Source organism: Trachypithecus francoisi, unplaced genomic scaffold (assembly GCF_009764315.1).
Source record: "Trachypithecus francoisi isolate TF-2019V2 unplaced genomic scaffold, Tfra_2.0 Lachesis_group12, whole genome shotgun sequence".
Taxonomy (NCBI): Eukaryota; Metazoa; Chordata; class Mammalia; order Primates; family Cercopithecidae; genus Trachypithecus; species Trachypithecus francoisi.
The window spans coordinates 102,754,668-102,821,465 of NW_022681457.1; the positions used below are offsets into that span (position 1 = coordinate 102,754,668).

The window sequence follows — 66,798 nt, forward strand, 5'->3', positions numbered from 1 at the left end:
ACAGCTGGACAATGAGTGCCACTCAAGGACTGAATCAGCTGATCCAAAATAGGGCACTACCCTCCCTCCAGGCACTGTCGCCACCACCCTGGTAATACCATTCTGCCTCATCTCTGTGAATTTGACTACTCCAGGTACCTCGTGTAAGAGGAAATCATACAGTATTTGTCTTTTTGCATCTGGCTTATTTCACCCAGCATAGTGTCTTCAAGGTTCATCCACGATGCAGCGTGTATCAGAATTTCCTTCTCAAGGCTGAAGAGTATTTCATTGTATGTGGATACCACATTTTGTTTATCTGTTTCCTCCCTGTTGGTGCCCTGGCTCTCGGTTCTGGGCGGCTACAGCTGGAGAGGCATGGGCCCCTCTGTCCCAGGAGTTGGGAGTAGACATTTGTGATTTGAGGGGTGTCTCCCTTAGAGCTCCTTGATTGCAGACAGATGTTGATTTGACTTCCTTGTGCTCAAGGGGCATTTACTCGGAGGCAGTGGAGAGCTCACAGGGTGGAGGGGAGGCTGGAAAACCAGGTTCACGCTCAAGTCCAGGACAAGGAGGGCTTGGGTGTGTCCTAGCAGCCCCAGGAGCATCTCACGATGTCCCATGGGCTCTGACGCAACCAAGCAAAGAGCAGGTCAGCTTAGGCAGGTCATGTGTTCCACCTCTAAGAGGCAGGAGCCTCGCCCATAACAGGTGGACTAAGAAGTAGGCAGGAAAGGATCCCAGGGATCCTGGATCCTGGATCCTGCATGGTCAGACCCAACCAACTGCCTCAACAGAGGGCCTCAGACGTTTCTGGCATCTGTCTAGACTTGAGGCTTCTCGGGCTTGGTGCTGTGCTTCTTCCATTATACTAAGAGTTCCCCCTAGACCAGGGAGGGCGATGCTTCCACACACAGAAGGAAGGAAGGAGAGCGGGATGGAAGAAGGGAGAGGGAGGGAGGAGGAACGTGAGCTTTTAAAGCACCAATGATGAGTTTAACTTGGTGCTGAGCTCTTTCACATCAGTTATCCCTGCAAGTGAGGAAAGGGAATCCTAGCAGAGCAAACAACCTTTGCAAAGGCACGGAGGCGTGAGACAGTGGGATCGCCGCGTGGCCCAGGACTGGAGGGGCAAGGAAGAAGGGCAGGGGAGGAAACTGGAGGTGAGGGAAAGGGCCTGACAAACAAGAGCCTGGAACACCAGGCTAAGAAGCTGGGCTCTCACTGAAGACTGGGCAGCCACCGAGGCTTGGCCTGGCCTCCGCCTTCCCAGTGCAGCCCAGGATCTAGCCACCTGCTAGCTATCCAGCCCACTCCACAGAATGGGACCCTCCTGGGAAATGTGCCTGGCTGAGCCCAGGAAGCCCTTCCAGAAAACTTCCCGGCGTCCAAGTTCAGACCCTCCCTGTGGTAAGGCCTTCATCTGGGCCCAGCCTATGCCACCCTCTGCCAGGGCCAAACACACAAGCAACAAAAGACACAGGCCAGGGGCCATGTGGCCAGACTGTCCGCAGAGGGGCAGGAAGAGGAGCTCTTAGCAGAAATAAAAACACAGCAATTGTCATTTATTTTATTTTTGAGATGGAGTCTTGCTCTTGTTGCCCAGGCTGGAGTGCAGTGGCACAATCTCCGCTCACTGCAACCTCGGCCTCCCGGGTTCAAGCGATTCTCCTGCCTCAGCCTCTGGAGTGGCTGGGATTACAGGCGCACATCACTACACCCGGCTAATTTATTTTGTATTTTTAGTTGAGATGGGGTTTCACCATGTTGGTCAGGCTGGTCTCGATCTCCTGACCTCGTGATCTGCCTGCCTCAGCCTCTCAAAGTGCTGGGATTACAGGCGAGAGCCACTGAGCCCGGCACAACAATGGTAATTTTTAAATTACTTTTATGAGGCTAAAAATGAGCTGGCAAACAAAATAATCACAACTTTCAAGCTAGATAAAAACACATAATTTTGTTCTTATTTAGTTATCTCAATTAAAATGATTCTTGGCCTGCTGGCCAGAGATTCATTATATGATTTGATCAGCGTGTTAACGATTGCCAGCTGCAGATCTCTCTACAGTTGAGCTGCTCAAATGCCACATGTCCCTGTAGATCATCCTCCCTTGTGCGGGTCTGTCCAAGGTGCCCGCTGATCTATGCTACCAAGGTATACACAGCCCTGGCCCGTGAGGGCAGGGCAGTAAGGCCTTGGGGTGTGGAGTCAGCAGGATCTGAGTGGGGTTTGAGAGAGCGGTCTTACATATCTAGAGAAGGTTGGTAAATGGCCAGGGAACAACCTGGTCTTAAACCCCAGCTGCATTTCAAAGCCATGAAACCTCGGCCAAGTCACTTCACCTCTCAGAGCCTCAACTTCCTCATCTGTGAAATGGAGATAATAACACTGACCCCTCAGAACTGTGAAATTAAGAAATCAGATGCAAAGGTGCTTAGCCTGGGGAGATCCACACAGTTGGCCCACAGAAAATGGCCACTTTCCTTGGTCTACCCCACTGGGCTGGTTGAACCCTTTCTCTTGCCCATTGCCCAAATCTCTATCCCAGCCCTGTCTCCAAAGTGTCCCCCAGCCCTATCTCCGAAGCACGCAGGAAGACAGCATTTCCTCATAAGGTGTCTACAGGAAGCCGGGCTCTCTGGGTGGGTCTGAGCCAACCTCAGATGCAGACGCTTCCTGGGACTCTCCTGGAGCCCACGGGCATGAGGTGTGAAGGCCGCCGCCAGGTGATGACCTGCCCTGAGTCACCACAACAGACAAAGCCTGACGCCTTCCCAAGCAACAGCCCCACCACCAGGTGAGGCCCATTTATCTGCAGTATCTTGGTTGGCCAAGCCAGTGCCCCAGGGCCGGCAGGGCATTTGGTGAAAACCCAAGTCTGAACCTGCCAGGCCTTGTGCACTGGGCTCCACTCCCTGGGCAGGGCCACATGGGACGGTTCATCAACTGGTGTCTGATGGCAGCAGCGCCGCTGGCCCCTACTCTCTCCGTTCTGTCCATAGCTCCAGCCTGCTTCCTGTAATGACCAGGTCTCTGCTCCAAGCCCTCACCTGCCAGAGGGTGCACACTCCTGGGCCACAGGTCAGATGCTGGCTGGAGAGGGGTGTTGCGGGTAAATGTACGGACTCTGGAACCAGACTGCCTGGGAGTGCATCTTGATCTGGAGCTTGCTAGCAATGTGACTTTGAGCGACTTACACAGCCTCTCCACGCCCCCGTTTCCTCACCTGCAGATTAGAGAGAATAGTCACCTCCCTTGTAGATTCATGGTGTGGATAAGGAGCTGAGAAACAACTCATCATAAACACTCCCCAGTTTTGCCTTTTTTAAAAGTTGAGGCAACATTTAAAAATAAGATTCCCACTTTGGGAGGCTGAGGAGGGCGGATCACGAGGTCAGGAGATTGAGACCATCCTGGCTAACACAGTGAAACCCCGTCTCTACTGGAAAAAAAAAAAAAAAATTAGCCGGGCATGGTGGCGGGCACCTGTAGTCCCAGCTACTCGGGAGGCTGAAGCAGGAGAATGGCGTGAACCCAGGAGGCGGAGCTTGCAGTGAGCTGAGATCCCACCACTGCACTCCAGCCTGGACGACAGAGTGAGACTCCATCTCAAAAAAAAAAAAAAAAGATTCCACAAAGAAATCTCAATTTCTGGCTTTTCTTGCAAAAAATCAAAAAATTTGGAAAGACACATTCCTGCAAGGCACCAACTGGTATTCCTTCTGGATCAGCCATCCTCAGTCCGAGCTGTACCTTAGAATCCAATTAGAATCACTGGGCAGGCCGGGCGCAGTGCCTCACACCTGTAATCCCAGCACTTTGGGAGGCTGAGGCAGGAGAAGTTCAGGACCAGCCCAGGCAATGCAGTGAGACCTTGTCTCTACAAAAATAATTTTTAAAAATTAATCAGCCGGGTACAGTAGCATGTGCCCATAGTCCCAGCTACTTGGGAGGCTGAGGCAGGAGGATCATTTGAGTCCAGGAAGTTGAGGCTGCAGTGTGCTCTAATCACACCACAGCACTCCAGCCTGGGCAAAGGAGCGAGACCCTGTCTAAAATGAAAGAGAAGAAAAAGAATCACCTGAGCAGATACTAGAATATTCTACTGCTGAGCCCCACTCTGGACCTATGAAGTCAGAAACTCTGGGCATGGGGTCCAGGCACCCTACGTTGTCAAAGCATCCCTGATGATTTCAGTGGGTAGCCAGGGTTTAGGGCCACTGCTTTAGGCAGACTTTTCAGCTGTCCACAGTGACATTTGCCCTTTATCATTACACTGTGACTTCTTTTAATTAGAGAGCACTTATTGGATCCCTACTCTTGTAAAAATGGGAAATAGAAGCCAGACCCAGAAGGTCATGGGGTCTTCCTTACACTTGAAAGACTCAGCTCATTCCAGTGCCTGCCTTGTCGCCAAAAGCAGCAGCCTGTGACCGTGGTCTCTGCCTCCTCTTTGGCCAAGCCCCATCCATATGTTGCTTCAAGACAGACAACCCCCAAGTCCTCATCTCTAATCTAACCTCCTCTTTCTAAACACATCTAAACACAGAAAAATCAGAAACTCTTGCTTCTCAGTGCCTTCACCTCCAATGCCTCTGCTGACTTCTTCCCTAATAAACTTTTTTTTTTTTTAAGAGACAGAGTTTTGCTCTGTCACCCAGGTTGGAGTACAGTAGCTCAATCTTGGCTCACTGCCACCTCCATCTCCAGGGTTCAAGCAATTCTCCTGCTTCAACCTCCCGTGTAGCTGGGACTTCAGGCACATGCCATCACTCCCCACTAATTTTTGTATTTTTTTAAATAGAGATGGGATTTCACCACGTTGGCTAGGCTGGTCTCAAACGCCTGACCTCAAGTGATCGGCCCACCTCAGCCTCCCAAAGTGTGGGATTACAGGTATGAGCCACCATGCCCAGCCCTAGCAAACTTCTATGCATCTGTCATGGCTCCACTTGAGGACCACCTCCTCCAGGAAGCCCTTCTCAACCTGCCAGGCAGAGTTGGAGTCTTTCTCCTTGTCCCAGGAGCATCTTGTGCGTCTCGTGATGCTTCATGCTGAGACACAGGATTCATTCCTTAGGGGTCTGCTCCCCACAAGATTGGGAGCTTTTCAAGAATGGAGCCACCTCTGGAGCCCCAAGGCCTAGTTTAGGACCCAGCCATAATCAGGAGTTCAGTGAGCATCAGCTGAATTTCCACATGGCCACCAGTCCTCCACGAGCTCTTTCAGGCAGACTCTAAAAGAAACAGCACAAGAAACGTCCCTCTCATTCAAATCTCCAGTCCCTACAAAAGGTAGCCCCTAAAGCTTTGCAAAGTGAAGTCAAGGTCAGGCCACCCAGTCATTCCCATGGCTTCTCATTGGCTCTGATTGTGTCATTCCCCCATCCCAGAGCCAGTCACCGTGGCCAGGGAAATCCAGGGCTCTGATTGGCCAGATCTGAGTCAGACGCCACCTCTGGAGCCCGTGAAAGGAGCTAATCCCCCAGAACTCTCTCTGAGTGCTGTCTTGGAAGGAGGGAAAGTGGGTCCTGGCAGGCATGAAGGATGGAGTGTCACTATGGTCCTGAAAGACACACCCTCTGCTCATCACACCCCCACAGCTGTGAGTCCAACATTTTCAAGAGAAGCACGCCTTCTCCATGTGAACATTTTTCCCGGTTGTACATTTTATATTGCTTATATGAGAAATTACCTAATGATAATTTTTAATGTGAATTCAGGAATTCTTCGGGACTGATTTGTATTTTAGTCATCATTTCAGCATCAATACCTACATGTGTGTTATGTATTCAGCCTGCAGACAATGCCGGAAGCACTATGAATATGAACTGGAGGACGGTTTCCACTCCGCTTGGCCTTCCCAAGAAAGTCTCGTGGGAAACTGACAAGGCTTCTCAATGAACAACAGACCCCTCTCCCACCACGTCACAGCCCCTCAGCAGGTGTATCACTGAGGACTTTTTGGTTGCAAGCAACAGAAATGACCTTTGCTGACTTCAGCTAAAGGAAGTATGTTGGAAGGCTAGTGGGAGCTCACAGGATCCACAGGGGTCTGGAGCACCAGGCTTGGGAATCAAGGATGCTACAGAGGTGCAAGGACAGAAGACACAGCATTGGGCTAGCGACCTGAATGGTATAGTGAGGATCCTGCCTAGGAAGGGACGGATCAGTCGCTTCAGCTCAAGCTAGAGTGCCAGTGAAAGAGCTTCTGTTTAGCCTGCCTTTAGCTAAGAGAAAGTGGGACCCTTGAGATAATTCCAGGAAAGAAAAGCAGAATGGTGGCCTGCAGGAGAGTGGGTGTGGGAGCCAGGAGCGAGGAATACTCCCTGCAGGAGTGATACACCCTTCAGGTGGCTCTGATTGGGATCCACCCTCCTCAATCAGGAGACTACCCACTTTGAGTATGACGGTCAATTATTTCACTATTAAAGTTGCCACCACCTTTTTTTTTTTTTTTTTTTTCCTTTTTGGTTATTCTGGAAGCATTCACTTGGATTTTTCCCTGCTCTGGTTTTCTGTATGTTTCTATAATCTTTCGGCTCCTGGGTGGTCTGGTTTCCTACAGGCAGCAGAGTCAGCTGGTTCTCACAGAGTCCATGCGCTCATGGAGGAAATGTGGCCTGAGCCGATGTCGCCCCACCCACAGAAAGGAAGTGACAGCCACACAAGGTGGAGGGATGTATGGGCTGTATCCACAAGGGTGATTTTGGTTACAAGGAACAGAAAACTCAATTCAAACAGCCCTAAACGATAAAGGTGATTTATGGGCCCACATTATTGAAAGGTCCTTCAGGAAAGGCTTGATCCAGCAGCTAACCAGTGCCAGCAAGAGCGCAGTTATTTTTCTCTCACTTGGTCTGCCATTTTTAAGACTGTCTTCTTTTATAGGCACAAGACACTTGCCAGAATTTCCCAAGACAAAGATGTGACAGGTCTGGGTCACGCCCAACCTTAAACCAATCACTGAAATGCACTTAATGACTTAGTCTTGCCCCTCCCTGGCATCAGAAGTGGAGTCAGTCCCTGGAACTACATGGATCTCCAAACCAAGATCAAGGTTATCTGGGAAGGGGTAGATAGTGGGCGACAACCCACCCACACAGGCCCGCTGCCCTGGGCAGCAAGGGACATGGGAATTGGTGGATTAACCATCATCATTGCAGCTGCCTTCATGTACTGTATTAAGCATTTCACATGCATGAGTTATGTGATTTAATGAATGGTCACAGAACCCTGGGATGTGGCCTGCTAATCCTATTTTGCAGATAAAGAAGCAGGTTAAATGAAGTGACTTGAAGCATCATAGCTGGGGTGAGTCAGAGGCAGGACTTGAAGCCAGAGCTATCAGACCCCAAAATCCATTTCCTTACCTCTATCTGCACCTTGCCTCTCAGTTATGTGCAAGGCTTTGCTGGGGACACCAGGAAAAGCAGCACGTTTACTCAACAGGCCTTAACTGAGCATCTACTATGTATGTGTCAGGCATCCTGCCAGACTCATTGGGGTATAATCCCTACCTTCGGTGAGGTTCTTTTTTTTAGAGACAGGGTCTTGCTCTGTCACCCAGGCTAGAGTGCAGTGGCACAGTCACGGCTCACCACAGCCTCCAACTCCTGGCTCAAGGGATCCTCCTGATCCTTCTGCCTCAGCCTCCCAAGTAGCTGGGACTACAACAGACTCGCACCACCATGCCTGGCTAATTTTTTTGTAAAGAAGGGGTCTTGCTATGTTGCTTGGGGTGGTCTTGAACTCCTGGCCTCAAGTGATCCTCCTGCCTCAGCCTCCCAAAATGCTGGGATTACAGACATGAGACCCCGTGCCCAGTCTCTGTGAGGTTCTTGATCTGGAAAGGAAACAGTCCCAAACCCACAATGACAACCCCACGGGAAGTACTATTTATTGCTGTGTTCTACAGTGACGTCTTGGGCACTTCCCAAGCATTGTCTCATTGAATCCTTACAACAAGCTCTGGGAAATTGATTCCTGAGTTAACAGACAGACAATGAGATTAAGTGACTCCAGGTCATTCAGCTGGTCAGGTAACCCAGTGTCGCTTTCCAGAAGTCGAGGGGTCATTCAGGAAGGCTGGATCAGCGGGAAGACAGCCATGGCAGGTACAGGTCCACTGGGGATTGAAGGCCTGGAGGAAGGGAAGGGCACTGTAGATTGTGTTGGGCAGGGAAGGCTTCCCGAAGAACAAGTCTTGCTGAGCCATGGAGAACAAGAATAGAGATTGAAGGTGCCTGGGCTGGTGCTGGTGCCAACCACCTCCTGCAGGTGCTCTGGAGAGCTGCCTTAGCAATATTCCCACCTCTGAAAATTCCCATCCCAGAATCTCCGGCGGAATCTCCAGGGAAACCCGCTTGACTGTCTCGGTAGTGCTCAAACCCCAAGGCCAGCATGAGAGAATTCTAATCCCGGACTGAAGCTTGCAGGTCCCTACTCGGTACCAATGATTCATCTCAGCCTTGCAATCAACCTGCAAAGTAGGAATTGCACACATCACTTTACAAGCAAGGACACTGAATCGTGGAGACAGCAAGAGATCAGAAGTCACCAGGCTCAGAGCACCAGGCTTAGGAACCAAGGATGCCACGGAGGTACAAAAACAGAAGGTGCACCACTGGACTCGGGACCTGAATAATATAGTGAAGAGCCTGCCTAGGATTCCACCTGCAGGCCTGACCACAGTCCCTGCTTGTCCTGAGACACTGAAATTCCCCAGGTGCATATACTGGCGACATACCCAGCTTTATATATCCTGGCTGTCAGAGGTAGAGGAGGCTGGTGTCCTTCCTGAGTCATCCTCCCCTAAGCTTCCCTCTGACCTGGGCTCCTGGCTGTGGACTTTCTAGAACCCTCAGGAAAACTCGTTTGCCTTGGGAGTACCCAAGCCTCTCTAAACCTGCCACTCATATCCTTTTTTTTTTTTTCTTTTCCTTTTCTAAAGACAGAGTCTCGCTCTGCTGCCCAGGCTGGAGTGTGGTGGCACCATCTCAGCTCACTGCAAGCTCCACCTCCGGGTTCACGCCATTATCCTGCCTCAGCCTCCCAAGTAGCTGGGACTACAGGCACCCGCCACCACGCCCGGCTAGTTTTTTGTTTGTTTGTTTGTTTGTTTGTTTGTTTTTAGTGGAGATGGGGTTTCACCGTGTTAGCCAGGATGGTCTCGATCTTCTGATCTCGTGATCCACCCGCCTCAGCCTCCCAAAGTGCTGGGATTACAGGCGTGAGCCACCGCGCCCGGACAACCTGCCACTCATTTCTTACAGCCTTAATGGAGAAAATAAAGGCAGGGAAAGAGAACCATGGAGAAGAAGAACATATATTTTAAAGACAGACAGGCCTGGATTTGAATCCAGACTCAACCACTCACATGCTGTGTGACCTTGGGAAGTCATCCCCTGTCTCTGAGCCTCAGCTTCCAGTGCTGTTAAAGGAGGGGCAACAGGCTGGGCGAGGTGGTTCACACCTGTAATCCCAACACTTTGGGAGGTTGAGGCAGGTGGATCACCTAAGGTCAGAGTTCAAGACCAGCCTGACCAACATGGTGAAACCCTGTCTCTACTAAAACTACAAAAATTAGCTGGGTGTGGTGGCAGGTACCTGTAATCCCAGCTACTTGGAAGGCTGAGGCAGGAGAATTGCTTGAACCTGGGAGGCGGGGGTTGCAGTGAGCTGGGATTACACCTTTGTACTCCAGCCTGGGTGACAAGAGCAAAACTCCATCTCAAAAAAAAAATGCAGGGCAACAATCCCCACTCCATAGGATTGGGGTCCTATGGAGCAAGCCAGAAATCTAGAAGCTGTCCTTTAAGTGTTTTTCTCTTTCTACCCCTTCCCCCATCCAATCAAGCACCAAGTCCTATTAATTTACCTCCAAAATGTATCCCAAATTCATCCACCTCTCTCTGTCTCTAGTACCATTTCCCTCTTCAAGCCCTCTCCTGCCTGGGCTAGTACCATGGCCAACCAACTGGTCTCTCAGCACCTGCTCCATAATACAGCCAGGAAGATCTCCATGACGCCACCCCCAGTTAAAACTCTCCTGTGACTTCCTATTGCTCTCAGGGAAACTCCAAAATTGTTACTGTCACCTCCCTGGAGAAGCCCAAATGGTCTGACCCTAGTTGTTCCTCTCTTGTGCCTAACTACGTGGTAGTTCTGTTCCCTCTGCTTAGAACAATCTTCCCCATCCTAGGCCAGTTAACTCACTGATATGGTGTGGCTGTGTCCCCACCCAAATCTCATCTTGAATTGTAGCTCCCATAATTCCCACGTGTTGTGGGAGGCACCCGGTGGGAGATCATCGAATCATGGGGGCGGTTTCCCCCATATGGCTCTCGTGGTAGTGAATAAGTCTCATGAGATCTAATGGTTTTATAAGGTTTCTCCTTTCGCTTGGCTCTCTGTCTCTCAAGACATGCCTTCTGCTTTCCACCATGATTGTGAGGGCTCTTCAGCCTCACTCCCCCTCCACTCACGTGGAACTGTGAATACATTAAACCTCTTTTTCTTTACAAATTACCCTGTCTCAGGTGTATCTTTATCAGCAGCGTGAAACAGACTGCTTATGATTCAAATCTCCATTCAAGGCCACTTCCTCCACGAAGCCTTTCTTGATTTCTCAGACCCATATTTATTTTATTTACGTATTTGGTTTGTTTGTTTTTGTTTTTGAGACAGAGTCTCACTGGGTAGCCCAGGCTGGAGTGCAGTGGTGCAATCTTGGCTCACTGCAACCTCTGCCTCCCTAGTTCAAGTGATTCTCCTGCATCAGCCTCCCGAGTGGCTGGGATTACAGGTGCCTGCCACAACGCCTGGTTAATTTTTTTTTTTTTTTTTCTGTTCACAGAGACAGGGTTTTACCATGTTGGCCAGGCTGGTTTTGAACTCCTGACCTCAAGTGATCTGCCTACCTTAGCCTCCCAAAGTTCTAGGATGACAGGTGTGAGCCACCGCGCCCAGCCCAACCCTCATTTATTGATTTCACCTCATACTTCTTTGTAGCACCAGTCACAATTATAATTACATTAAGTATTGGTTAAATTGGTCGCTGAACGTCCATCTTCCCACTGACCGACACATTGCTTTTTGCCTTTCTCAGAATAACGATTTCACCCACATCCAGTGGTATCAAAAATGGGTCTGGATTAAGCCCGGACATACGGATGTTGATAGAGGGCAGAGGCGCTGCAGGGAGACTGGTGAGGGCAGCCACCTTCCCTGCCCCGTGGAGAATGCCCAGATGAGAATGAAGCCCCAGACAGAGAAAGCAGAAGCAGGAGGCAGAGAGAGCAGCTAAGGCCAAAACTGTTGTTTTGCCCTGGAGCCAGCATGCCTGAAAGTCTCCCAATTACATGATCCTCTCCCCACTGCACCGTGTTTTGCTTTGCTTTGCTGAAGGTGGTTTCACCTCGCAATTCCAGACTGCAAGTGCCCCGAAGACAGAGCCTGTGTTTGTCTTCACTGCTGTACCCCAGGCCTAGCTTAGAGCCTGAATTGATCACTATTTGTGGGCTGAATAAATGAAACGGAAAGTAGACAGCAGGTGATATGGGATCAGAAAGGAATCGTCATTAATGAGAAACCAGACGCTGTCTTTCTCTCCCATCACACAGGATGCAGCAGGCTCAACCAGAGCAGAAGCCTCCCTGGTGTCCTATTGCCAGGACCCTGCTCCCTGGGGAGGAGAGAATCCCAGCCCTCCCGCAGGGCCTGGCTTCTGTGTAGCCAGCCTTATAGGACAGAAGACGCCCTCTTGGGCCTTCCAGCTCACGGCCTCCACCTTGCTCTCAGAACCCGAGGCCTCCCATTTCCTTCCTTCACTTCCCGGAATATTCCAGAGCTGACCCACCACCGCCCATGGCACGCCCAAGTAGCCAAGGTGACTGTTTACCCTCTGCCCTTAGAAACCATCTCCGGCTGGTGGCAGCAGCCACCCCACACAGCTGCCCTCTGCCCACAGGCTGACCGAACAAGCAAAGGTGCTTCCTGCTAGGGTTGGCACTGCCAGACTGGGTTTCCCACCCCTCCCCAGCCCCTGCCCCCACTGTTCCTGGCCCACCCCAGCTCCCCACAGCCCCAGATGCCACATACTCACCTCTGGTCAGTCTGGGAGCAAGGGGAGTCGGGAGCTGAACTCATCCCTTCCGGATCCTCTGGCCACACTGTCCAAGGTCCAGTAACACCCAGGTGGCACATGGGGACCGCTCCTGCCTTGGCAGCCAGAGAGACCTGGGCTAACCCGCTCCCCTGCTACCTGCAGCTTCCTGACCTCAGGAAGTGATGCAGCAGCGTGAGGATGACAGCTGTAGCCACCCCGGGGGCTGTTCTGACAATGAAATTAGCACAGTGCCGGCACAGAATTCAACCCTGACTGACTGAGGGTGCTGTCAGGAGGGCCTCCATGCCCTAAGGGGACACAGAGGTTCACCTCTTTCTGAGGGGATACTGAGGGCTTCGTCCCCTTCCTGAGGAGATACCAAGGGCTTCATCCCCTTCCTGGGGACACTGAGAGCTTCATCCCCTTCCTGAGGGGACACCAAGGGCTCCATCCCCTTCCTGAGAGGACACTGAGGGCTCCAACCCATTTCTGTGGGGACATTGAGGGACTCACCCCTCTGCTGAGGGAACACTGAGGCCTCACCCCTTTCCCCAGGGCTGCTGGGCTGTGTGATCTCTGCCCCATCCAGTGGTGAGTCCTGAGTTTGGGGGCAGCCACCTGGTTGGAAAGGAGCCAGAGTATTGAAACTGACACTGCATGGCATAGTCAGACCCTTTTTTAACTTGACTAGTGTTCACCTGGGGAGGCTCTGAGAGGTCTGATGGTGCTTATAGGGACCTGAAGGGCTCCCAAGTTGTGCCTCAGCACTGCTGACCGCCTGGCGACCCTCATCCTCCTGTCTGACCGAAGACCTGTCCTTGCCGTCTTCAGGACAAACTTCACAGCCATGCCCTCTGCTTGCATCACCCCTTCACCACTCCCACCAGCAGGTGCACCCATCCACATGCTCTTTGCTAAGAAATGAGTTCCCCCAACCTGTTAGCACTGACTTTGGAGTCAGAGGAGCAAGGGGGTTCTTCTAGCTGTGTGGCCTTGCATGAGTCACCTGACCCCTCTGAGCATCACAGGGCAGGGAACACACTACCTATCGCTGGATGCCATGAGGATTAAACGTGGAAACTTAAGAAAGGTCTGGATACGGCAGCAGGCCCTCAGTAAATGAGGAACATGCATAGGGGTATGGATTGAAGGTTTCTCTCCCCTCCCAAAATTCATGTGTTGAAAATTTATCCCCAGTGCAACAGCACTGGCAGATGGGGCCTTTTGGGAGCTGTTTAGGTCATGAGGGCTCCACCCTCATGAATAGAGTGATGCTGTTATAAAAGAGCTTGCAGGCTGGGCGTGGTGGCTCACGCCTGTAATCCCAGCACTTTGGGAGGCTGAGGCGGGTGGATCACGAGGTCAGGAGATCAAGACCATCCTGGCTAACATGGTGAAACCCCGTCTCTACTAAAAATACAAAAAATTAGCTGGGCATGGTGGCAGGCACCTGTAGTCCCAGCTGCTCAGGAGGCTGAGGCAGGAGAATGGCGTGAGCTCAGGAGGCGGAGGTTGCAGTGAGCCAAGATCGTGCCACTGCGCTCCAGCCTGGGCAACAGAGCGAGAGTCCGTCTCAAAAAAATAAGAGCTTGCAGGAGTGTGGGTTCCCTCTCTACTGCTCTTCTGCCACGTGAGGACACAGCAGGAAGACCCTCACCAGATATCAACACCATGATCTTGGACTTCCCAGCCTCCAGAACTGTGAGCAATACATTTCTGTTCTTTATAAATTACCTAGTCTCAGCTATTTTGTTAGAGCAGCTCAAATGGACTAAGACACAAGCCAGCCAGAAAATAACATATCTGCATTCTTCCCAGCCCTTCTCTTGCTTGCTTTCTAAGAGGGGTGCAAGCTTGAAGCAGAGAAGCCTGAGGAGAAGCCAGGAGCCAGTGAGCCAGGCACCAGGCCCCAAGCGAGGCACTAGGGATATAACTGGAAATGAGACTCAGTTTTGCACACCCACAGTAAGAGTACCAGGAAGGCCCCAGCTACACCCTGTCCTCTTTCTCTTCCCACCCGGACCCAGTATGTGGCCACTCCAGCCCACACATCTAAGCTGTGTCCATGTCCCCCAGACACAGGCTCCATGGCCACCTCCAGGCCTAGCAGCATAGTGGAGTCCACCCTCAGGAGAATAGGGCACGGGAAGGGAGCCACACAGGCCCTGGAGCAGGCTCAGGCCTTTGGAGCAGGCCATTCCAGCATCCACAGTGTGCTCTAAAAGCGGGGGTGGTCTGGGCTCTGGGTTGGCACCTACTCTTGGCCCCTTACCCTGTGGGACGGGGTGTGGCCAGAAGTAACCATAGCCAGGTCCAGGGTCAAAGCCCGGGCCCTGCTTGCCTCAATCTAGAGCAATTAGACACTGACGGGGTCCCTGCGCGCTTAGAGTCGAATAGCAAGAACAGACATTAAACAAAGAACTTGAAGAAGGTGAGATCCGTGATACAAACGCCAGTGGAGTGAGAGCCTGGCTTCTCCTGGGACTGGGAGCAAATCCTCCAATGCCCCCAGCTGAGGCCCCTTCGAATCCCGCTGCCAGAGCTCCCTCCCAGATCCCAGACAGAGTGCTTAGGGAGGTGTGCCCACAGCTTAGCCCCAGTCCTGCCATGCTCTGGGCTCTAAGGCCCAGGGTCCCTAGGACAGTGTCTCCCAGCAGATGGCTTCCTGCCCAGCTGCAGATGCCTGCCCACCCCAGCCCAGGGATCCAGATGCCTCGGCACGCAGTTAACAAGTTCCCCAGCACATTCTCACGCACCTTGAAGTTGGAGAACCCCTGCTGGAGGGAGCACACCCTGTTTGTGCATTTGTTCTGCATTCTTATATTGAGCACCTACAGTATGCCTGGCACCGATCTGGGTGCTGAGTATACACCTGTGCACAGACATGGCCCCCGACCCCACGGAGCTGGCATCCCAGCCGGGGAGACAGACAGTAAGGCAAATAAATGCATGGTGAGATCATTCCCACAGTGGTAAGATCCGTGAGGACAATAAAAAGGGCAGGGAAGTCCTCGTGGAAGAGGTGCTATTGGAGCTAAGACCTGAAGGACTTAGAGCCAGGTCTTTCTGCACCACATCCTAACCATTGCGTGACTCTGCCTCCCTTTGTCCGCTTGGGGCACCCTCGGGCCTGAGGGGCCAGGAAAAGTGAGGGTGATGGTGGAAAGAAGGTCGTGCCTCCTCCCCCTGGAGAAAAACCTTCACAAACTGAGCGTGGAGGGAAGTGGTGATATAAAACCCACCACATATAAATAGGCCCGTCCGCTCGAGTCGCCCGGGAAAGCTGCGGTCAGTTTGGACTTTGCTTAAGGCTGAGCTCCCGGCCACCGGGAGCCCAAAACGGCTGAACAAACTTCGAGCTTCACATGGGGCCAGCCCTCGGTGAGTTCAAGGCTGGAGCATTTCTCCAGAGTCAAAACCGCAACAGGAAGACACAGAAACAGTCTTCCGAGGAGGGCCGCCCTGGCGCAAGGGCCCTGGTCAGCCTTCCCAAAGGTCACCGTGGAGGGGGGTCTGGGAGAAGCCAGGAATATCCCCTAGCTCCAAAACCTCTCCCCGACCCAGGTGCCACCATGCCTGAAATTTCGCTATGAAAATTGAGGAACTGGATTAAGTATTGTTGCCCCTTTACTCCTGCAAGAAAGAACACACTTCATCCTGAACACGGGGTGGGTAGGAAGAGGGGCTCTGGGTGGTGTGGCTGTGCTGACGGTGTAGCCCGAAGTCTCCTTGACAGTTCTGATTTCAGATCATCTGTACCCATTTTCCATGGAAACCAATTGGTGTCTCCTAGGGACATAAGCCCATCCTCGTAGTTGTCTAGAGAAAGGAGTCCCAGGCAGGGAGTCCGGAGCTCTTGGTTCTGGCTCTGCCACTTGGCCAAGTTTCCCTTCCTATCCCTGGGCCTTGATTCATTGATCTCTACAATGGGGACTGTGACCTCACTCAAGTTCAGGGATCCTTGGGCTGATTCCCTTCCCTAACAAGAAGCGGGGATGTGGGCTTCAGAATGAAGGTGGCAGTGTCCCTGGTGAGGGGAGGAGAGAGGAGAAAAGGGCCCTGGGGAGGAAGGTGGAGACGCTGGGATGAAACCTGCCAACTCTGCAGGTGCTGCCCACTAGCCAGATCCTGCCTCCTTCCTTGGATGCTTGGACCCCCAGGGAGCTCAGTCAAGTCACCCCAGAGCAGCTTTGAGCCTGCACTCTGGCCAGCGTAGCCGCCAAAGCCATGCCCCAGGGCTCCCCTACTATGGGAGCAAGGAGATGCTTTGTCAAACCTGCTCAGACTGTCACACCAGACCTCCGCTGGTGCTGGGGAAGTGACCAGCACAGAGACCCGAGCACTGTCCATGCAGGAAAGAGCACGGGAGTTGGGGCAGGCAGGGACCTGGGCCGGAATCTGCACTTCATCCTTAATTCACTCTGTGACCTCAACCAGTCAGTCCCTCAGCTTCTCTGAGCCTCAGTTGCACCATCTGTAGAATGGGGCTAATGATCCCTCTTAGAACCCATGGAGGCTCCCAGGACATTATGCGCCCACTCTGCCTACCTCCATCCCGGGCACACAGTAGTTTTACAGAAGAATAATTTCCTTCCTCTAAGAAATGTATGGGGTTTTTTGTTTGTTCGTTTATTGTTTTGTTTGTTTGTTTGTTTGAGATGGAGCCTCGCTCTGTCACCCAAGCTGGAGTGCCGTGGCGTGATCTTGGCTCACTGCAAGATCCACCTCCTGGGTTCACACCATTCTCCCGCCTCAGCCTCCCGAGTAGCTGGAACTACAGGCGCCCGCCACCACCCCCGGCTAATTTTTTTGTATTTTTTTAGTAGAGACAGGGTTTCCCCATGTTAGCCAGGATGGTCTCCATCTTCTGACCTCGTGATCTGCCTGCCTCGGCCTCCCACAGAGCTGGGATTACACTTGGCCTGTTTTTGTTTTTTTTTTTGGTTTGTTGTTGTTGTTGTTGTTGTTGTTGTTTTGAGACAGAGTTTCACTCTGTTGCCCAGGTTGAAGTGCAGTGGCACAATCTGGGCTCACTGCAACCTCCCCCTCCTGCGTTCAAGCTATTCTCCTGCCTCACCCTCCCAAATAGCTGTGACTACAGGCACAGGCCACCACGCCTGGCTAATTGTTGTATTTTTAGTAGAGACAAGGTTTCACCATATTGGCCAGGCTGGTCTCGAACTCCTGACCTTGTGATCCACCTGCCTTGCCCACCCAAAGTGCTGGGATTACAAGCATGAGCCACCGCGCCCGGCCAAGAAATGTGTGTTTAACTGTGCACTTGATCCTGGTCCCAACATTTAACTCACGGGCTAAGCTCCTCTCACAAGGGGAGCTGGATTGACACAGTTGAGAAATATAATCGCCACCGCCACCCAGACTCCTGCCACCAGATCTCTGTATGTCACTGTGTAAGGTCCTGCCGGTGCAGGGCTACAGCCATTGACAGTAACTGCAAACTCAGTGCACACTTACTATGTGCCGGGTGCTTCACACGCTTTCACTGCCTCATCACATTCTCACCTCAAGCTGCCAACCTGAGGAAACCCCCCATTTTACAGATGTGAAAACTGAGGATCAGCTCAGGGATATGAAGTTCCTGCTCAGAGACCACACAGAGGTGGAAGGGACTCAGTCTCACTGTCTGCTGCAAAGCCCGTGCATTTACCACCAGGCTACCCTGCCTCTGGAGCCTGAGCAAAGCCTCTGTTTCTCGGTACCCCAGTGAGGGCTGCTGGGGAGAGCCCAGAGGAAATGGCAGAGGCCTGAATGACCCTCCTCACCAACCAGCAGATGACAATTTCACTTAAACCCAATTTCACCACATTAAGAGCTTCTCCTCCTTCTTTTTTTTTTTTTTTTTGTTGTTGTTGTTGTTGTTGTTTTGAGACGGAGTCTTGCTCTGTCGTTCAGGCTGGAGTGCAGTGGCCGGATCTCAGCTCACTGCAAGCTCCGCCTCCCGGGTTCACGCCATTCTCCTGCCTCAGCCTCCCGAGTAGCTGGGACTACAGGCGACCGCCACCTCGCCCGGTTAGTTTTTTGTATTTTTTTTTAGTAGAGACGGGGTTTCACCGTGTTAGCCAGGATGGTCTCGATCTCCTGACCTCATGATCCGCCCGTCTTGGCCTCCCAAAGTGCTGGGATTACAGGCTTGAGCCACCACGCCCGGCCCTCCTCCTTTTCAAAAGAACTGGGCTTCAGGGTGGACTCCCAAAGTGGTTCTGAATTCTGGAGGGGCCGAGAGTGCAATTATAATGCTGAGGGCACATCTCCAGGGTCATCATGTTTACTGAGTTCAATATGGACACAGGAGTCTTGGTGACGGTCCCCAGATATGTCAACTTGGAGCCATTCTGGGGAATCAGGGTCCTGGGGTCACTGCTGGGAAATTCCCACAATGCCTCAGTTCTCTCTGGGGAAGTCCAGCTGTGCCTCCAGACTGGGACTCAGTAGCCACACTTATGGGCCAGCCACAGTGATCAAGGCTCTGTGGGTCTCTCCAGCACCCCCAGACACCCTGGCTGGGCCTGGGGACAGTCAGTAAAAGCTTCCTGGAGGAGGGATGATGGAGCAGGCCTTTGTGGACAAAGAAGATTCACGCAGGCAGAGAGAAGGGCATCTTCTCCAAAGAGTTTTCCTGGCACCACGGAGAGGGCCGGCCTTCCTAGTCAAGCAGACCTGGGTTTGAATCCTTGGATAGACAAATAGATAGATGGATAAATATATTTTGAAAAAGAAGGAAGGAAAGGAGAAAGGGAGGGAGGGAGGGAGGAAGGGCTCATTAGTACTCATTTGTTAATTTCAGGGCTGCAGGCCCTTGCTGCCTGCATTTGCCCCTCCTGCAGAATCTGTAACATCAGTCAGGAGAGGCTGGGTTACACTGCAGCCACAAGCAACTCCAAAGCCGGTGGCCCCACACAGTGAAGTGTTCGCTCCTGCTCACACTGCATGCCTGTGGATGGGAGAGCAGTGGGAGAGGCCCCAAAGCCCCATCTGCTCTGTGTCGTCCCCACCCGGGTCCCAAGTCACCCCCAACCTGCTAGTTGCTGCTTGCTGTCACATTTTGCTGGCCAAAGCCAGTCACACAGCCACCTCTAACTTCAAGGAGGTGGGAAGTGCATTCCTACCTTAGATCTGGAAGGAGGAGAACCTGGATACCTCGCTGCCACACAAACTGTGTCCCATTCCAGCTGCCTGGAGCACTGTCCCCCAGTCAGGGGGGTGGGGACTGGGCAGGGAGGGGAGACAGCAGAAAGACCCTGGCCCCATGGCCTCAGTGCAGGGATCCCAGTGGCCTGCAAAGACATCCTCCCTCCCCAGCTCCCTGGCTCGGCTCGCTGTGGGTCGAGACTTCACCATCAGCCAGAGAGCAAGTCTCCCAGTTGGGGCTGGAGATGAGTCTTGTCCTGAGCCACTCTCAGATGGATCCTTGCTCCCAGCTATGACCCCAGGGGTCCAAGGGCAGGGCCTCAGGGACTAAAATGCTCCCTAGAGATAATCAAGTCCAACCCTTTCATTGACAGAGAAGAACACAGGTTCAGAGAGCATGTGCCGGATTCCCATGGCACTGTGGGTGAAGGGCAGAGCAGGGTCTCTAGTGACCCTGTCCAGGGTCCCGTCCACCCTCCAGCTGCAGACAGGGACCTTCTGAATGGAATGCAAGAGACAGGATAAAATGCCTGCCCTTCCCCTGGCCAAAGTCTCACTGCTGAGCTTGACGGGGTCCTCAGGGGCAGCTGGGGGCCTTGGGACCTCTCCCACTGCTACAGGGCCCCTTCTCATCTGCAGGCAGTCCTGTGTTCATGTCACATCCTGACCGAGTGTCCTGGCCAAGAGACTTCACCACACTGGACCTCAATTTCCTGATCTATAAAACGGGGACAATGATACCTGCCCTGCCTACTTCACTGGACTCATGAGAAGCTGTGGGAAGATTTCTCCCATTGCAACATATTCTACAAATGTGTATAAGGCAATGTTTTCATCCCGTTCTGCCCAGCCAGCCTGACCAGCCCTGGGTCCCCAGAGGCTCGCACAAGTTCTGCACAGTGGTGTATTCAGGGACTGTTTTGATGAACTGAATGTATTAATATATGTCCTTTTTTTTTTTTTTTTTGAGACAGAGTCTCTCTCTGTCACCCAGGCTGGAGTGCAGTGGCATGATCTCAGCTCACTGCAACCTCTGCCTCCCAGGTTCAAGCAATTCCCCTGCCTCATCCTCCCAAGTAGCTGGGATTACAGGTGCCTGCCACCACACCTGGCTAATTTTTATATTTTTAGTAGAGACAGGGTTTCACCATGTTGGCCAGGATGATCTTGATCTCCTGACCTCGTGATCCGCCCACCTCGGCCTCCCAAAGTGCTGGTATGTTCCTAATTCCTCTCATCAGGTAGCAGCCAACTTAAGGCCAGTGCTGTGGATAACAAAGTCCCTCGGTCCTACAAGGAGCCCAAGCACATCTGTCACAGTTATGGGAGCCCGAGGGGTCGCAGGCCACGCTAGGTGCTCGGCGCTCATCTCTGTGTAATTTGGTTCGCGGATTTATAGCCCATCTCCCCCACCAGCCTGTGCACTCCATGGACGCAGGAAACGGGTCTGGCTGGTTTTCTGCTAAATCCCCAGCACCTGGCCTGGGGCCTGACATGTGGCAGATCTTCAGTGAATATTTATCGTCCAAATGAAGGCTCTTGTGGATCTGGCTGTGTTCCTTCCAGCAGTCCCATCTCTCTGCACCTCGGATTCTTTATCTGTAAGAGGTGAGGAGGTGGGAAAATAAGCTGAGATAGCGAAGAACTCAGACAACAGTTTACAAAGCCCTTGGGTCACCAAAAGGCTCGCAGTGGGCATGGCTGCTATCATCACCATTACCATCACTACCATATTGCAGAGATGAGACAGATCCCACAGGGGCTGCACAGGGCTGGGGGAGGGCTTCAGCCGGGCCCCCAGTTTGTACTGAAATACCACACACATTGCAAGTCCAGTGCCAGACCCACAGTTCCATTTCAGCTGCCAGACAGTGGTTCTTCTCCCCATATTTTGGAAGAAGAAATGAAGACATTGAGACTCAGGGCAACAAGAGAACTCACCCAGGTCACACAGCGCCCACGCACTTGATCATTTCCTGAGGGTCTCCAGGGTGCCTGTCCCAGCAGCGACACATGCCTTGCCTCATTTTATCATGCCCATCTTACAGGTGAAGAAATTGAGGCCCACGGAGGTCACATGGCTTGCCTGAGAACCACAGCCAGTTAATAGCAAAAAAGCATCTCCCGCCCCTCCTCGGGCCTCAGCCTCAGTTCCCGGTGCCCACTCCATCCCCAGGAGGCTGGGATCTGAGCAGGGCCCTGGCCACTCTCTGCCACTCCGGAAGTGCCCTGTGTCTGTACCTTGATCTCCACACCCACGGTGCCAGGAAACCCCGGCAAGGGCGGCAAACTGCGGGATATTTATAGCGAGTGTGCAGAAAGCTGCCACCCCCATCTGTTTACCCAACAACGCACTTCTCGCTGGCCACTTACAGCCCCGCCAGCCACAGACAGACCCTCTCGGTCGCCTCATCTATTTTTTCCTCCCCACTTAATTTTGCATCATCCCAGCTTCCAAAATAAACTTCCCCAAACCAGCCAGGCTCATTCTGGCCCAGAATCCCTGCCCGAGAGCCCCCTTCAGCCCCTGCCCCCACATCAGCCCATGCAGCAGCACCACCAAACCCAACCCGGCCCCTTGGCTGCCTTTGGCCTTGATTTAGAAGCAGCTGCTCCTGCCCCGGCGGGTTTCTGAGAAGGCAGTGCCGGGGCGTCTGTCTCTGCAGGGATGCCGACTGGGCTTCTGTGTGCATAGTTGCTGGTAGGAGGCTGGAGATACTGCCCCCTGTGCCCTATCCACCTCCCCAGCACACATGGACACACACACATGTATGCACACACACATAAACACAGAGCCCCACAAGTGTCAGCCTCCTCCAAGACGTCTCTCTCCTCATTCCCTGGCCCAAGCTGGCCTCTTCCAGCTTTGCATGTGGTCCAGCCACTCCTCACCTGCCCACCCACCACTCTGAACCTTTCCTTCCTCAGTCCCACTCTGCCATTTCACCTCCAGGCCTTTGGACATGCTCTTCCCTTAGCCTAGAATGCTAGAACAGTTTTCCCCTCACCACCAGCCAAGCTTACCTTACCAACCCCTCAGGCCTAAACTCTATGTCACCTCTTTCAGGAAATTCCCTGTCCAGCGTAGGGGAGGCGGTGGGTCCTGGGCCATCCTACCTTCCACCAGGCCAAGAGACACTTCTAAGTCACACCTAGGGTGGAATGGAGCCCCCACCCCGACCCTTACCCCCACCCCAATTCTCCACGAATTTCTCAGCCCAGCCCTGGCCCTGCACACATAAGCAAACCAGCTCTCTAACCCCTAGGAGAAAGTATTCCCTCACCCCAGGACCAGAGAGGATCATTCAGCCCATCCCCCTGTTGCAGCCAGGGACATCTCAATCATTCCAGAATTACCTTTCCAACTTCATGTTCAATCCCTTGAGTTGCAGGTTTTTCAGGCTACTAATTCACAAGACTATTTATCTCTTGTAAGTTTCTTTGCAAAGGTTGAGGATAGGAAAGGAATTAATGTTATGTATATTTCCATTTAAAAGAAAGATACTCGTAGGCCCATTTTTGGATAAAGAAACTGTGGTTTAGAGAATTCTGCTTCAATTATTCATTCAGCACTCATGCACTAAGCTCCACCACATCCCAGGCAAGCCACAGCACCCGGGGCACAGCAGTGGGCAAAACAGCCATAGTCCCTGCTCTCCTGGAGGCCCCAAGCCGCGGGAAAAGACGCATTCAACAGATGATTACACCAATAACTATTGAATAACCATTTGTATTAGGTTGACAGTGTTTCAAAGCTCAGGACTAAGACAGAATATGTAATCAGAAGCCCAGCCTTCTCAGACCTGTTATGGAAGTTGAGACCTACAGCAAGTTAGTCCACTCGAGCAAGTTGAGACCAGGCACAGTGACTCACACCTATAATCCCCACACTTTGGGAGGCCGAGGTGGGGGGATCACTTGAGCTCAGGAGTTCGAGACCAGCCTGGCCAACATGGTGAAATTCCATCTCTACTAAAACTACACAAATTAGCCGGGCATGGTGGCATGGCCCTGTAGTCCCAAGCTAGTCAGGAGGCTGAAGGAGAATCGCTTGAACCCGGAAGGCAGAGGTTGCAGTGAGCCAAGATGATGCCACTGCACTCCAGCCTGGGCAACAGAACAAGACCCTGTCTCAAAAAAAAAAGCAAGTGGAGGGGCATTCCCAGCAGGAGAAACAGCACATGCAAAGGCCTGAAGAGACCTCTTGACCTCCCAAAGTGCTGGGATTATAGGCACATTGCCACCGTGCCCAGGGGTGCATGCCTGTAGTCCCAGGTACTCAGAAGGCTGAGGATTGCTTGAGCCCAGGAAGGCTACAGCAAGCCATGACTGCATTACTGTACTCCAGTCAGTGACTGGACAGCAAGACCCTCTCTCTAAAAAAAAAGAAGAAGAAGAAGAAGGAGGGAAGGAAGGAAGGAAGGAAGGAAGGAAGGAAGGAAGGAAGGAAGGAAGGAAACATTCAAGTGCCATTCAGCACCTCATGCAGTAATCCTTAGCTGTCAGTTACATTTCTGTTACCATGACCTTGACCAAATACCGCTTCTAATTTACCTTGAATTTTTCTTTATCAGTCAGACCTTTTTCTGAGACTTCAGAATTGCAGGTGTCCAGATTGTCTGCCTCCCTGTTAATGGTCACTGCCAGACTAGCTTTTCATTCCTCCAAGTTCCTCTGATTTCTTCCCTTGTAGGTGATGTCAATTACCTTTGAGAAGAAGTCAAGTTAACACTGCCCACCCCCAAGCTTCCCCGAGGCAATGGGCTGCATTAGAGGTCTGCCATGTGGAAGGGATGGGTCTAACAAGGGCCTTATCATTCCTGAATAGTGTGTTTCCCAGGTTGGGTCCCAGGATGTTCTCCTAACATCAGCTTCAACACACACTTGGATTCAACCTTCTATTGAAGGTCCAGCACTAGCAAAGCCTCCACGTCCCCCGTGTGCCACTCTGCTTCCCAGAGGAGTGGTATCCCTTCCAGGTCAAGCCGTTTTGAAAATTCAAGCAGGGGCCAGGTGCAGTGACTCACGCCCGCAATCCCAACACTTTAAGAGGCTGAGGTGGGCGAATTGCTAGAGCCCAGGAGTTTGAGACCAGCCTGGGCAACACAGTGAGACCCTGTCTCTTAAAAACACACACACACACACACACAAAAATTAGCCGGACATGGTGGTGCATGCCTAGCATTCTGGCTACTCAGGAGGCTGAGGTGGGAGGATCTTTCTTGACCAGGAGGTCGAGATTGCAGTGTGAGCTGTGATTATGCCAGTGCACTCCAGCCTGGACGATGCAACGAGACCCTGTCTCAAAAAAAAAAAAAATTCAGCCAGGCATAGTGACTCACACCCATAATCCCAGCACTTTGGGAGGCCGAGGAGGGCAGATCATGAGGTCAGGAGATCGAGACCATCCTGGCTAACACGGTGAAACCCTGTCTCTATTTAAAAATACAAAAAATTAGCCTGGCGTGGTGACGGGTGTCTGTAGTCCCAGTTATTCAGGAGGCTGAGGCAGCAGAATGACATGAACCCAGGGGGTGGAGTTTGCAGTGAGCCGAGATTGCGCCATTGCACTCCAGCCTGGGTGACAGAGCGAGACTCCGTCTCAAAAAAAAAAAAAAACAGATTCAAGAAGAATGCTCAGCTGCAACAAGTGTTTTCACCACAGTCCCCTGTTTCTAGAAGGAAAGAGCAAGCTCCCAGCTGACTCAGTGAGGTGACAAGAGGATAAAGACAGAGAGGAGTCAGCTTCTGTGATTCAATTCAGTTGGAAAGACCAAGCAAGGACAGGAGCCCTGTGAGGGAATCAGAATCATGACCTGAGGCTGGGCCAGTGGACAAGACCCCAGACCTGTAGGCCAGGCTGTGCAGGGGGATCCCAGGACGGCAGGTAAAGGTGAATGCCGTCACCCTGATCGGTGAGAGCCCCATCCTTCAGGTGAGTGGAAAAGGGATACCTGCCTTCTCCTAGGCAGGGAGGGGCTGGGGCATAACGAGGTCATAACCACTCCAGGGTGAAATGAGGACTGCTGCAAGTACAGCCCTTAGAATCCCGGAATCACAGGACATTGGGGAATTTTTCTTCTCAGCATTACAAGAGACTGGAGAGAGAGGAGGTTAAAATATCCCAGGGCCAGGCGCAGTGGCTCACATCTGTGATCCCAGCATTTTGGGAGGCCAAGGCGGGTGGATCACCTGAGATCAGGAGTTCAAGACCAGCCTGGCCAACATGGTGAAACCCCATCTCTACTAAAAATACAAAAATTAGCTGGGCGTGGTGGCAGGTACCGGTAATCCCAGCTACTCGAGAGGCTGAAGCAGGAGAATCACCTGAACCCAGGGGTGGAGGTTGCAGTGAGCCGAGGTTGCAGTGAGCTGAGATCGCGCCACTGCACTCCAATCCAGGCGAAAGAGCAAGACTCCGTCTCAAAAAAAAAAAAAAAAGAAAAGGAAAAAAAAGAAATCTCAGGGTTCCAGGTGGAGAAAATGGGCTTCACCTAAAGCAGGAAAGATTGCAGTTAGACATGAGGTAGGAATACTGATCATCCAAGTGGCAGCATGTGGAATGAACTCCCAAAGGTGGATGTAGGTTCAGCATTCCCAGGACCGAATGCAAAAAGACTTGCCCTGACTGGTGAGGCTCGACCAGAAGGGCCAGCTTTCCCGAGTCTGACAACCCCTCCTTCGTGGCAAAAGATTCCATAATGAGGGCACTTCTGGTATGTGTTAATGGCAAAATAACAGAAAGCCAACATAACCCATTCAGACTTTAGAGCATATACAGAAAGTCCAGGAACAGAGGAACAGGTTAACTGATAGCACAAACAGGCACTGCCGAGTGGGGCACCCTCCACAAATCAACTTCATGTCTGCACCAGCCAAGGACATTTTATTTTTATTTTTATTATTTATTTATTTGTTTATTTATTTATTTATTTTGGGGGGATGGAGTTTCGCTCTTGTTCCCCAGGCTGAAGTGCAGTGGCACAATCTCAGCTCACCGCAACCTCTGCCTCCCGGGTTCAAGCGATTCTCCTGCCTCAGCCTCCTGAGTAACTGGGATTACAGGCATGCGCCACCATGCCCAGCTAATTTTGTATTTTTAGTAGAGACAGGGTTTCTCCATGTTTGTCAGGCTAGTCTCAAACTCCCGACCTCAGGTGATCTGCCTTCCTCACCCTCCCAAAGTGCTAGGATTACAGGTGTGAGCCACCATGCACGGCAGCCAAGGGCATTTTAAAAAGCCACAACTGGGGGAAAAAGGGGCATGGCTCTAGATTAATAAAAATCAGGAGACATAACAAATATCACAGGTGGACCTTGTTTAAGCCCTGATTGGAGAAGCCATCAGTAAACAGACTTTTTAAAAACTATTGGGGACATTTGATTCTGATGTTGGTGTTAATTTCATTAGGTAAGATAATAACATGGTTGTCATGCAAGAAACTGTCCTTGTGTTCCAAGACTGTAGTGTACTGGCAAATGTTTAACAACCAGCTCTCTGCGGCTGGAGAGAGAGGTGGAGGGGAGCCCTGGTTTGTGGTGTATGCCAATTCCCATAGTGTAAATACTCCCACCATGGCTGATTTCAAGCTAACAACATGATGTCCCTGAACATGGAGTTAGGAAGAGATGCGCCAGCCAGGTCTTAGCCGCTGAAACCAGTGGCTCTGGCATGCCCCTGGTTTTAGAGCTGCACACTGGAGTTAGTATGGGCGAAACGAAAAGGTATCTGGCATGTGTTCTGAAATAATTTAGTAAAGATTTTTAAAAGTAGATGAAGCAGGCCAGGCACAGTGGCTCACGCCTGTAATCCCAGAACTTCGGGAGGCCAAGGCAGGTGGATCACCTGAGATCAGGAGTTTGAGACCAGCCTGGCCAACGTGGTGAAATCCCATCTCTACTAAAATTACAAAAATCAGTTGGGCGTGGTGGCACTCGCCTATAATCCCAGCTACTTGGGAGGCTGAGGCAGGAGAATCGCTTGAATCCGGGTGGCAGAGGTTGCAGTGAGCTGAGAGCACGCTATTGCACTCCAGCCTGGGTGAAACAGCGAGACTCCATCTCAAAAAAAAAAAAAAAAGTAGATGAGGCAAATAGGATGAAATATTGATAATTGTTGAATCTGGGTAATTCAGATATGGGTGTTTATTAATACTATTATTCTTTATCGTATATATTTGAACATTTTCACAGTAAAACATTTAAAACTGTGATTATCTTCTATATAGGAGGAAGGCTTTTAGTCCAAGAATTCTGGGTGTTCACATTGATTTCTCGACCTCTACTCTAAACCCGCAGCCTCCCAGAGGTCTGAAGGTAAAGAATGAGAACCACACGCTTCAATCCATCTTTTGATCATCAATGGGTCATAACCAAGGTTACTCTACAGACCCAGTGCTAGGTGAAGGGTGGAAAGAAAGTCCTAAAAGGAAAAACAAACCTGTGTCCTGATTGGCAGTCCTGGGTGTACCACCTGCTAACTGTGTGATGACCTTAGGTAACTTAACTGAACTCTCTGAGCCTCTATTTCCTCATTGGCAAAATAAAGGTACTAATAGCTTATGGTAAAGATTAAATGCAATATGTAGGCACAGCTTTTGAGGCGTTCTGTGACAAACAGTAAGATGCTCAGTAAATATTGACTTCCTTCCTTCCCATAGGGACTTGACAGGGGTTACGGGAGCATGAGTGAGCTGTTAAAAGCACAGTCCCCATCTAAAGTCAAAGATCGCTCTTCACCTGAGAAAGTGGGTCCCATGTTGCCAAATCTCCCATTTCTCAAGAGAAGCTAGAGATCTAGCTTCTTACGTGAAATTTCCCAATCTTGAAATAGTATCAATAAATTCATGTACTTGAAAACACGCTAGGCAGGCCAAGCAAAACACCTCCACAGACCGCAGGTACGCAACTTCTGGTTTCAACCATAGAACAAGATGAAGCGCTAACAATCCCTGAAGTCTTATACAGCGTTCACTGAAGCTGGGCCCTGTGCTCAGAAGCCTTTACCCACCTTATCTATTGATTCCTCATGACATCGCTATGATCCCCTTGAACAGATGAGGAAACTGAGGCTCAGAGAGGCAAAGAGATCTGTCAGGGCCAGGAACAAATGCAGGTCTTCCCCAGAACTTGCTGGTCAACTTCACTGCTTCTCCAGATTCCCACAAGTGTCTTTAAGGAGCGAATGCCAGTCCCAGAGAGGGGCAAGGACTTGCCCAGGGCTGCACATACATGGATGGCTGGCTGGGACTAACCAGGTTTCCCATTCCCTCCCTGGTCAGGGTGAACAGCCTTGGAGGACACACCTGTGCAGATCTGCCCAGCCAAGCCCAGCACAACGTAGACCATAGTGGCAGGGGAAAAAACTACCTTTTATCTCCTTGAAAAATGCAGGGATAGGCATTAAGACTTTTCTAGACCCCAATTAGCTGGCTGCAGTGGCAGGCACCTGTAATCCCGGCTATTTGGGAGGCTGAGGCAGGAGAATCGCTTGAGACCTGCGAGGCAGAGGTTGCAGTAAGCTGAGATCGCGCCATTGCACTCCAGCCTGGTGACAAGAGCAAGACTCCATCTCAAAAAAAAAAAAAAAAAAAAAAAAAGAAAATGAATTTTCTAGACCCTGAGCCTAGTGCCCCCAGTTTCTTCACCTCACAAATCTGGGAAATTGGACTAGAAATCCCGGTCACCAGCTGACTAGACACTCTGTTACCAGTTGCTTCCAGGACTGAGCTGGAGAAACATCCAACCACGTTGCTTTGGGCCCACTCCCTGAGAGCTGGCAATAACTTAGACACACTGAATGTGATTCTTTCTGATTAAAAACTTGGCTAGGTTTCCCTTCCTCGGTGAATTTTCATAGTTATTAAGGAGGGAGAACTAACTCCAGAAATGGGCTGCTCAGGAAGTTAAGGAATTGGTCCCTTGAAGAAAGATATGTTCTGATTCCATTATGTGTGAGGTACTCATGGTGCTGGGCACAGAGAGGGATAGTGTGGAGGGCTCTGCCTTGGATTTTGAGGGTTTAATAGTAACCCCCAGGAAGAGTCTACAGAAACCCCATGCGGCTCCCCTTCTGAACACAGACATTCATTCTGACATGTGGAAGACTTTTGTCCATTGAGCAGCTTTGTGCTGGCTCAGTGCCCAGACCACCTGCTTCCAAACCCTGGCCATGCTGCTAACTGGGTGACTTTAGGCAATGCACTTGAACGCTCTGTGCCTCAGCTTCTCCATATGTAAAATGGGAATAACATTTACCTATGTGATAGGGTTGTTAATATGTCTTACAGCAGTTTTAGAGCCACACCTGGGCTTCCCCTCCTATAAATGGAACTAATAACAGTATCTACTTCCTAGAGCTGTGGCCAAGATTCCATGAGTTAATGCAAACGGGCAAAGCACTCGGAACGGTGGATGGTATATATAAAGCACCAGATGCATTCTGTCTACTTATATTAAAGAGCTATTCACAATTTGACTTTTTAATTAATTTGCATTGATACTTTCACAGTTGGGCTGTTCTTGAAAGTTAGAAGAGCATTTCCTCCAAGAGACTTTCTCATTAAGAATTTCCGGCTGGGCACGGTGGCTCACGCCTATAATCCAGCACTTTGGGAGGCCGAGGCAGGCAGATCACGAGGTCAAGAGATCGAGACCATCCTGGCCAACATGGTGAAACCCCGTCTCTACTAAAAAAAAATACAAAAATTAGCCAGGCGTGGTGGCACGCACCTGTAGTCCCAGCTACTCAGGAGGCTGAGGCAAGAGAATCTGTTGAACCTGGGAGGCGGAGCTTGCAGTGAGCCAAGATCACGCCACTGCACTCCTGCCTGGGCGACAGAGTGAGACTCCATCTCCAAAAAAAAAAAAAACAGATTTTCCACCGACTCAGAGCAAAGGGCTCCTCCTCTCCATTATCACAGCTTGGGGAGAGACTCTGGTTGGTGGCTCCAGTTCTCTACCTCCTGGGTTCAGCTTGGTCCTGCTCACGGGGCTCACTCACACCCACTCATATGCATCTCCCAGCACCCCAGGAGAAGGCGAGTCAGGTAACATTGTTCCCACCTGATGGATACAGAAACTGAAGGTCCTGCAGCTTCCCAAAGTCAAGTGTCATGTGCTTTGGGACAGGGGTTTAAGCCCAAAAACCTGAGTCCCAGGCTCAGGGTGGTATGGGAGCTGGGGATGTGGCTCTGGAGACCCAGGTCCACCGCTTTCCTTAAGAAAGTCACCCTGGTGTCTTCATCTGTAAAATGAGGGTGACAACAGTACCTACTTCCTAGATTTGTTGCAAGGATTGAATGAATCAAAGCGTGTAAAGCACTTAGAACGGTGCCTGACATACCAGGGCTCAACACTTGAGTGGCATGAGGCATCCTAGGTGGCCTGGCACAGTCTTGGTCTATGCCTGGTAGCCTGGCAAATCTTCCAGTTAGAGCCCCCTGTCAGTCTTGCAAACATCCTGGTTTGGAAGAAAATTATACAGCCATCCTAACATAATTGCCTGTTGCCATCTAAATTATTATTGTTGTTATTATTATTTTCCACCATATCCACATTACCACACTGAGTCTCCAGGAAGTGAATATGCTGGTTCAAAATAGGTCAGCACTTCAGTACCACCCTTAAACCCAGGTGAGAGTGGCCCCTACCCTGGGGACCCCGCCAGTCTGGCCCTTCTCCAGCTAACCTCTCATCACAAAGAGGGAAGACCATGGGACAAGGGGACATGCCCACCTGGAGCTTGAACCACCTCCACTAGAGCATACTCTGGGTGCCCAGGCCTCTGGGGTTCCCTGCACAGATGGCCCTTGGCCCACTGCCAGGATCTGTGTGGGTCTCTTCCCCAGAGCCAGCCCGAGGACAGAGTGCACCACTGGTGTGCCCAGCCCTAAGCCTGAGGGGCAACCAAGGGGCTGAGCTTGCATGTGCAGGCTGAGATGTTCATGAGTGTGCACAAGACCCTTGAAGGACAGGACAGAGGCAGAGGTAGGAAAAGGTAGGGGGCAGGGGCACAGGCCAGGCACTAGGGGTCCCCTCTCCCTGTGCCACTAGCCCCAGGGCAAGGTCTGAGGAGTATGAGAATGCCACACCCAAAGCCAGCTTTCTGTCTTGTTAGGAAAGTGTATTTATCAAGATAGAAGAATAGAACATATTTTATTTTGCATTTGTTAGCTTGATTTATAACCTGCAAATATTTGGACATATGGTACGTGAACCTCCATCTGTACTCTTGCCCAGCCCCACAAATCTCTGCCACATTCCGCCCAGTCCCAATACCAAATGTTTACTGAGCCCCTCCTCTGTTCTGAGCCCAGGGGACCCGAGGGCACCATCCCAGCACCCGAACATGATGGCCTCTGTGGGAGCAAACTTCATACTCCAAAATCAGTGAAGAACTGAGGTCAGGGGTGAAGGTATGGACCTGGTCCTTGCCTCTGTTCCCAACCCCTAGGGAGGTGGGACAGGTACCTCCCTTTCTGGACCTTAGTTTTACTGTTTAGGTAAAAGTCCCTCTAGCTCTGAGTAGCTGGGGGATGCAGCCTGGAGGATGAGTAGCACACAGAATCAGATCAGTGACCTGAGAGGGCGTGGCCTGGATTTGGGCAGACAATTCTTAGGGGTTACAGTGGTGTGGAATTGAGCTCTCTGGACTAGCCAAGCACAGGCTGTTGCAGCCCATTCGGTTCCATTCATTTATTCCTTCCACAAACCTGGCAGCCACCGCCCTGTGCCCGAAACCAACAAGAGGCTGAATCTGCCTGGTACGGGAGGAAAAATAGAACAAGCACATAGAAAACCAAATGCAAAGTAAGACTTGGTGAGTGGGCCAAGAGAGCTTGCCTAAACTCCTCCTGTCCTCCCAATCACAGCATCTTAAGCCCACTTCCCGGATGAGAAAACGGAGGCTCAGAGTCAAGACCCTGCTGCCTGGGGCGCGCCCAGATCTTGTGGCTAGCCAGACGCGAGGTTTCGGATTCCCACAGTCTCGGGCCACTGTCCCAAGCTGCCCAAAGCTGGGGAGGCCCCGTCCAGCTCCCGGAAGGCTGTAGGGAGGTGAGCGCCAGGGAGGGGCTGGGCCGCAGGACGTGGGGGCCAGGAGGCAGGGAGGGACCGGGTGGGGGGCGGCCGGGAGACATCCAGCGCCCCGATGTGCAGCCCCAGGCACCCGGAGCGCCAGCGCCTGGGTGCGCGCAAGTGGCAGCCGCGCTCTGGTGGGTCTGCCGCGGTCGGACCCGGGTCTGGGCTCCCAGGCGCCGGCGGGGAGCGGTGGGGGGGTGGGGGGACAGCGAGGGCCGCGCTGCAGTGCCCACAGCGGCGGGCTGGGGGAGCTGTGCCCGCCTGTCCCCGAGGCCCGGGAGGCGGCCGGGCAGCTGGGTCGCCGCGCCTCTAGCCCGGCCGGGCTCGGCGGCGCGCAGCCAGGCGTGCCTGGAGCGGGCTCGGGCCCCAAGTCCTCCGGAGCGCCCAGCCGGGGAGGCCCCCGGAGCAGCCCAGTCCCGAGGGCTAGGGCGGCAGCCGCCGCCGCTCCGGCCCGCCCCCGGGGGGGTGTCCCGGGCCGCTGGGCCCGCCCAGGTAACCCCATCCTCGGCCCGCCCCCGGCCCGCCCCCCCGGCCGCCCGCCCGCCCGCCTCCGCCGCCGCCGCCGCCGCCGCATCCCGGCTCTGGGGCGGCGCTGACAGTCTGGTCCGCGCCGGGCAGCGGGCGCAGCAGCGGGCAGGCTGCCGGCAGGCACACGGAGGCAGAGCCCCGCCGCGCGCGCCCCGGCCCGCCCGCGGGCGCCCACCTGCCGCCCCGACGGGAGGCCCCCCGCGGCCGCAGCCGCTGCCCCGGGCCGGGCGCCCGCGGCGGCACCATGAGTCCCCGCTCGTGCCTGCGTTCGCTGCGCCTCCTCGTCTTCGCCGTCTTCTCAGCCGCCGCGAGCAACTGGCTGTAAGTCGGGCCGGGGCCGGGCGGGGCGGGGCGGGGCGGGGCAGGCCCCGGGGGCAGCGGCCGGTGCCAGGCGGCGCGGGGCAGCGGGCGCGGGGCAGCCCGGCAGGTGTCTCGGCCGCGGGACCGGAGGCTCACTCGCTCCGCTGCCGCCGCCACTGCCTGAACGTCCCTCTGCACACCCGGGGTCCCCTCCTGCCCGGGTCCGGATCCCTGCCCAGAGGCGTCAGGGGTGGCGGCGGCGGCGTCCGCACCGGTAGGCGGCTCCGGTAGGCGCCTCGGGGCGCTCGAGGGCGACAGGGGTGCGAGCGCGGGGCGGTGGCCCGGAAGGGGCGCCGGGCGCGGGGTGCAGTCCAGCCGGGCTGACAGGTCGCCGAGGAAGCCCATTGCAGGGAAGGGCTCCGGGACATAATAGCAGGTTAATCCCGAGAAGTCCGCAGCGAGCTCCCCGCGCCGAGCTGCGCCGCGCTGCGCCGCGCTGCGGGCTGGGCTGGAGGCGTGCAGGGACCTGTTTCTGCTTGGGGGGCGGGAGCCGGAGATAGAAGGAAGGGACCAGGACGCCTGGTCTCCCAGGGCCCGGGGCTGGCGCCGGCGCTGGCCGAGACTTGGTTTTTCCCCGGGGCAGGAAGAAACTCCGTCCAGACCTTAAAGAAGACAACGGCCCCTCATCTTCCCGTGTCTAGCCTAAGGAGGAAGGGGTGGTAACCGCTGGTGACCTGTCTGTTTCTCCTTGACTGGGTTTGCGCTCAGGGCGCTCCCTGGGTAGGGGCGGAAGGTTTGCTGCGGGCAGGGAGACTAAAGGGATGAGCTCCAGTGAGTGGGTGGACAGGGAGCAAGAGGACCTGCACTCCTTTCATCCCCGCTCAGGGACGGTTCCCCATGCCCCGCACTTAACCCTGGCCCCAGTTCCTCCTGCCCAGAGCTCTGCCACCATCCGCTGCGGGCAGCCAGTGGGGAGCCAAGCTCCAATATTGATCTGAAAAGCATGGGGTGGGAAGGGGGATCGCCAACAGTGTAGCTGGGGTTTCCATGGAGACAGGGAGAGAGGAAAAAATTCTCTCTGCATCAAGACCAAAGAACAAATATCTCTCATGAAATTGCCCCGAGTGTCCAATGGCTGTTGCTATGAGGTCATTGTGGCCAGCCAGAGCCCTCCAGGCTGGAAGGAGTGTGTTGGTTGGGGTCAGAGCCACCCAGGGCTTGGGGGACAGAGGTGATGTAGAATTCTCCCAGCTGTTCCGAGAGCAAACGACTCCAAGGCAGCCCGAAGTGGCTGTGGAGCTTTTGTTTTTCTTGGAGCCTTAATTTGATTAACACTTCAGGAGCAGTGGCCGAGTGTACAGAAAGCAGGGCACTACCACCTTCTCCCACTGCCCCCCTGCAGGCCACCCCCTGAATGGAGCCTGGGTCGCAGAGCTGGGGAGGGAGCTGATTTGGACTTGAAGGACCCTGGGTGTCCCTGGAGCTGGTTCTTGAATGCATGGGTTCAGAGCCGGTGTCTCCAAAACAGATCTGAGCATCAGGAGGAGCAAGAACTGGGTCTCACCTGCCCAGCACCGCCAGAGCCACAAAAAAACAAAGAATAAAAAGTGGGAGTCCAAGCATTTGGCCCAGGCCTCCATGGAAGACAGCTATATCTGCAGTGGGAAGTCCTTCAGGAGCATCTCCTCTTTGACTCATTTTACAGATGAGGAAACTGAGACCTAGGGAGGGGAAGCTACTTGCCCAAATTCAGAGCTGAGAACTGAAGCCAGGTGTTCTGACTCCCAGGCAGTGACCCTATACCCCCTTCCCTGAAGCTGTCCCAAAGTGGAGCCAGCATGGCCCGGTGGCATCACCACTCACCTTCACCCATGTCCACCCCCAAAATCCCAGCCAGGAAGGCAGCTTCAGCTTTGGATCATGCAAACTGTGGGGAATTCCAACAACTCAGTTCTTCTGCCTGTGCCGTTGGGGGTGGGGTGAGGAGGGGCGGCCTAGGAGAAGAGAGGTTGGCAAACCTGTTCTCTGCAACGGTGATGGTTCAGGTTGCCATGAAGCAGGTCTCTGGATGACCCAGCTCACTCCTGCTCCACCCCCGGCTTCAAGCCAAGGGTCTCTCTGCTCTGCCCAAGGCAAGAGGAACAACAGGCTTCCCAGGACCCTCCCAAACCAGAGAGGCTATGAAGGAGAAAACACTGGGCACATACCAAGGTTGGGTCCAATATTTATCAACCTCTATCGAACCATCAGCTGGCCAGGAATGGCAGCTCTGGGGGAAATGGATGTCACAGCCTGGCCTCCCACAAGCCCAGAGTCTAGGTAGAAAGACATGATAAAAGCACGACTGGGTGGAACGGAGCACATGCTCTATGGCTGTGAGAGAAAAGAGCTGAGTGCGAGCCCAAGCAGGCACAGAGGAGGACTTGGTCTGAAGACTGTAGGATCATAATAATAATTATTATTATAATGACTCCCACAGCATGATCTAAATCCCAACGTTTCCATCCCATTACAGATGAGAAGATTGGGGATCGCAGAGGTAACTGCCCAAGTCACCCAGCTGGTAAATGCCAGAGGTGTCTGACTGAAAAGCTGCCTCTGGAAGGAAAAGCTTTGGGCAGGCAGGTGTCCATGCAGGCATGGTGGCTGGCACTGTGTCTTCTCAAGTGTGAAGTATGAGGAGGCCTGGCCCTGAAAGGATAGCTGACAGCACCTGCCGAGGAGCAAGGTCTAGGCTCCACTCGCCTCCCAATACCCTGGAGTCAGGCTTCAGTCCAGAGTGGGTCTGCTGGCCAGTGGCGAGAGCCGGGGCTATCTGTTGTCTCAGAAGGGCAGGTGGCCTGGTGGGGAGGCCAGGTGTCCTGCCGCGTGCAGCTGTTGGGCAGGATGGAGCCTGGAGCTGGAAGGGCAGCCTGAGGCCTGGGCAGGCCCAGAGAAGCTGGGAGCTGTTGATTAGACTCTCTTGTCTGGCACTCAGAGGAGCCGGCTGACAGCTTGTGATGGCTCCCACCACTGAGGGAGGGCCGGATGGATGAAGAGTCCCTGGGGGAAGGCTGGGACTCTGCCCTTAAGGAGGCTGCCCTGCCACAGACCTGAGCTCAGAAATATTTCTGAATGTCCCCTCTTCCCTGCACGGAGGATGTACCGGGAGTCAGGACACCTGGGTTCCAGTCCCAGCTCTGGGCCACATACTGGGTAGCCCCTTCCTCCCTTGGGTCCACAGTCCTCAGCAGATCGTTCTGAACCCCAGATGGAAGTGCTGGGGAGGGTTAGAGAATAAATAAGCTAAGGTCTGAGGATTGTGGATTTTTCAGAGGAGGGTAGTGGGGCTCTAGCAGAATCCCATGAGTGAGGGGAGGGAGCCCATGCTGCACTCAGAGGCAGGCCAGGGGCATGGCCAAAAAGTGGGTCTTTGAGATCCAACTGAGCTCTGCCCTGCCCAGCTGAGTGACCTTGGACAGGTTACTTAACCTCTTTGAGCCTCGAGTTTCTCCTCTGTAAAATGGAGCCCACTGATGCAAATGGTGCACAATGGTGGATGGTAAGAAAGAGTGAACCCATGCATGTGGCGAACTGGCAAGGGGCCAGGCACGCTGATGGAAATGGCAGCCATGGCAGCTGCAGCTGCCGGAAGCAAGGGCTGCTGTCAGGGAGCTATAGGGCCGTGTCCCTATTGATAAGGGTGGTGGAGAAAACAGGCCTTCAGGTTGCTGCTCCCGAGCCCTGTTTATCCCAGTCTGTCCCACCCAGATCCACTGATTTAACACAGGTAGGATCTTGGGCTGCAACCCCCTTACTCAACAAGGGTCCCCGCAGGAGCCTCCCAGAGTCAGGAAGACCTAGCCTGGCTCACAAGCCAATCATGTCGGGCAGAGGAATTGCTGCTGGGAGCACCTTTCAGTGCGCTGGGGGTAGTGAAGGACGCATCATGCTTTCCACTGGCTTTGAGTCCCTACTGGTGTGCAACTTCGGGCCAAGCTCCCCTGAGCCTGCTTGCCCAGGGGCCGGGGGGGCAGTTTATATCTCCCTTGGCCTTTGGTGGAGTGAAGCCCAACGCCCTGGGCACAACTCCCTGGGGCAGGGATGGGGCAGAGCCAGCCCAGATGTGCAGTGCCAGCCAAGCAGGTAAAGATGTGGCCCACCTCCTCCAGGAAGTGTCCCCCTGATTCCCAGCTTTTAAAGATCCCTCTCTCCCCTTAAATAGTCAAAAACCCGTCTCCTTAGAGCTCCTCCATGGCTCTGGGCAGTGAATTACAATCACAAACAGCCTCCCAGTACTTTACAGTTCACACCAGGATTTCTCAACCTCCATATCACTGATATTTGGGACTGGACACGTCTTCTGTGTGGGTCTTTTCTGTGCATTGTGGGATATTTAGCAGCATCCCTGACCTTTACCGTCTAGATAGCCAGTAGCATCCCCCCAGGTGACAACATAAAATGTCTGCAGACTTTCCCAAATGTCCTCTGGGGGAGCAAAATCATTCCCCCAAGAATCGGTGGTTTACAAAGACCTTTCACAACCATTACCCTGTTTGAACCACACACCCTCCCCTCCATGCCTCACCACAACCACTTTCAGAGGAGAGGAGTGTAGATTACTTTCAGCCCTACTTCAGAGGCCCAGATGTGCAATGACTTTCCCAAGGTCATTCTGCAAATCAGAAGCAGGACTGGAACTGCTCTCCCATGTCCAGATTTTACAGCTTTCATCCCCTGCCTATAGAACCGTTTCATATTATATATAACTCTAGTCTAATCGTGTGGTTTCTTTACTGCTTCTACAAGGTTATAAACATCTGGAGGCCGCGGCTGTGGCATAAACACCTCTGAATATCTCACAGTGCCTGGCACGTGCCTGCCGGGTACTAGGTGCTCAGCCGATCTTTGATGGATGAATGAAAGGCGGGCTTGTTCAGAGGGTTCTCAGCTGTTGTCCAATGGTAGCCCCTCTTCAAAGGCCTGCAGTAGGAGGAAGGCTCTGCTCCACTGCCCTGAGGCTCAGGTGATACTAAAAGGCACAGAGGTGGGTGGCAGGAAGTGTGACTGTTGCCCCCCAGATCTGCTGCTCTGCCCCTCACTCCTGGGCTGGAACAGACCCTGAGAGCCAGGCTGAGTGTTTCTCCCCCAGCACTACAGCGCCCCAAGACCAGGCTCTGCCCGAGGGGGTGGCTCAGGCAGCAGTCACAACCCAGCTGTCTGCTATGGTTTGACTTTCTTCCCTCAACCCTGGATTAGCAATTGAGCAACGCAGCAGGCATCTGACAAGACAGTGCTCCCCAAACCTGTTGAAACTCGCTCAACTCAGGCCCTGTGGGTACACTCGGAAAGCTGAGCATTTGCACCAAGCCTCCTCCTCTTGTTGCTGCCTCTGGGAAGAGGGGCTTGGGCTGAGCCTGTGGGGTGCAGATTGGCCAGGGAGCCATGGGTGGGGTGACAGCTGCCTGCCGTGGGCCCTCCAGTCACCCCTCCACTGCATGGAGCAGGCGCAGCTGCAGGCAGAGCTGCGACCCCAGGGTTGCTCTCCAGATTTCCACAGGAGTTGCCAGGTTTTATCTCTGAGTCCTGAACTGCATCTTCTCTGATTCAGCCAAACTCGGGACGGCTCGCTCCCTGCCGTGACCCCACCAGCTCCCCCTCCCCCATGTCCTGGCAAACTGAAACCAAACTGTGTTCTGAAAGTTCCCTGCCAAGTCAGACCCCGCAGAGGAGGGGACCTGGTCTGAGGAGAGAGCGGGAGGGAGGTGGGAGGAGGAAGGGATCCATCCTGCAGGGGAGAGGAGCCTCGGACAGCTCATATGTATCTTCGGGGAGGCCCATTAGAACAGCCGGAATGCTGATGGGCCTGAGGGCCCTTCCCTGCGGTGACTCTGAATGGTCCCTTCAGACCCTATTTCTCAATCTGTTCACACACAAGCCCTGAAATCCCAGGATTGGGCCCCAGAGACCCTTCCCCAAGGGTTGGAGACAGCAGAGTAGCCCCTCCCGAGTCAGGTGCCCAGCTGTTCCGGCAACCCAAGCTTCGAGGCATGAGACTAAGGAGGTTCTTGGGGATTCTCAGCTCAACCCCTTTGGGGAGCCTTCCTGCCAGGGAGGGCCTGGGCTGCCCCCATGCAAACATGTTGAGCGCTTCCCCACATCAGGCCCTGTGCTGGGCACTTAGGGCCATACAGCATGGCGGTGGTAGAACCAGGTCTCCATCCCAGGTCTCCCAGAGCTGTCCCCGCAGCCGCAGCCCCGTACCCCTAGCCAGTTATTATCTGCTGGGGGGATGAGCCCCACCCTGGTAGGGGGGAGTGGGGGTTCAGCCACAGGCTTTCCCAGGACTGGACCTTTGGAAGGTATCCCCCAAGGCTGAGGAACTCACTAGAAACCGGGAGCCTCACTCCAGGAGGCCAGCACTGGCTCTGGACAGTCGGCTGGGGTTTCACCTGGTCTCCTCTTTCCCCTACCCCCAGGTTCCCTCAGCCCAGCAGGGAGGACAGTTCAATGGGTCAGTGGCCACAGGACATGAAAGGTTATGGGGACACAGGTTGGGTGGGTCTAGCAAAGGAAGAGCTCTCTGCTGGCAAGTCGGGGGACAAGGTGAGGTCAGCCTTAAATTTGACACCCACTCCCCCCAACAACACACCTGCCTCAGGGAGAGAAGGCAAGTTCTCACCTGGCAGCGCTCTGGGGCCATCCAGGCTCAGGTCCAACGGTCTACTTTGTGGCCCTGAGGCAGCCACCAGCTCCCTGGGAACACATACAGTGAGATAGGAAATGGGGAGGGGGAATCCCAAACAGGAAGTGGGGGACATAGATCCCTCAAACAGGAAGTGGGGGACACAGAGCCCTCAGGAGTGAAATGCAGGGGCTGGGGTGCCAGGATACTGGAAGTAATGAGAATTGGGAAACCAAGAGTCAGAAAATGAGGGCACTGAGGCTTCCAAGGATAGGAGATGGGAGCAAGGGGTCCCAGGAGACAGGAAAGAGGGAAAGGGCCCGAAGGTGCAGAGTGGTGTGCACTGGCAGTGGAGGTCTGGGTTCCAGGGAGGCCATTCTCTCTCTCCACCTGAGGAAATGCACCTGAGGCCAAGAGGACTTGGCCTGGACCTTGACAGACCTAGGACCATGCTAAGGCTGAGGGGTGAAGGCAGCACCCACTGCCCTGCAAACCACCATGAGTGTCCCCAAAGCGTGCCCCTCCAGGGGTTTTGGACCAGTGGCAGCAGCTCTTCTGTGGCCCCAACAGCTACGGAGACCACAGGCCTCCACACTGTCCAGGTAGCCCCATAACCACCCAGACATCTGTCCCCACACCCCTTACTCCTGAACACAGCCCAGACACCTCACTGTAGTTCAGAAAAGACATAAGGCTTAGAAAGACCCATCAAGGGAAGAATCAGGCCTCCTCCCTCAGGTCACCACTATCTGTTGACTGCCGAACTTCATGCCTCAGTACCCTGAGTCATCTTTGGCTTAGGAGCCAGAGTGACCTGTTTACAAATCCTGACCTTCCACTGCAGGCCGCATGGCCTCAAACATACACTTCTCTGAGCTTCAGTTTCCTCATCTGCAAAACAGAGGGGAAGACACCTGCGTAGCCAGCCCTGTGCTGTTGCACTAAGGACATACTGAGGCATGTGACTATTGATTGCAGAACATAAATGAAGGTCCCATGCATCTACTCTGTTATGTCCACAAATGGTTTCCAAGTCCCCTTGACACTCCTGAGCTTGTCCTGCACACCACTGTCCCTGCCCTCACCCCAGTGTCCCAGCTCTTGATGTCCTAGCAGCACCATCCCCTCCACCCATCTCTCACACTCCCCAGCCTCACAGGGTCTGACTGATGGTCGCCAGGAAACACATTCTCAAACTCTGCAGACTTCGTCTGGAGACTCTGTCAAAAGCCTGCCATTGAGATGGCTGCTGAGGTCATCCGCTGTACCCTGGGGGAGCGTGTCCCACCTCTCAGGCATGATCAGCTGAAAAAAAGACCAGGAACCCAGGCCTAAGAGGGACAAGAGAGTCAAGCAAAGAAAACACACAAATGAGCGGAAGCCAGCACGGGTCTGGTCTGGGGTGCAGCAGAGGGGCGACCAGAGGAACTGCAAGAGGTTGTGGGAGGGGTGGTGGCGGCACTGATGGCAGTGAGCATCTTGATGATGCTGCTAGAACAATGTTGCAGCAGGGACGAGTATCTCCTGCACACACATTTCATTCATTTAGGCCTCCTGCCTGCAGGAATCCCAGTCTTCCCACTTTACAGATGAACACACTGAGGCTCAGAGGTGTTCACTAACTTGCTTCAAGCAACACAAAGATGAGATTTGGACCCAGGAGTTCCTGGTCCATGTCCTTACTGCACTGCCTGCCATGCCAAAGGACAAGGGTCTCCAAGGCTAAGGCACTGTCAGGGGGAGGACAGCAGGATATCAAGATTGTGGTTATAGAAACAATCAAAGATGTAAAAGTGAGTGGGGGGTATGGTTAGGATCTTGGGAAACCAGGCACCATCCCCCTAAGAACACAGTCCTGGATGGGGACTGTGGTCACTTTTGTCCCCACTGGCCCACATCCCCCAAGGCGGCTCTGTTCAGCAGCCACTCCGTTTTCTTCCGGCTCCCCCTCCCACCCCCTTGGTCTCCTTCCTCCCTGGTATCACAGGCACGACCGCTCCTGAGGAGGCTCTAAATGTGGCCCAGGCAGGCAGGGAGGCCAAAGGGAGGGGGCAGAGAGGCCTGCGCCGGCATCCCAGCCCCCACCTGGACACCCGCAGGGCCGGAACCCACGACACTGGTCTGCTTGGCCTCTCAAACGCTCCAGCTATTTCCCGTCCCCTCTCCTCTTGACTCACAGTGTAAGAGCCGGGAGGAGTCGCAGAGGTGCAGATTTTCCTCTAGGAATTTGTATATTTTTTTTAAAAAGCAAGCAAACCTGGAAAAGCTTGGGACAAGCCCAGCTAATTTTAGTTTCTAATGAAAACAGCAGGTGGCTGAGAGGATCTGATCTCCCTGGCAGGGCAAGGGCCCTCCAGCCTTGCAGTCTGTAGGCACGGGCCGGGCTCAGGGAGGGCCTCCTGGGAGGAGCCTGCAGGACCTGCAGCCCCCGTTGGAGAAGATCAGGGCATGAGCTGGCTGGTAGCAGCAGCAGGGGCGGCCTGGGCTGGCGGGGTAACCTGATCAACGGCATGGCCATGGCTAGAGTCCTGGGTGGCCGGGGCAGCAGGTGGCAAATTGCTAAGCCTGTACTCCATGGTGGCAGGAAGGAACCTAAATTGGGGTAATGCCGCCAGGACAGGAGAAGTCTCAGGGATGGCCAATGCACTGCACAGCCTGGCCCAGCCCACCCATCATGCCCTGGCTCTCTGTCACCCCTAGAAAGGGCTGGTGCACTCCATGTTTGAGCCTGGTCCAACTCCAGGGTCAGCAGATGGCACACGTGTCTCTGAGGTTGAGCCACCCTAGGGTGCTGGAAGGGGATTCCTGAGGTGTCCAGGACTAATCAGGCCTCACCCTAATGGGTCTCCAGGCCCTCAGCAAATCAAAAGACCATAGTAGCCCCCACATTCCTCCCTCATCCTTATCTTCCCCATCCTGAGCACTCTGCCAGGAGGCAAGCAGTGGGAACCCCGTTAGGACAGAGCCCTACATCCCTGCTGCAGGCATTTATTAAACACATTCTATGCACTGTGCTCTGTATGAGGCACCAAGGGCAGTATTAGCCCTCTCAGCAGGTAAATGGGGCACATCCACAGCCAGGTACAGAGGAAACAGAGTTGAGAGTTAGGGCTGGGTTTGCACTGCAGCTCACTGCTCTAGCTGTGGGACTTTGAGCAAGTTGCTTTGTCTCTGTAGCCTCAGTTTGCTCATCTGTAAAATGGGGCCAGATGCTAGCTAGATACTGAAACGGGCAAGCAGAAACATTGTGGATGAGAGCTGTAATGCCTGGGGTTCTCACTCTCTAGAGCCGGTGCCCGGTTCCATTTCCAGCCCTGGCACCCAGCCCTGCCCGGGCGAGACCCTGTGGTCTGGGGGAACAGGGATGGGGGTGGGGCTGGGCCTCGTGTATATGGAAGGGGACAGCTGCTGTGCCAGATGAAGGCAGGGGCTGGGGGTGGGCACTGGTGCCAACGGAAGAGGTTGCTCAGCTCCTTCCTGGAAGCTGGCCCAGTGACTCATGGCCACGGCAGCCCAGCAGCTCACCCTAAGCCCCTGCGACTGTCATTCAGCCCTTGCTGCTTTCTGAGCCTGGGTGAGGGGATGCAGGTGGCTCCCCTGGTCCATCTCACTACTTATTCAATGGCAGAGACACATCTATCAGCCTGGCATGGGGCCAGTAGGCCCCTGAGGCCCAGCCACTCCCCACCCTGCCAGTAGAAGGAGGCCCACCTACTCTGACAGTGGGAAAGGCCATATGGACCCACCGGTTTACTGTACCCATGAGAAGACAGGCTCCAAGTACGGCAGGGACTTGCCCAAGGTCATGGTGGGTCAGAGGCTGCCCAGAGAACCCGTGCCCTTGGGTGCCTCCCTTGACCAGAGGCCAGGGCCCAGCACAGCCAGACACAGCCTCCTTGGTTGCACGCTGCAGGAGCAGAGGCTGACTTGGGGATGGGCCAGCTCTGTGCCCCCACATGACAGAGCAAACAGGGCCCCCACCCTTTGCCAAGAGGCCAAGCCTGGGTCTGAGCAGGAAAGGATCCAACGTCAGGCTCAATTCCTTGTCCCCCCACCTAGGGACACCTGTGGCCTCCTGAACGTGGACCTGGCCCACCGCCAGTAGCCGGGCTCTTGGCGCCCCCTGCAGGCCAAGAGCAACAGGTGGGACTAGCTCCACATGCGACCCCTTGGCTGGGCAGAGGCGGGAGAGCACCCAGGCAGGGCTGAGGAGCCAGGTGGGCCCTTCCCCTTCCAAATACAGCCTCTGCTGCGTCTCAGCCCCCTTCCTGCCCTTGTCTTCCCTCCAAGGGGCTCCGAGCTCCTGCCTGGGCCTTGTCAGGGCACCACCAGTCTGTGCATCCCCTGGGAACCACCTAGTAGATAGGAAGAAGGGGCGGGGAGGCCCCTGGGAGACCAGGAATGCGGGGGGTGGGGAGGAAAGGCTGGCCGTCCTTGGCCTGATACCACCTACTTCGCACTTGCCCCGTGCTGTGTACTTGCCCCCACAATTACCTGGCATCTAGGATGTACCCAGCTGATAGCCAGGTGCATCACATAGCAAATCACGGGCATTCCTCTTGGCAGCTCTCTGGGTGAGAACCATTATCTCCATTTACAGATAAGGAAAGCCAGGCTCAGGCTCCACAGCCACGGGAAAAGGAAACATCCTGGGGATCAGTACCACAGCGAGGAGGACAGTGGCATCCCTGAGTCAGAGCTCCCTATGGCTGAGAAGGAAACATCACCCATACTTACGCAGACTGCTCTCGGGGCCAGCGCCTACCTGGCCTCCCAGCTGTATCTAAGGCACATTAAATTAACCTCAGATGCCCACCAAACCCCGCTGGGACTGGGACTCAGGCACCTCCACTTTCAACAAACCCTGCACATGTTTCTGATGCACAGCCAGATTCAAGAACCGTCACTTGGTCCAACTCACATACTTGACAAATAAAATTTAGCTGCTGCCTGCAAACCTCCAGCGACAGGGAGACAGCCCCCCAACTGCACCCTGGTTAGCATCTTTGGGTTGAACAAACCCAGCTCCCAGCAGCTTCTGGCCACAGTGTCAAATCTAGTCTTTGAGCCACACAGAGAATATTGTCTCTGCCCAAGGCTGTGAAGCCAGGCAAACGCCAGATTCAAGTCCTGCTCAACCTCACTGGCTGTGTGGCCCTGCACATGAGGTAAATTACTTAAAATGTCTGTGCCTCAGTTTCCTCTTCTTTCAAGTGGAAGTTGGTTGGCTGAGAAGATTAAATGCAATAAAGCAAAGTACTTAGCCCAGTCCCAAGTTCCATAGAAGTTAGCTCTTCTTATCTTCACAAAGAATTCCCATAAATAGGACTTTCTGTTTGCTTTTCTATTTGGTCACCATTCATTCATTCCCTCATTCAACAAACGAATGGTGACTTCCTGCCTCATTGCCTCAGGCCAGTGTCAGGCCATCTCTCACACACAGATCCCTCTTGCTCCAGGCAGCAGTTCCACCACTCAGACAGAACCAGTGGCCCCTTCTCTTATTACACATGAGGAAACTGAGGCCCAGAGAGCAGTGACCTTCCCTTTATCCTTCTTCAAATAAGAAATTTGCGCAGCTTCCTTTATAAGATGCAACAGCTTCTTCACTGTCACCTCCAGAAAATCCCCAACCCTTGGGATACTCAGTGTGCTGGGCAAGCCCCTGCAGGAGGCCTGGCTCGCTGCAGAGTCTGGGGCAGCAGGAAACTCCAATCTGTGTGGCTGAGGCTGAAGGTAGAGCCAGGCCTGGAGCCTCCTTCTGGCATGGGAAGGCCCCCCTCTCCATCTCTGGGGCCTCAATGTGTCCACCTGTATAACGAGGGGTCTGGGCCAGATCCCCTGCTGGGGAACGTTGCTTAGGTGTGATTCTCTGCATTCTGTTGCTCCTCCAAGAACCTGGAAGGCAGCCCTGCCCTGGGAGGTGATCAGACGCATCTCCCACTCACCAGATGGGAAAGGGGGTCTTCCAGAGTCGCCACTCAGCTCTCCTCTCCAGAGGCTGCCTCTTGTCCACCTACTATGTGCACTTGGCCCTGGCCAGAGACACTCAGGGGAAGGGTAGGGCAGGCTGAGGGGCAATGGTTAGAGCACAAGCATCTGGGGTGTCCAGACCCAAGCTCTAAGTCAGGTCTGCCCTTAGAGCTGGGTGACCTTGAGCCAGTCGCTCCACCTCTCTGAACAAGACCTGACACTTAATAAGCGCTCAGTTAATGCGCATTTCCCTTCCCTCAAGAGTGGTTCAGCTTCTCCCTCACAGGGCCCTTCCCCAGCTCTGCTCCAATCCCAGTGAGCACTTTTATGTCTTGCTTCAGGTCTCTTCGCCTCCTGACCCAGATCACAGAGTGTCTGTCCTTAGATGAGTTAGGGCTTCCCAGGCCCCTTCAATGCCACGAAGGAGGACAGGCAGGAGAAAGACCTATAGGTGTGAAGGGATTGGAAGTTGAACTCTGGCACTTGCTATCTGTGTCATCTTGGGCCTGTCACCCTCTTAGCCTTCATTTTAGAATCCATAAAATGGGCATAATCATGGTCACCTCATAGATTTGGGGTGAGGATGCAACAGGGCAAAGTGCAGCCATGGTGCACGGCACCTGGTCGGTGACCTGTAACTGTGGTGCTCTCTCTCGTCCTCCACTGAAATGGGAACATTCACAGGCCCCCCTCCCGCATGGGCCTGGTCCCGGAGCACCTTCACAGAACTCCTCTCATTGAGATCACGATCCTCGCAATAAGCCTCTGAGGAGCAGCCATCATTGCTCCATCTCCATAGAAACTCAAGGGGCAGAGGAGAGAGCATGCTGCACTTGGCTTTTGAACCATCCATACAGCCCACTCTCGCCACCACCACCCATATCCTGACCATCCCCAGACCTCTAGCCCGTCACTGCGCTCATTGTCCCACCTCCAAAGGGTGGCAACAATGACACTGGTCTCCATCTGGTGGTCCTAGGATGTGGCTGGCAGTGAGGAACTTGGTCTTGTGGCTAGAAGGTGGGCCAAGGATCACTGGGGTTCCTGCCTAGAGAAGGAAAAGAGAGACCCTGGGCAGACAGCGGCTCCAGCCTCCTAGCTAGAGGGCATCTCGGCAAGGAACAGTGGGATCCCATAGCCAGGTCTGGGCTGACGTCCTGGCACAGACAGTGGCACGGGGGCCGCCGGGGCAGGGAGGGATCCCAGAGGGGCTCGATCAGCTTCCCTCCCACTGCTGCTGCTTGCTTTGCCTAACTTGAGATAGAGGCCTTTTGTGGAAGACAGCATTGCCACTTCCTTGGTGCCCCTAGAGCTGGGCAAGAGGGCCTGTAACTGGATCAAGAGAGAAGTCAGCAGCCAGGCCCAGTCACTGGGACGAGTCAGTTCCCAGAGACCCAGGCTGGAGCGCAGGCCTGGTCCTGGGCCGGGAAAGATGAGGAGGTGGGCTCTGCATCACATGCCACCCTCTCCCCAGGTACCTGGCCAAGCTGTCGTCAGTGGGAAGCATCTCAGAGGAGGAGACGTGCGAGAAACTCAAGGGCCTGATCCAGAGGCAGGTGCAGATGTGCAAGAGGAACCTGGAAGTCATGGACTCGGTGCGTCGCGGTGCCCAACTGGCCATTGAGGAGTGCCAGTACCAGTTCCGGAACCGGCGCTGGAACTGCTCCACACTCGACTCCCTGCCCGTCTTCGGCAAGGTGGTGACGCAAGGTGAGGGAAGGGCGTGCAGGGCTGCAGGGGAGCCTGCGGTGCCAGGGCGTGGGCCCAGCAGGAAATCAGATGCTCGTGAGCAACGGGGCTATTCCAGGTCTTTTCTGAAGTAAAACCAACACAGGGCCCAAGTGAGGGCATAAAGGATGCAGAGCGTTGGGGGCCCAGGACAGCAGGATGATCCAGGTGGGAGGCATATGTGGGATGGGGCCCATCGGAAGAGATGGCAGCTCTGTGCTGGGGCAGCACTGAGAAGCACGCCGTGTTTCCAGTGATGGCCTCCTGGAAGTGTAAGCAGGTAATGAAGGAAGAAACTGAGGCTCGGGAAGAGAAGAGCACTGACTTGCCCAAGGTTTCTCAGAGGGAGAGAAGCAGTCAAGGCTCAGACCCGAGGCTCTGGATCCCTGGCCCACTGCTCTTCCCACCCCAGCACTTGGCTTCCAGTACCTGGGCCCATCCCATTCCTTGGTACACCTGACCAACCCTATTGTGCACCTCCAGCACAGCCAGCCCTGAGATACAGGGATGTGCAGAAACAGAGGCACATGGAGATTAAGTAACTTGCCCAAGGTCACAGAACTAGAAAGTGGCAGAGCCAGGACTCAACCCCAGGCAGTCTCGCTTCCAGGTCTGTGGTCTTACCCTCAACGAGGAAACACTGTGATCAAGGGGCCAGGGGAGACTGTGGGAGCACAGGGTGGACACCACCCCTGGCTGGGGCTGGGATGCTCAGGGAAGGCTTTTCCGAGGAGACTGGCCCTCAGCTGAGACCAGAAATGTGAGATGGCATTAAGCCAAAGACAGGGGGGCCAGGGCATAGAGAACAGTCTATGGAACTGGAAGTCTCCTCCGGAGGTCGCCAGCCAAGCTCCTGCCCTCGAGGAAGTACTCTGAACTATGGGCCCCTTTTTCTACTTCCTGAGCATGAAACTGACGCTTCCGAGTCACTAACCATCGACAGGGCCCTCTGACTTGCTTAGGCAGCAGGAAGGGGTTGCCTGGGCCAACCCTTCTCCTGGCACCTGTGGTCCTGGACGGCCGGGGCTGCTGGGCTTGTGGCAAACCATTTGGATGTTGCTGGAAACCAACTGTGATAGAAATTTGGAAGCCGTTCTCCTAAGAGCTGGCAGGGGCCAAAAAGGCATGATCTCGCTTGGCATTGCTGAACATCACTGCTCTGGAAAAGTAACAGAGACCCAGTGAGCACCCTGGCAGTGGAGGATCTCCCAGGATGACAGTGCTGCCTCCAGGCAGGCAGGGCTGCCTGGTCGATGGGGCCCCAGAACCAGCCTCAAACAGCAGCTCATGAGCCTGGGAAGCCCTTGGACAGAGTAGGTGTGTCTTGGACAGATTGGTGGATAGACTGGCAGCGTTTCATATGGCAGGCTGTCACCCTCTCCCACTCCTCCCTTTGCACATGCAACATCCTCTACCCCAAACACCCAAGCCCCCTTCTTGAGGGCTCAGCAGTTCCCTCCTCCATGACACCTTCTCAGTTCTTCCCTCTGGGCTCCAAAGCTCTTTCTTCTTCCTGTGGGATTTTTTTTTGAATCGTAATTTCAAACTTACAGAAGAGTTGCAAAAGTAGGACAAGGAACTCCTATATCCTCTTCACTTGATTCTCCAACAGCTTACATTTTCACCCATTTGCTTTGTTATTCTCTATTTCTATATATACACACACATTTTTATCTGCACCATTTGTGTTCACGCTGCTTCTAGCACACCTTTTAGACTGAAATGCTTATCTCCTCACCCGACTCCACTCCACCATCACTAGGATTTGGACCTTTCGAAGGCAAGGGTCATGGCTCATTGACCTGTTTCTTGGCACATGGCAAAGCCTGGCATGGAGGAGACAGTTAGTGGATGTCATCTAATGACAGAAAGCAGGTCGGGGGCAAGGAATCAAAGGGGCAAGGAAGGGGGTAGCCTGGGCCAATGCTGGCCTGAAGTCATCGTGGGTACTCGGGACCCTATGAGAAGCCCTCCTTACCTTTGGGGGAGGAACCAAGGGGGCACCCAGCACTGGCTCAGCAAGTTCTGAGGGATGCCGAGATTCCTACTAGGCCTGGGTGGTACCTGCTCTGGACTAAAGTCTGAGTGGTAGAGTCGGATGTCTAACCCCCTTTGGAGAGGGACATGTCAAGGTGCCGAGACTAGGCCGGTCACACCCGGCAGGTACCAGTCGCACTTGGAGAAGGAGGCTGAGCTCTGCCCACTCATCAGACTCCTCCTTTTTGCATTTGTGGTTTTCTTCCCTAGTAAAATTCCTCTTGGAAACTTCTTGTCTCCAATGACTAAGAGGAAAAGGGGCTTGTCCCTCCTGAGGTCCGAGAGCGAAGCACTGCTCTCAGAAGGTCCAGGGATTGGCAGATAGAGGAAGGGTGAGGCCGAGGATGGCCTGGGACAAGGGCCTGCGCTCCCCTGAGCATCTGTGTCCTTGCCTGGCAACAAGGCCACACGCAGGCCCACCTCATGAGGCTGTCACGAAGATACAGTGGCCTCATGCATGGGAAGCACTTAGTGCAGACACGCCTCCCGTCACCAGCTGCTGTCATCTACAGCAGTCTGTGTAAGCGGGCCTCACTCACATGCCCAGCTCTCAGGACTGGGGGCATGGCCAGAGCCTGCATACATGAGCCACCTGGCTGGGTCATGGCGTCAGACGTGGAAGACAAAGCTAGCAGGCCAGACCAGACCCACCCCAGGGTCTGAGAGGAGAGAAGGAGCCCCCATTTGTTGAGGGCCTGTGGTGTGCTATTGCATCAGGTCATCCTCGTGACACTCTGAGTTTATAGTGCTGTTCTCCCACATTACAGGTGAGAAAGGAGACTTGGCAAGCAGAGGGTGGTAACACCCCCAGCCCTGAGCCTGCCAACTCTTGGCTGGGAGATTTTGGGCAAGGTCTGTGCCCTCTCTAAATCCCAGTGTCCTCCTTAACCACCCCAGGACCAGCCTCCTAGGATTCCCACGAGAATCAGAGAGATGATGCCTAGGAAGGGCTGACCCCCACATGGCTCAGGGGTGGGGGGCTCTCCCACTGCCAGCACTGCCCCAGGTCTCACAGCCTCCCCTGCTCCTGGCCTGGAGGCAAGATGGACAGTGAAATAATCATGAACAATGAGGGAGGTGTGTAATTTGGGGCAAAACTGTGTGTTCTAGGCTGAACATCTACCAAAAATTTGGTAATGTATCTAGCATAGCTGGAAGGGAGGGGATTGGTGGTTCTTGGCTGAGCAGGTATTCAGGGCTAGATGAGGGATGGCCTCTGTGTTTTAGTCACTACTTAATCCCAAGCCCTAGAACAGGACTTGCACATAATAGGTAACCAACAAATATTAAAATATTAAATGAGCAGGACCTGCACATAATAGGTAACTGATAAATATTGAATGAATTGTTAAATACTGAACTGATAAATATCAAATAAACCAATAAATATCAAATGAACCAACGGGTGTGAGGGTGGGATGGAGGCCATAGCGCCAGGCAAAGGTGTGCCTGGGCAGGGTGGGAGAGGCAGGAAAGGCAATAAAAACTCCCCTTCTCCTGCTGTCCTCCATTTGTAGACAGCACTGGGCCTCCTCTGCCTCTACCGTGCCTCGTTCTGCGACCTTGAGCAAGTCCCTATCCTGAGATGAGGGACTTGATGAATTCTAAGGCCCCTTCAGGGTCTGACTGCTGTGGCTGGGAGGCCATGTGGTGCCCTGGCCATACAGCAAAGTGAGGGTCCAAACCCAGGCCTGTCTGTCCATTCCCCATGTCTAAACCATCTAGGACACCTTCCTGACTGTGGCACCACCTGGACCTAAGGAGTAAATGCTCTGTGGTCTTGGGTGTCCCTCACTAGAACCTGTGCTCTCACCTTTGTCCTCAATATTGGCATCACACTGGACCCAATGATGGGGAGAACTTCTTTTTCTCCTGGGTTACCTCTGTGACCCAGCCTTTTGATGCTATAAGAAGATCTGGGGAGGAGGTACCCCCGAGACACTCCCACACTGGGAAAGCTTTGAGGCTGCAGTGGCCAGACACACACAAGACAATTAGAAAATAAAGCTTGGGACATCCTGATTCTGACCGCATGGGGCAGGGAGGCAGAGAGATGCAAGGTCTGGCCTGCCGGGGTGGCATTATTATCCCTATGTTAGAGTTGAGAACACTCAACTCAGGAAGGCTCAGAAAGAAAGGTCACACTGCTAGTGAGAATGCAATACGACTTTGGCTCTGAAACCTTTGCTCTTTCCCTGATCCTGTATTGTCTCTTAAATCTAAAGGGGCTTCCTGGAGCTGGTTTCAAGAAAAGGTGGGTTTTTGCACATCCAAGAGAGTAAAGGAATCTGGAAAGGCAGACAGAGCAGGGATAGAGGTTGGAGAATGGGGGATAAGGTTATCCTGGGAGACAGTGCCTATCCTGCCCCACCTCCCCAGGACTCCAGCTGGGCCTCACCTCTACCAAGATACCTGCCCTAGCACCCAGGGGATCAGCAAGCCTATGGCTTCATTGCCAGTCCAACTCAGCCTTAGCCAGTTCTCCAAACACTCCTAACTACTTCCTTCTCCCGTATCTGGGAAAGACTTCACAAGTGACATGCTCTGAAGGGCACAGGCCTTGAGTCTGACAAGCCTTGGTTCCAATCCCCACTTGGCCATTTACTGCCTGAGGGACCCAGGGCAAGACACCAAGCCTCTCACCTTTTCTTCTATAGAGCAGAGCTGTAGAGAGCTCATTGCTAAGGCTGTCATGAGCCTTAGACAGCACATAGCAGGCCCTCAGAAAGAGTGGCTGTTAGTGGATTTACAGGTTAACTGAATTCCCAGCCCCAGGCAGCCTTAGCACCTTGGGAAAGGTGGCATTGAGGCTGGACCCAGAGGACATGCAGTATTTAGACCTATGACATCAGGGGCCGGGGTGCTCTGGGAAGAAGAAACAGCAGGAAGAAATGAGCTGGGTGTGGGAAGGGGCAAATGAGTGTATGAAAACGGAAGAAGTCACCATAGAGTTCTGCCTTACCCTGGCCCCTGGCCCAGGAAAGGACAAGGCAAGGATTGCCTTCCTCCCTCAGAAAGTCCCTGGCCAGGGAGCAGGATCTGCCACCTTGCTAGGGAAGCTCTGCTGCTACCCACCCAGGTGGACCACAGTTCTTTCTCTATGTCTGAGTGGCCCCTGGGGAGAGTGCTCTGCCAGGTCCTCCTCAAGCGAGCAGGGCTCCAGCCTGGGCACCTGGATAGAGGTGAGGAACTGGGAAGGGCCACCACCCTGGAGTCCAAGGGCTGGAAGCCAGAACCAGGTAGAAAAGGCTAGAGGAGCTGCCATCAGCTTTAGGGGCACAGATGCTTGCCTCCATCTTCCAGGCTTTCTGGGGCCTCCTGTGCTGAGCCCAGAGGCCAGTTGCTCACCGTCCCCCAGTAAAGAACCCACAGAGGGAAATGGGCTTGTCCTACAGCATGTGAAGTTTGGCGTGGACCTAAGCCCTTCTTGGCTCCGTATGTGGGAGGTGGAATCAACTGCATGTGTATTCCTGGGGGCTCAGGGCCTCTGTGAGGCAGAATAATGTCAAGTTTGAAAGCTCTGGAGTCTGGCTGCCTGGGTTCAAATTCTAACTCCACCACTTCCTGGCTGGGTATTGTTGGACAAGTTGCTTTACCACTCAGTGCCTCAGTGTCTCCATCTGTCAAAGAAGGATGAAAAGTATCCACTTCATAGGGTTGCTGGGACAAGTATATAACACATGTGAAGTGCTTAGACAGAGCCCAGCACATGGCAAACTGTCTCTAAGCTTTAGGTCGTTAATCTTCCTTCCAGAATCTCTTCCTTCAGCCCCAGTCCTGAGATGAGAAAACTCCATTGTTCTTGTTCCCAAAGCCAGGGCAAAAGGAACCTGGAGTCTCGGTGGATGAATGTTGGTTTGGGGAATGAGGCAGAGGTCTCTCTGAGCAACCTCCCTGGGGGCCCTGCACCCCAGGGACCCCTAGTACACAGGGGAGATCAGCCTGAGGCTGGGGTTGGGCCGGGGTGGCCTGGGAGCCAAGACCAGCAGAGGAGGAAGGACCATGCGAGGCCAGGCTGAGGCGACCCGCCAGTCTCATCAGCCAGCCCCGTCTCCTGCTTTGACTTCCCTTCCCCCTTGGTCTTTGGGGCAAAGATTTGTGCTGGTTCAGGCCTGGAAATACCAGAAATACCAGAAACTGAAGTCGTCTCTCTTTGGGCGGCCACAGCATAAAACCAACCAACATGATCCTGCTATTAACCTCGATTAACTTGGAGAAGACTCTGTCTCAGGCTGTCGAGGCTCCATTGCTCCAGCCAAGCCCCCCATTGCTGGCCCAAAATGGCCAAGCCAGGGTGGAGAGTGGGCAGTGGAGAGTGGGTGGTGGGCACTATCGCCAGCTCAAGGGCCGAACTAAGAACAGGGCGTCCTGAGTGGTCGGGAACTGAGCTGCCTCCCACCCCGGTGCTCGGCCTCTACAGCCTCTGTCCACAGACACGGGCACAGAGAAGGTGATTGTTTCCATCTGACCACGGTGACTGCTCCCTGGGGCAGCCGAGAGCACAGGCCTGGGTGTCACAGAGGTAATTGCCAACCATGGGGCCAAAGCCTGCCCCCTCCACTCCTGCGGACACAGACACTCAGACAAGAGACAGAAGGACAGTCACAGCGTACAGAGGCCCTCCTCACAGGGCCCAGGAGGGGAGCATGGTCTGCTGTCTGGTCACACACCCAGCCGGCCATGCATACTCCAGCTCACACACTTCCCCCACCTCCAGAAAGAGAGTCCACAACAGCTACACCCCCGAGGCACAGTTCTTAGGAGGATAAAAACATCCATTCAGAAAGGGGACGAGGGCTGAGGGCCGGCACCAAAATAGAATCACTGAGAAGTCATGGGGCAGAGGCGGTCAGACGTGTGCTTGAGTCTTGGTTCCGTGGCTCTCTGGCTGGGTGACTGGGACCAAATCCCTTCCCCGGCTGATCCTCCATTTCTCCATCTATAAAATGGGGGGCAATGAAGCCCCCAGTGGTGGAGGGCTTATGCGTAATAGGTATCTCCTAATTAGCCACAATAGGGGTTAGGGGTTACGTAGAAGCTGTTGTTATTACGGTTTACTCTAAGGAAGAAAGACATTTTCAGAAACAGGCCCAGTCTCAGAGGAAGGGGCAAGATCATAAGGTAGGGTGACTTCAGTGGGGCCAGCTGGGGAACAGGCCAGAAAAGGAAACCAGACCTGAGTTTATAGTCCAGGCCTTCTTCCTACCTGCAGCCTTGGCAAACCAGTTCGCCTCTCCCAGCCTGTCTGGTCTTCCATAAACCTTCATGAACCTTCTGGGGAGAGAGTGAGAACAGCTTCCCACAGGAGCTGGGAACACAGGCTCTGAAGCCAGACTGTCTGCTGGCTCAGCGACCTCGGAAAAGCCCCCAAGTCTCTGTTTAAATGGAGATGGTAACAGTCCTTGCCTTCTGGGGTGGTTGTGAGGATGACAGGATCTGCACATGTGAAGAGCCCTAAGCCATGCTCTGGTAAAGGAAGCAGATTCAGCTAATGGTGTGATAAGAACAAGCACCTTCCTGATTTCTGCCTGTCTTGCTCCCTTCTGGCCTCCAGCAAGCAGGAGGCCCCATATGCCCCTCCCCCTCTACAAAGGAGGGTGCAGGGAGGAGCCCTGGGACCCAGCCCTGCCCTCCGTCTGCCTCCCACAGGGACTCGGGAGGCGGCCTTCGTGTACGCCATCTCTTCGGCAGGTGTGGCCTTTGCAGTGACGCGGGCGTGCAGCAGTGGGGAGCTGGAGAAGTGTGGCTGTGACCGGACGGTGCACGGGGTCAGCCCACAGGGTAGGTGCAGGAGGTGGTTGGAGTGGGAGGACAGGGGGCATGACCTTGGCCCTCACTCACCACAGCCCTCTCTGTGCCCACCACACCCCAGGCTTCCAGTGGTCAGGATGCTCTGACAACATCGCCTACGGTGTGGCGTTCTCACAGTCGTTTGTGGATGTGCGGGAGAGAAGCAAGGGCGCCTCGTCCAGCAGAGCCCTCATGAACCTCCACAACAATGAGGCCGGCAGGAAGGTAGTATGGTGCTACCAAAAGCGGGGTAGGGATAGCGTGGGCAGGGCCCCACATACTCTCCCAACCACATGGCCACTCAGAAAACATTTGTGCAGGCTCTCACCAGCACCTGGCACCTTCTGTAGGCCAGCGGGGTTCAGGACAGGCCAGGTGGGGGTGCAGACAGGCGGGCAGGTGTTACAGAACAGGGTAAGTGGCCCCCTCCATACATATGGCCCCCCACACACATACATGTGTCCATCCCTGTCTCTCATACACATTGACTCCCCAAAAGAGCAGCAGAGCTAGGATGTGAACCTTTCTCCCCATCACCATGAAGACCGTGTGCCTATAACGCCACCTGCCTTCTGGATGCCTACTCCCCAAGGTTCCTACAGAGGTTAAATGCAGCAGTGTTCTCCATACCCAGCACCTGTCACTCACTGTTGATAGGACACCACCCTTAGTGTTTCTCTTTCATCAACTCCCAGTGCCCCAAGTGCAGGGACAGTACCTCGTTCACCTGTCACAGCACTGCTTAGCAGCCCAGTACCGCGTAATTCCTAAGAGGAGGCACAACGGCAAAGGCAAATCTGACTGCAGCGTCGGCCCCAGGGCACCAACACTCCGCTGTCAGCCTCCAGGGCCCCTCCCCGCCTCCCCTTGCCATCTCCTGACGGCCCCTCTCCCCTACCCTCTCCCACAGGCCATCCTGACACACATGCGGGTAGAATGCAAGTGCCACGGGGTGTCAGGCTCCTGTGAGGTAAAGACGTGCTGGCGAGCCGTGCCGCCCTTCCGCCAGGTGGGTCACGCACTGAAGGAGAAGTTTGATGGTGCCACTGAGGTGGAGCCACGCCGCGTGGGCTCCTCCAGGGCACTGGTGCCACGCAATGCACAGTTCAAGCCGCACACAGATGAGGACCTGGTGTACTTGGAGCCCAGCCCTGACTTCTGCGAGCAGGACATGCGCAGCGGCGTGCTGGGCACAAGGGGCCGCACATGCAACAAGACGTCCAAGGCCATCGACGGCTGTGAGCTGCTGTGCTGTGGCCGCGGCTTCCACACGGCGCAGGTGGAGCTGGCTGAACGCTGCAGCTGCAAATTCCACTGGTGCTGCTTCGTCAAGTGCCGGCAGTGCCAGCGGCTCGTGGAGTTGCACACGTGCCGATGACCGCCTGCCTAGCCCTGCGCCAGCAACCACCTAGTGGCCCAGGGAAGGCCGATAATTTAAACAGTCTCCCACCACCTACCCCAAGAGATACTGGTTGTATTTTTTGTTTTGGTTTGGTTTTTGGGTCCTCATGTTATTTATTGCCGAAACCAGGCAGGCAACCCCAAGGGTACCAACCAGGGCCTCCCCAAAGCCTGGGCCTTTGTGGCTGCCACTGACCAAAGGGACCTTGCTCGTGCCTCTGGCTGCCCATATGTGGCTGCCACTGACCACTCAGTTGTTATCTGTGTCCATTTTTCTACTTGCAGACTTAAGGTGGAGTAACAAGGAGTATTACCACCACATGGCTACTGACCGTGTCATCGGGGAAGAGGGGGCCTCATGGCAGGGAAAATAGGTACTGTCTTGATGGAAGTCACACCCTCTGGAAAAAAGAACTCTCAACTCTCCAGCACACATACACATGGACTCCTGGCAGCTTGAGCCTAGAAGCCATGTCTCTCAAATGCCCTGAGAAAGGGAACAAGCAGATACCAGGTCAAGGGCAGGAGGTTCATTTCAGCCGTCACATGGACAGCTAGAGGTTCAATCTCTGTGGGTCCTTCCAGGCAAGAGGAGGGAGGTGAGAGCAAGAGAAGGCTGAAGTCCCACCCTAGAGCCCAGCCTGCCCCTGGGAGGAGGAAACTTAACCACTCCCCAGACCCACCTAAGCAGGCATATAGGCTGCCATCCTGGACCAGAGATCCTGGCTGTGCTTTTGCAGTCATGCTCCTGAGTCACCTTTCACAGTGCTGTTCCTCCATGAAACTGAAAAAGGAAACTACACACACGCACACATGCAAGAGAGAGGGAGGAAAGGGCTGTGCAATAAAGTCCTCTGTCATTATCTTACTCAACAAAATTTATTGAGCAAATACTACGTGTTCTAGGCCCTGTACGGACCATCTCACTTGATGGCCTCAACAGTCCTGGGAAGCAGACAAAACAGGAATGCTAATGTCCATCTGACAGCAGAGAGGGCAATGCTCACCAGACCTCACAGCAAGCTTGATGGAGAGGCAGGGCCAGACTCCAGCCAAGCCTCCTCCTTGGTTCTTGTACCCTAAGGCAGAGAAACTGCAGGTCGTCTTGGGTCTGAGCCTGGGGCAGGGAGTTCTGGCTGGAGGAAAAGGGGCAGGGAAGCAGCAGGAGTCAAAGATCACAGGCTGAGCTGGAGTCCACATGGTTCCTGAGGGCAGAACAGGCTCTGAGGAAAGACGTGAACAGCTGGAAGGTTGACAGTGAGGTCTCAGCAGTGTGGCGCACCCATCCCCAGCATATCTGGGTCCCTGGGGTCCCAGGTACCATGGGTACTGCAAGATTTCCCAAGAGACAGCACCAGCAACCTGGGCCTGACCCTGTGCAACCGCCAAACCATCAGGAGCCCCGCCCAGGCTTGTGAGCAGGACATGCATGGAGCAAGACCTTGCCCCTGACCCAACTGCTTCTCAGATGGGCTTCCAATCACCAGAGGAAGTTGCTGTCAGCCCAGTTTCCAGACTGCCCCCACATTGGGGCTCTAAGTTTCAGGTCTGAGATCTTATGCTCTGTGATCCCCCATTTGGGGTTCCCAGACTCCAAGCTCCTGACTCCTGTGTTCAGTGGCTGAATTCAACATCCGAGATTTGGAATATGGGCTCCAGCCTGCAGAAACTCATCTCCAGGCATTATGGTTTGTGCCTCCTAGTGTTGGCTCCCTCATGAAAAGAGGGTCAACACCCTTGGCCCCCAGCCAAGATCTCTGCTCAGTGTCCACACAAGGAGGAAGCCAAAACCAAGTGAGGTGCTGGAACCACATTCAAACGTGTGGATAATCTTGGAGCAGGCCAGCTCTGATGTGGATGAAAGCTGAGCCAACTGTCGCCACAGCTGCCCAGCTAGGTCCACTGCTCCTCTGGCTAGCTGTTCAGCTGTCCACTAAGCCCAGGAAAAATACTATCCCTCACTAGCAGAGGCCAGACCCAGTGAGAGGGAACAGTGAGGACCCCTCCCCTCCCAGAGACAAGAGCTGAGCCACTCTCCCCCTCTAGAGAACAGGGGGTCCAGGTTGGATGCTGGTATGATGGGAACTGCCCTTTTCACCTGCCAGGGAGTTCCTAAAGCTGATCTTCCTGGGGTTCTGAAGGTTGCGACTTAGGTTAATCAGACCAGATTCTAGGAACCACTACCCAGGCCGACCACCGCCAGTGCTGCAGAGGTCAAAGAAATCCACAGCCACAGGAAAAGGAGCTTCTTTGGACATGCCCAGCTCCAAACTGTCCCAGGGGGAACTGGCACAGCCCTTACATAGCCCACCCCCTCTTGGCCTCACTGTGGCCTGGAAATTGGCCAGAAGGTCCACATCTTGCCCAAACCACTCTCCTCTCATCCCAAGGCAAAGGTGATGCCCTGAGGCCTAGGGCTGGATAAACCCCAGCTCTGGATGCTGCTAACCCACTCTGCTGCCCCACCCCATCCTCCAATTTTTATACTAGGCTCTCTGCCATTGTGACGTCCCCATGACATAGTCTGATGCACGATAAAACAATTATTTCTTTATCTTGCAATTGTGACAGTGACTTTTTTTATAGAATAGGGAGAAGAGACTTGGAGAAGGTCATGGGAATAGCAGATAAATAGTAGCAAATTCTACATATAGGGGCCATTTTGCCTTCTTAATAGGTGGTTTGCGGGCCACAAGAACCCACCTGCATGCTTTCTGAAACTTCACTGTTCACAAAGGCTTCTTCATGTGCGTTTCACTGGGTCACGACCAGCTACTTAAATCTTGGCCTAGTCAGATCTTTCAAGAGTATGGATGAGGGCCTGGTTGAGTAGAGGGCCTGGTAAACTGGGTACTGACACGGGAGGTAGGGGACGAGGGAAAAGGACTTAGCTTCTATCCTGAGACATGGGAATCCAAGGACTATGGCTTACAGGTAAACTCCAGAATTAGAACCCAGTTAGAATAAGGAAACTGGGTGGAAAACTTCATGTAACTCAAGTCTAAAGCCACAGCCAAGGGAACTCGTTGCTGATGGGGAGATCCAGGGTGGCTTCTCAGGAACCTCCATTCTAACTGAGTGAAGTCCTTATTCTTATCAAAGCAGGCCGCGGCCTGTCCCGGACCCCCGCCGCAGCAAATTCACAGCACCCGGGGAGTGGGGAGGCTGCTGTGTGCTCAACTTTCCAAAAGCTTAGCGGGGTAAAGAGCTAAAGGAAAGTGCTTTCAGGACAGCAGGGTGCTTACGAATTGTAAAGAATAGGGGGCAGGGGCATAATAGACAAACGGAGGTCCCAGGACACGGTCTAGAGTACAGGTGGACCAAAAAGGACACCTCATCCTCAAAATCGCAGAGAGAGGGGATAGAGGGTACGAGAAGAGCAAATAAGTCAAGGTTAGCAACATGGTGACACTCCACCTCTACAAAAAAATTCAAAAATTAACGTAGCACGGTGGCACACACCTGTAGTTTCAGCTACTCAGGAGGCTGAGGAGTGGGGATCACTTGAGTCTGGGGGACAGAAGTTGCAGTGAGCTGAGACTGCATCACTGCACTCCAGTCTAGGCGACAGGGCTAGATCCTGTCTCAAAACAAAACGAAATCACGAAGTCAAGGTGACCATGGTGGATCATTTTCTGGACTATGCAAAAGTCCCAGGCTTTGCAATCAGATAGACCTGGTTTGGATCCCAGCGTTGCCATTTCTTCACTAGATAAAACCTCGGACAATTCGTCATCCTCTCTCAGACTCACTTCTTCATCTGTAAAATGGGCCTGTCCCACCCGCTTACACACACACTTCAATGGGGCTAAGATAATAATAGAATCTATTTGTTGGGGGTGTTAAATACAAGAACATCTGTCAAGTTCAACAACTCTTCTAGAAAGCTGCTGGCTCCTTTGCCCAAATGCCCTCGCCTCAGTTGCTGCCCTGAGCTCCCTCAGCACCTTCTCTAATTCTCCCTCTCCTTGTGTCTACCCTCCCAGACAACTCTCACTGGAAATATTACTATTCCCTTTTCAGGAACCCAGGAGGCAGTGAAGGTCATGGCAGTTAAGGTCACTGTAAGATGAAGGGAGCAAGAGGGGGATGAAACAAGGAGTGGCTCAATCCCTCTAATTCACATGGAACAGGTTGGGGGCTGAGACAGGTGCCCCAAGACTTTGGCCCTACCCAGAGCTCAGAAGCAGGTAGATCTCTACCCAAAGTAGAAAACCCCAGGTAGGAGAGCAGAGAATCCCAGGGGCCAGGATACCCAGGCAGTAGCCAACAAGGTTATGGCAAAGCTGTCCCTACGCACCAGCTGGAAGGGCTGACTGGGATCCCAATGTCTGGGAAAAGCAGGGCAAGGCCAGAGAGCAGGGCCAAGTCGGAAGTGCAGACAGGAGTGCCAGAGCTGCAGGAAAGGGTGTAGTGGGCCCCAAGTGCTCTGCCTGTGGGGACGGAAGGAAGGCTTTTAGGCTCCCAGGCTGGGTCCGCTTGCAGAGAGCCTGTGTCCAGGCTCCATCCTTGTAGCTGCCCTCAGAGTTTGGGCCTGAAGTTCTCTGGGAGAGCTATGAAAACGCAGTGACAAAGCAGACCTCCTTCTCAGCCTCTTCCTGAGAACAACCAGTCCATGGGAAGTCTGGGGAGCAGCAGAGGCCAAGCAAAGGCCAGAGAACACAGGAAAACAGGACAGAAGGGAAGTCTAGGAACTAGACAACTGTGGGAGACTAAGAAAGGCTAGACACAGAGTGAGGAAAAGGCAGAGAGGGAGGACAGACGTGAGGAAGACAGGGAGAAAGAAGAAGAGAGAAGATGCTGCGGGAGCTCAGAGCAGCGACTGAGGTGAGGGCATCTGGGCAAAGGAGCCCAGCAGCTTCCTAGTAAGAGGAGAAAAGTGCTGAGCTTCAGGAGAGAGTGTCTGATTCAGAAAGGGAGCTGGGGAGGTGCAGTCTAAGGCATGTGGGGGAGGGGTGTGTGGAACACGGCCTGGCCTGGCCCAGTCGATGACTTCATGAGCATCTCCCCCGATGCCTTCCTGAGCCGCCAGTCCTGGTGACCCCTGCCCACATCTCAAGGGTCTAGGCCAAGCAGGCGCTGACAGGGGAGAGAAGGGGCCCTTCTGGGCCAGGCCCCCAAGCCTGGCACAGTGCCTGCTGCAGGAGGAGGGGACTAGAGGCCCAGCCCTTGTCAGCATCCCGGCCGGCACTTCGGAGGCAATTAGCAGCCCAGCTGAGCTAATCCCCCGCCTGGCGAGGCCAACACAAACAGGCCCAGACCGGGTGCACACTCGCCGCCCTGTTTGCTGAGGGGCTCGGTGGTCCGCCAAGAACAACACCAATAACCCAGAGCCTTCTCTAGGTTAAGAGGAGGACCGGGGCCTGCTGAAGAGCTGACAGTGCCCGACAGAGCACACTCTGGCCAGGTGCCCCGGCCGCCCCAGAAAGGCAGCCACTGTTCCCAAGCCTTGGGCCAGTCAGGAAGAGGAAGCTGGACACAAGGAGCCATGTATTCCAATTCAGCACACACCCCACCTCCTCGTGCCACCTGTGAGGAAGAAGGCCTCATGCAAGCTTGTGCCACCTTGGCCAGCCCAACAACTGAGACCAGCAAGGGCTGGGCCCTCTGGTCAGGGCCCAAGGATTACAGGCTCAATGCTGGACAGGGAAAGGCCAGAGGCAACTCAGACCTGGCCCCTGCCCTCAAGGAGCTCAGTCAAGCCAGAGAACAGATTGTGTGTATGACCTTGGAGCAGTGCCAGTCTCTAGCCCCACCAGCACCCCAAGACTTGGGAAGGCTAAGGTAGAACCCTCAAAACAAAGGGAAAGGGGGACCCAGGAGAAGGAACTGAGGCCCAGAGACTGATCACTGTGGAAGATGGTGCAAAAGCCAGCGGGAAGGACCCAGGACAGGCTTTGCCAGACTGGTCCTGGACCAGGCAGTGGCTCCTCTGGGCTTAATTAGCTCAACTCGGCAGCCACTAGGAGAACGCAGGCCCCAGGCATGGCCCTTCTCATGTAGCCCCGCTTCTTTTTATTTTTGAGGCAGAGTCTCACTCCATCATCCAGGCTGGAGTGCAGTGGCACAATAATGGCTCACTGCAACCTCTGCCTCGTGGGTTCAGGCGATTCTCCTGCCTCAGCCTCCCAAGTGGCCGGGATTCCAGGCACCCGCCACCACACCCAGACAGGGGTTCACCATGTTGGTCAGGCTGGTCTCGAACTCCTGACCTCAAGTAATCCACCTGCCTCAGCCTCCCAAAGTGCTGGGATTACAGGCGTGAGCCACCGCACCCAGCCTAGCCCCTCTTCTTGATTCCAGACCAACTCTACTTTCGTCAGCCCTGATCCCCCTTTTGAGCCAAAACCTCCATCTTCCATTTGGTTCCTCACCTACCAAAGGACTCTCTTTTTTTCGTAAGTCCTCACAGGCCTCCTGCCAGATATAAGGGTCAAAAATGGACTTTGTAGCAACATCAGGAACAGTTGCCTCCTGGAAGCTTCTAGTTGAGAAAGCAACAGACATGACCTCCCTGAGACAGCGATGCAGGACACTACTAATTATCAATACTCAACACCACAACATCTACTGAGCCACTCACCGACTGTGGGCCAGGCCTGCACTAAAGCACCATTTACTAGCATTATCCCATGTCATGTTCATAGGCAAGCAAGTGAACACAAACATTTCCTATCAGATACACCAACTGAGAGGCAGGTGTAGGCTTCATCACTATTTTACAGGTGAGACTGAGGCCTACAGAAGGGAAGAGACTTGCCCAAGAGTGGAACCTAAGGCTTCAGCACCTGGTCAGGATGGAATATGTCACCAGAGCCCCTCCTCAATCCCACAGACCCTCCACTTCCCTCACTCCACTACTGGCGTGGACCTACCCTTGGTGCTTCCTCGCCAAAGGGCTTCAGAGCCTTGAGCCCACCCCTCCCCACACAGGAGCATGAAATCTGTCTCTGGCTGAGCTAAGCTGAACTCTGTCACTCTGCTGGAGAATTACACATCGCTCTACAGCTTTCTCTTTAACGCAGGGGATGAGAAAGCCTGGACTCACATTGCTAGAGCTGACAAAGCCATAGCTGGAAACAGCAGCCCTCCCCCCACCCCTTTCCCTGGCTGGCGTGGCAGAAGAACTTTAGGCCCAATTCCAGGCCTGTCAGATTGGCTGTCAGGTGCCTGCCTGCAGCAGGAAGGGGCTGACAATCCAGTCCAAACCCCTTCTGAGTTGTTCCCACACCTGGTTCTAGAGCATCTCGCCTGAACCAAGGTATAGATGAGCTGACAAGTCCTTTTCCCCTTCAGTTCAGCCAAATGGAGGTATTTTTCAAAAACATCTTTTACTAGGAAATTGAAGGAAAACAAACAGATCGTAAGTACACAGCAACAAGCAGATTCCTAAGCAGCACTTTAACCAGCACCTAACCAGAGCCCTATAGATGCCTGCTTCTCCCTTCTCTCCTCATGAAGCCTCTTTCTAGGCATCAGAAGACCTGGGGTGTCATTCCTCATTGCTGGCAGCCTGAGGAATCTGAAGCAAGTTCATAAACCTCTCAACCTCATCTGTAAAGTAGAGATGAAGATACCGCAGGGCCAGGACTGGACCCAGTTCTAATTCTAAAGCCTCCATTCTACACAGCCTTCCTGACCCTACACTTCCACCATTATGGTTGCTGGAGGCCCAAGTGAAACACTGTATGGGGAAGTGCTCTATGGACTGGGAAGGGCTATCAGGGATGCTGACGGGAGTCACTGGCCAGAACACCGGCTCTTTCCTTAAGGGTGAGGGGAATATGTATTGGGCATGTGAAGGATGGCATTCCAGGCTCCTGGTCTCATCAGGTTGTGACACTAGAATTTGCTTGCTGGATCTCTCTTCTCCCATCTCTCCTCCTCCTTCCTTCCAGCACCTCCTGCAACCTGGGCCGCCTCCCCCATCCCCTTCTTGGACAGCGGCTGGAGCCACCTGGGAAGCTTCAAGAATGGCTGATGGTTATCACAGCCAGGACAGGGCGAGCTGCTGCCCCTCTGATTCATCACAGAGCTGGAGTGGATCCAGAGAAGTGACCAAGAGGATCCAGGGCTGCTGCTACGAATTCAGACAGCTTCAATCGGGAAAGAGGCAGGCTGAGAGGAGCGGCTCAATCCCTCAAATCAGAAGGGTGTGAGGAAAGGGGACTTGAGACTTGCTCTCCAAAACAACAGGCAATAGTGTGGTGGGAAAAGCCTGAGACCTGAAGTTGCACAGCTTCCCCATCTGTCCCATCTCAAAGAACTCCTGTGAGAACTGAACCACAATGCAGGTCGGCATCCAGTGAATAGTTCCCTCTCCCATTCCCTTTACTTCTGACCTGGGACACACACACTCACCCTTTCCAAGGGGCAAGTAAGCACAGCCAGATGCTGCGTGACAACCCTCTACACACCCTGGCCCTCTCATCTCAGAATCTAGGATACACTCAATGTGGGTGTGATTCCTGGTCCCCAAGCTGCTCAGGTGCCCATTTCCAACCACAGCAGGCTTCAGTTTGATAGGGGGACCCCAGTATGGCAAGGGTAAAAGCTGGTTACTCCCCTCCACTGTGCCCTCAAGGGTCACAGCTCTGTACAGCTCACCCAGTGAAGCAGCCACTTGCTGGCAAGCAAGAGATTCTCAACCTTTAACCTATGTCCCCTGCCTTTGAGAGACAAACCCCTGCTTTGTTAAATCTGTCATTTCAAAATAAATCTTGTGACTAAAAACAAATCAACACAATAGTGATTTTAAAATAAGCATTTTTTTTTCTATTATTCTCATGTGATAAAATAAGCATTTCAAATTCTACACATCATTTGTCCACCAGCTATTCTGTTACTGCCCCCAAGGGGAGCTGGTGGTACAAGTTCTAGAGTCAGAAGTTCAAGGCTGGTCAGCTTGTTCAAGTCCAAGGTGCCGTGGCTCACGCCTGTAGTCCCAGCACTTTGGGAGGCCGAGGCAGGCAGATCACGAGATCAGGAGTTCAAGACCAACCTAGCCAACATGGTGAAACCTCGTCTCTATTAAAAATACAAAAAACTAGCCGGGCATGGTGGCACAGGCCTGTAATCCCAGCTGCTTGGGAGGTTGAGGCAGGAGAATCTCTTGAACTGGAGAAACAGAGGTTGCAGTGAGCTGAGATCGCACCAATGCACTCCAGCCTAGGCAACAGGGCAAGACTCAGCCTCAAAAAGAAAAAAAAAAAAAAAGTTCAAGGCTACAGTGAGCTATGATTGCACACTACACTTCAGCCTGGGTGACAGAGTGAGACTCTGTCTTTATAATTTTTTTTATTTTATTTTAATGTAGAGACAGGGTTTCACCACGTTGGCCAGGATGGTCTAACAGGTGTTGAGCCATCGTGCCCAGCCACACCTTACCACTTTTCTATAGAAATAAATACTGAACACCACTTTTAACTGCCAGTTGACTAATTTCAACTTAAGTAAACTAATAATTTAGTTATTGACTTGTAAGAGGCTTAATGTCAACTCTATTCTAAAAATTTTTACATTTTCTGTAAAGAAGTTAGCCACAACATCCCACCAACAGCACCAGTTACAAGAAAACATAGCTCAGAACATTCTCAAAAATAATTTTTTTTTTAAGTTGTGGAGTCAAATAACCCCAGCTCTACCACGGACTGGCTGTGAACCTTGGGCAAGTCATTAACTTGTTTCCTCAGTTATAAACTGGGAATGAAAAGAGTAGCCATCTCACAAAGCTATCATGAAGATACAGCATGTAAAACCCTTAGCACATTGCTGGTCACATAGCCAGGGCTCAGTCATTAGCTATTACTGCTTTCAACATCAGAGAATGTTCCTGCCCCCACTTCCAATCCTGAGAATCCTGAGCCAGTAGATGTTTAAGAGTAGGCTCCCCAAGACTTCAGTTGGGCAGAGAACACACTTTACAGAAAAAAAGGGCTGATGCTCCTTTGACAGACCTGTGCTTCCCGAGGTACAAGCCACATGGTGTCACACACACTACTGCTTACACATTCATACCCCTCATTAAACTGTGAACATCTTCAGGGTGGGATCTGGAAC

The 66,798-nt window shown here is 53.7% G+C and overlaps 1 protein-coding gene and 1 long non-coding RNA gene across 2 annotated transcripts; one reads left to right on the forward strand and one right to left on the reverse strand.

Annotated features, from left to right (window-relative positions):
- Positions 1-20,416: 20,416 nt before the first annotated feature.
- On the reverse strand, positions 20,417-23,983 carry LOC117093934. The gene is made up of 3 exons (XR_004441302.1): positions 23,793-23,983; positions 21,180-21,324; positions 20,417-20,837 (listed from the first exon to the last, which is right to left on the reverse strand). It is a non-coding gene; the product is annotated as an uncharacterized LOC117093934 (long non-coding RNA).
- An 8,903-nt stretch (positions 23,984-32,886) lies between these two features.
- Positions 32,887-59,301, forward strand: WNT4 (Wnt family member 4). The gene is made up of 5 exons (XM_033227913.1): positions 32,887-33,167; positions 47,258-47,493; positions 55,198-55,329; positions 55,421-55,563; positions 56,249-59,301. The coding sequence occupies exons 1-5, from the start codon at positions 33,091-33,093 to the stop codon at positions 56,714-56,716; spliced, it is 1,056 nt and encodes a 351-aa protein (XP_033083804.1). The 5' UTR covers positions 32,887-33,090; the 3' UTR covers positions 56,717-59,301.
- Positions 59,302-66,798: the final 7,497 nt, after the last annotated feature.

What these genes read in the sequence shown, in the direction of transcription:
- WNT4 (XM_033227913.1), top strand. Translation starts at nt 33,091, where the DNA reads ATGAGTCCCCGCTCGTGCCTGCGTTCGCTGCGCCTCCTCGTCTTCGCC. An exon ending in CGGCAAGGTGGTGACGCAAG is followed by an intron (nt 47,494 to 55,197) that starts GTGAGGGAAGGG and finishes TGCCTCCCACAG; the next exon opens with GGACTCGGGAGGCGGCCTTC. An exon ending in ACAATGAGGCCGGCAGGAAG is followed by an intron (nt 55,564 to 56,248) that starts GTAGTATGGTGC and finishes CCTCTCCCACAG; the next exon opens with GCCATCCTGACACACATGCG.